Source organism: Crinia signifera, chromosome 7 (genome assembly GCF_055691185.1).
Source record: "Crinia signifera chromosome 7, ASM5569118v1, whole genome shotgun sequence".
NCBI lineage: Eukaryota > Metazoa > Chordata > Amphibia > Anura > Myobatrachidae > Crinia > Crinia signifera.
The window spans coordinates 174,932,195-174,998,656 of NC_139223.1; the positions used below are offsets into that span (position 1 = coordinate 174,932,195).

The 66,462-nt window shown below is 47.0% G+C and overlaps 1 protein-coding gene across 2 annotated transcripts; it reads right to left on the bottom strand.

Moving 5' to 3' along the window:
• Positions 1-41,922: 41,922 nt before the first annotated feature.
• Positions 41,923-59,447, bottom strand: POFUT2 (protein O-fucosyltransferase 2). 2 transcript variants are annotated; one of them, XM_083154427.1, is made up of 9 exons: positions 59,126-59,447; positions 58,426-58,676; positions 55,159-55,303; positions 53,592-53,702; positions 53,423-53,501; positions 52,874-52,999; positions 49,728-49,908; positions 47,057-47,180; positions 41,923-43,765 (listed from the first exon to the last, which is right to left on the bottom strand). In XM_083154427.1, exons 1-9 carry the CDS (start codon positions 59,335-59,337, stop codon positions 43,612-43,614), a joined length of 1,383 nt encoding a protein of 460 aa, XP_083010553.1. In that variant the 5' UTR covers positions 59,338-59,447; the 3' UTR covers positions 41,923-43,611. The 2 variants fall into 2 exon arrangements, with proteins under 2 accessions (XP_083010553.1, XP_083010554.1); XM_083154428.1 differs by having other exon boundaries at positions 53,435-53,501; positions 59,126-59,439.
• Between the last annotated feature and the right edge of the window lie 7,015 nt (positions 59,448-66,462).

The following is a 66,462-nucleotide window of genomic DNA, read 5'->3' on the forward strand; positions in this document are numbered from 1 at the left end:
CCGGCCACTGGAGGGCGGAAAATGCCGCCCGGGTACCTGTCCTACCGGCGCTGTCTATTTCAATCTGGCGGCGGAGGCAGCGGGGGTCCCTGCAGTCTATTAAAAATCACGAGCGCTATCCGCCGGGCTATGCGGAAGCGCTTCTAGTGTGAAAACTCTGGCAGCACGGCGCACGCTGATCTCAGCCAATCAGCGTGCTGCCAGAGTTTTCACACTAGAAGCGCTTCCGCATAGCCCGGCGGATAGCGCTCGTGATTTTTAATAGACTGCAGGGACCCCCGCTGCCTCCGCCGCCAGATTAAAATAGACAGCGCCGGTAGGACAGGTACCACCCCACACACACCACCCACCCACCCCCCCCCCCCCCCGGCACCGGGGCGCCCCCAGCCCGACTCGCCTGGGGCGCTCCGGTGCCTTGCACCGGCCCTGGGTGTAGGCCAATTCTATTCTAGGCACTGCTAAAAGTGGTATCCGGTCCCTGGGTCAACCACTAATAGTTGGCAGTGACATCTATAAATGGTCGACATACCCTAGGTCGCCACTCACGGAAAATCGGAACAAGAAAAATGTCGACATTGACATGGTCGACGCTAAAAAGGTTGACACAAGTTTTTCATGTTTTTTTTCTCATAAGGAGGCTCCGCCCTCTTCCTGTGTGAAAGGCTGTGAGAGTGGTTAGGCTGAGGGAGGGGATGGTTAGGGTTAGGCTGTGGGAGAGGACAGTTAACGTTAGGCTGTAAGATGGGGCGGTTAGTGTTAGGCTGTGGGAGGTGATGGTTAGCGTTAGGCTGTGGGAGGTGATGGTTAGCGTTAGGCTGTGAGAGGGAGTGATTAGGGTTAGACTGTGAGAAAGGACAGTTAATGTTAGGCTGTAAGATGGGGCAGTTATCGTTAGGCTTTGGGAGTGATGGTTAGCGTTAAGCTGTGGGAGGGTGCGGTTCGAGTTAGGCTGTGGGAGAGGACGGTTAACGTTAGGCTGTAAGACTGGGGTGGTTAGTGTTAGGCTGGGGGAGGTGTTGGTTAGCATTAGGCTGTGGGAGGGGGTGATTAGCATTAGGCTGTAAGAGGGGGCGGATAGTATTAGGCTGTGAGAGGGGGTGGTTAGCATTAGGTTGTAAGAGGGGGTGGTTAGCATTAGGCTGTGAGAGGGGGCGGTTAGCGTTAGGCTGTGAGAGGGGGCGGTTAGCGTTAGGCTGTAAGAGAGGGCGGTTAGCGTTAGGCTGTGAGAGGGGGGCGGTTAGCGTTAGGCTGTGAGAGGGGGGCGGTTAGTGTTAGGCTGTGAGAGGGGGCGGTTAGCGTTAGGCTGTGAGAGGGGGGCGGTTAGCGTTAGGCTGTGAGAGGGGGGCGGTTAGCGTTAGGCTGTGAGAGGGGGCGGTTAGCGTTAGGCTGTGAGAGGGGGCGGTTAGCGTTAGGCTGTGAGAGGGGGCGGATAGCGTTAGGCTGTGAGAGGGGGCGGATAGCGTTAGGCTGTAAGAGGGTGCGGTTAGCGTTAGGCTGTGAGAGGGGGTGGATAGCGTTAGGCTGTGAGAGGGGTGGTTAGCGTTAGGCTGTGAGAAGGTGCGGTTAGCGTTAGGCTGTGAGAAGGTGCGGTTAGTGTTAGGCTGTGGGAGGGGATGGTTAGTGTTAGGCTGTGAGAGGGGGGGTTAGCATTAGGCTGTGGGAGGGGATGGTTAGTGTTAGGCTGTGAGAAGGTGCGGTTAGCGTTAGGCTGTGAGAGGGGGCTGTTAGGGAAAGGGTTAATACTTGAGACATAGGAATTCTGACCTTTGGGATACCGACTGCCAGGACTGCCACTAGGCGTTTGTATGTGTGGGACAAAGCTGGCTATGACAGATCTTCTCTATGACGCTGCCACCTCTTCTATTCCCGAATAGGGTGTTTTTTCCTCCTAAATCCCTGCATTACTGCACAGATATAGGAATAGACGCTTCGCCAACAACTTAAATACAGTTATAGATCTTATTTTCTGATAGGTCTAAGATCTGACTGTTCCATTTATCTGATTGCTGCGTAGGCACATGTGCTTGGGAACGGAGAGGATAAGAGGACGCTTACTGAGAAGCCATAAGCAGAGCTGCATTGGAAACGTCCTTTTCATATTAACACTCCAAACAGAAAACTCCATTGAACATGTTGACATCATCGAGATGAACAGGAGTCACGGAGGCGACTGTTCCTGAGGACACATCTGTAAGGAGGAACTTTCCATCCCAGATAATCATAACGGAATCAGTTGCCGTGTGATATAGAGCAGCCATGGGGAACCTTTGAACCTTCAGCTGTTGTTGAACTACACATCCCAGCATGCCCTGCTACAGTTTTGCTATTTGGCCCTGCTAAAACTGTTGCAGGGCATGCTGGGATGTGTAGTTCAACAGCAGCTGGAAAGGCTAAAGAGTCAACGCATCCAATGGCACTGCAGCAGCAATACTGTCTGCGTGGTCTGTGGCATAACCCCGGTGTTGGTAACGGTGGTGTGGAGTGCGGTGCCCCTGGACTAGTTGGGCTGGGTGGCTTTAGTGCGGCACGCCCTTACATTCTATTAACACTTTTCCCTCACTAACACTATCTCTCTTATATTTTAATTGCATTTCATTATTTTTATTTTCTCTCTCTCTTTATATATAGCTTCGGCTTCCTATCACTAATCTTTATTAACACTATAGTACAGGGGTTCCCAATCTTTTTTGATTCACGGCACCCTAGAGAATCAGAGTTTTTTTCACGGCACCCCTAGGTCCCAAAAAAATTAATTAGATTGGGTTTATATGCGATTCTTAGCGGCAGGTATGTGGTAAAGGGCAGTATTTGCTTCTGTTTGTACACATTCTATGATTGGCAGCCACCAGCACTGGTTTTGCTCATAAATAATTAACCTTTAATAATTTGAGTTGGTCCTAGATCACCAAGCCGCGGCACCCCTGCATGTGTCCCGAGGCACCCCAGGGAGCCACGGCACACAGTTTGGGAACCACTGCTATAGTATCTCACTGGTGCGCCGCATTGGGCTTCCCAGCTTATGATAGTTTTTGGGGTGCCGCACCCTGCACCTAGATATAGCGCTAGGAACCCCCAATATACAGAGAAGCCTTGGCGTGGCTTGGGGGCATATCATACACCTGCCAATATCTCTGAATTCTATTATCATGTAGTGTTCCGGATTGGTTACTAATACCACTCAGTGTGCCGGGGGAACCAATGTCTTGTTACTTATGCTGGCCACACATCACACCAACTTTCCTCCAACCATCCAACTAGTTGGTTGGTTCGACTGAAGATCCGGTACTGTATGAGGGCAAATGCCAATAAGCAATTTGCTCACAAACTCAGGAGAATGGACAAAAACTTTCCGTGAAATTATTTAAATCAAATAGGTCCAACTACAGTACATTGTGTGACAGTTGTTCAGATTTGAGAAACAAATGGCTTAATTCATACCTCCCAACTGTCACGATTACAGCGGGACAGTCCTGATTTCGGGTCCTGTCCCGCTGTCCCACCCGCGGCAGGCATTGTCCCGCTGCGGGGGGTGGCAGTTGGGAGACTCCCCAATGTAATAGAATGTAATAGAATAGACAGCGTCTATTCTCGCATGAAAATGAGGTTGTGGCTAATTAGCATAAGCCGCGCCCTCATTTGCATACACCCCACCCCCTTTTCGGGCGCTCGCGCGGCTTCGCCGCGCGAGTGTCCCTATTTCGTTGAATCAGAAGTTGGGAGGTATGCTTAATTACAAATGACATTTGCTCCCATCCAGTACCAGGTTTTTATTCAATCCAACCAACTAGTTGGATGGTTGGAGGAAAGTTGGTCTGATGTGTGGCCATTATTACTCAGTATTGACTTCTCCCTCATGCACCTGAGTGGTATTACTGAACTAATGGAGCATCTACCACTTTATGTCGTGCTGTGAAGTTTACCTGCTCTGGTCACAGTAAAGATTGTACGTGTGGGGTGGATTTCACCTGCTCGCTGATCTCCGAAAAACTCTGCCCAGTGTGCAGGTCTGAATTGGGTCTTTAATTTAATGTAGCTGTGCACATTGGAGGTCATTCTGCAAATGCACGGGGAGCGATGTTCAGCTTCTCAGCATGCGCAGAAGCTTTGATGCGCATGTGCAGGCTCTGTTTGTGAACGGATGCGGCGACTTGTATAGTCGCTGGCCTGTTTGCACAGAGCAGTGTGGGCGAAGGGCGTGGGGTGGTGGGCACAGGTCACGCCCATGGAAACGCCCTGAATTTTATGGGAGGAAAACACTGGGCGTTGTTCCCTTGATAATTCAGACTTGACGTGAAATTATTTCATCCCCGTGTGATGGGGGTCTAGCATTCGTGCGGGCGGCGTTTAGTTGGCTCGCAAAGCTGTGAAATTCGCAGCTTAGCAAGTCAACCAGAATGACCCCCATTGACTTCTATGTGCAGTGGAAGTATTGGAGACTAGTGTTCCTTCTCATATAGATGATGTAATAATGAAAGGTTGGAATCACAGTAGAAAGTAACACACATCCTAATAACCGACGCTGCCGATTGTGCTAATACACTTGCAATGCAGAACAGGATTACTTCACCCTCCACATGTGAGGACCATTGAGCAAATCGCCATTGCTCGCCCCAAAATAGGTTCTTATCACAGGCTTTAATTTGTCACAGGCAGTTTCTTGCGGATTCCGACCTCCATTAGCTGGCTAATGCAGCAGTACCAGGCAATGCTTCGGTCCCTCGTGAAACAGATGGTGTTCTCTTACTTTAGCAAAAGAAAAAAAAAGCCTGATTAGAAAACCATTCGATGAAATGAGCTTTTCTTTCCTGCCGAAGTGCATTAAGTTTCCCGGTAACAATATGCTACGGACAGCGCCGCGCTTCCAGCAAAATACGGACGTCGCTCAGTCATTAACCCCTTTCTGCCTATGTTATCTCCTCATATATTATATTATTGCTGTTATTATTATAATCTTTTATTTATAAGGTCATACGGGTTCTGCATCGCTGTACATGGCCAGACATCAAAATAACAGAGGCAGTACACAAAACTGTATAAAACGTTTTATCACCCTGCTGGCTGCTGGAGCCTGGTGCTGCTTACAAAATCCGGGGGACCCTATTCTATTTCCCCCTCGCATTTTTGGAACTGGGACCATTTTTTTTTGGGGGGGGGGGGGGGGGTGGTTCCCATTTTTACTTTTACACACTTTTTGGGACGAAACGCGTCAGGTGGACTACGAATCCCAGCAATACTCTGACATCCTGCTCACTGCCTGGACGGACTGGACTCTTTCTCAAAGCTTACAAGAAGTGGTTCTTCCGTGTCTATCCATTGGATCTACAAAGGGACTTTGCTTTGGGTTGGGATCATTTGGTCTACAGCATGATGGTCAACAGTCATTAAGTCGACATGGGAAAAGGTTGACATGGGTCTAGGTCGGCATGGGAAAAGGCAGACATGGTTATAGGTCGAAAGGTCATTAGTTCGACAGGTCATTAGTTCGACAGGTCATTAGTTCGACTATGCCTAGGTCGACAGTCAAAAGGTCGACATGGGTTTTTTCACAGTTTTTTACCTGAATGTCAACACAGTCGACATGGACACAGTTTAAAGTGCACCGCATCCCCTCGCATCGCTCGCTGCGCTCGCAATGCATCGGGCAAACTATTTTATTCTCCCACCGTGCCCTAGTGGATGGTAGGGCATGAAATACGGCCTGTCGGCCCATGTTGGCTCGAAAAAACAGTGAAAAACTCCATGGCGACCTTTTGACTGTCGACCTAGACAATGTCGAACTAATGACCTGTCGCACTAACGACCTGTTGAACTAATGACCTTTTGACCTAGAACCATGTTGACCATTTCCCATGTCGACCTAGACCCATGTTGACATTTTCCCATGTCGACCTAATGGTGTTGACATAATGACTGTCGACCATAATGCTGTAGACCAAATGACCACATCCCCTTTGCTTTCCTTCCTGCATTTGCCAAAGAGGAACTTTAGATTGTAAGCTTGCAGCAGGGCCCTCCTACCCCCAAGTCTGTCTGTTGTTACCCAGTTTGTTTTATCACTGTCTACTATTGTAAAGTGCAACGGAATCTGCTGCGCTATATAAGAAACTGTAACTGAATCTGCTGCGCTATATAAGAAACTGTAACGGAATCTGCTGCGCTATATAAGACACTGTAACGGAATCTGCTGCACTATATAAGACACTGTAACGGAATCTGCTGCGCTATTTAAGACGCTGTAACGGTATCTGCTGTGCTATATAAGACACTGTGACGGAATCTGCTGCGCTATATAAGGCACTGACGGAATCTGCTGCGCTATATAAGAACCTGTAACGGAATCTGCTGCGCTATATAAGAAACTGTAACGGAATCTGCTGCGCTATATAAGGCACTGTAACGGAATCTGCTGCGCTATATAAGACACTGACGGAATCTGGTGCGCTATATAAGACACTGTAACGGAATCTGCTGCGATATATAAGACACTGTAACGGAATTTGCTGCGCTATATAAGACGCTGTAACGGAATCTGCTGTGCTATATAAGACACTGTAACTGAATCTGCTGCGCTATATAAGACACTGTAACGGAATCTGCTGCGATTTATAAGAAACTGTAAAGGAATCTGCTGCGCTATATAAGACACTGTAACGGAATCTGCTGCGCTATATAAGATGCTGTAACGGAATCTGCTGCGCTATATAAGACACTGTAACGGAATCTGCTGCGCTATATAAGACGCTGTAACGGAATCTGCTGCGCTATATAAGACGCTGTAACGGAATCTGCTGCGCTATATAAGACACTGTAATGGAATCTGCTGCGCTATATAAGACACTGTAACGGAATCTGCTGCGCTATATAAGAACCTATAACGGAATCTGCTGCACTATATAAGACACTGTAACGGAATCTGCTGCGCTATATAAGACACTGTAACGGAATCTGCTGCACTATATAAGACACTGTAACGGAATCTGCTGCGCTATATAAGACACTGTAACGGAATCTGCTGCGCTATATAAGACGCTGTAACGGAATCTTCTGCGCTATATAAGACACTGTAACGGAATCTGCTGCACTATATAAGACACTGTAACTGAATCTGCTGCGCTATATAAGACACTGTAACGGAATCTGCTGCGCTATATAAGACACTGTAACGGAATCTGCTGCGCTATATAAGACACTGTAACGGAATCTGCTGCGCTATATAAGACACTGTAACTGAATCTGCTGCGCTATATAAGACACTAACGGAATCTGCTGCGCTATATAAGACACTGTGACGGAATTTGCTGCGCTATATAAGACGCTGTAATGGAATCTGCTGCGCTATATAAGTCACTGTAACGGAATCTGCTGCGCTATATAAGACACTGTAACGGAATCTGCTGCGCTATGTAAGAAGCTGTAACGGAATCTGCTGCGCTATATAAGTCACTGTAACTGAATCAGCTGCGCTATATAAGACACTGTAACGGAATCTGCTGCGATATATAAGACACTGTAACGGAATCTGCTGCGCTATATAAGAAACTGTAACGGAATCTGCTGCGCTATATAAGACACTGTAACAGAATCTGCTGCGATATATAAGAAACTGTAAATAAATAAATAACTTTCAGCATTTACCAAGTTCCCTGATCCTTCACATCCAACAGGTAGATGGTAATTATATCCAGTCTTGAGATGGCCCATATGTTTCCAGGTCTCAATAGGAACAGACAGTGAGGACAGAGTAAAGGTGCGTACACACGGGGGGGAGATATATTGCTCAGTGTCTCCTTTGCATCAGCGACCAGAGATGGTCGCTGATGAAAAGGAACCACTGCTGGGGGAGCCACAGAGGTAATTAGCTGGTCGCAGGAGCAAGCTCCTGCGACCAGCGATTACAATGGGGCAGAAAACAGGAGCGCGCACCCGGCGATTTATCGCTGGTGCGCACTCCAATCACTGGCAATATGGTCGCCTGCGACCATATTCCCAGCGATTATAGCCCCTATTGCCCCCGTGTGTACACAGCATTACAGTCAATTTTATAGTAATTGAATGCATTTGCTTGATTTTAATTTATTAATTTGAATGTTATTTTGCCATGTCATATATTCATGATTAGATGGTATATTAAATGTATTGCTACTAATTCCTACTCATTTTAATACATATGTAAAGTCAATCCAACGGTATTTAGCCTTTTTATTCTGCTCCCCCATTTTTTTCTATACATGCTGCTAAGTCAAACAGCTCATGCCTACTGCACCCCCACTGGCTCTTTTTCCATACTTCCCTGTAAGGCGGAAGAGATAACCACCCATAAATGTACCCCTAAATGTGGCTAAAATATATGGGGTACTTTAATACTGTATAGGGACTGCGAGCGAAAGCCTCTGTGTAAAGACAAACGCTACTCACACGTGTGACATTTATCCTTGTTCCATTAAAATGTTTATAGTTACACCGATTTCGAGAGGGGCAGCTGTCTCCGGCAAGAGGAGGAACAATTTAGGACAAACATTTCCAAAAAGTAAAAATTTCTTGCTTCACAGCCTAAATGAATTATTTCTCGTTAGTGCAGTTGTGTTATTGCTAACAGGGGTCCTTGCATCACTGCGCCCCAGCTGCTGTGTACCAATATGTACCTGAGTTCACCTTTTGATCTCTGCGACAATCTCAGGATTTAAGCATCGCCATGGCAACAGAGATAATGATGTCCACTGCTTTGGGTTGGTGCATTTTTGGACGTCAGAAACTTTCTAGAAAAAAAAGTTATCCGATTTACCAGGAAGACTTCACAGCCGAAGTGACTGACGATAATATAACTGTCAGAGGGTAGAAGGGAATCTATCTATAATTATGCTGATATATACAGTACAAGCAGGGACATTGGACAGTGGGAGATGTATGAGGCAGTGAAAGGAATGGTGTGCTCAAGTTGCCAACAGCAACCCATCAGCTTTGAAGTACAATTTATCAAGTGAATTCTATAGAATGATATGTAGCGACAAAGATCTGTTTATCTTCCCTACTAGGAATATTAGCCAAGAACAGACACAATGAGTGTGATTCAATTATTTTATCACTTCCGACTTTCCTGCGATGGTGGTGGTGGTGGGGGGGGGTTTGCTATTGGCAGCACTTGTCAATTATCTGTTTTAATAACGTTCACTTGTAAACTTCCCTCCTTTTTGAGGCTCGGTATCTCCTGACTAGCGTGTTTGAATGGAATGCTACAGGTTATGGGTTTGAATCCTGGTTATGGCAGAAAACTCAAATGTGTTATTTACAGTAGTAAAGGGTGCTGTGACTGAATAATAAAATATCTCTCAAGTAAAGCGCACAAACATGGTATAAAGAGGATTTGTGTCCAAATCGGTTCTCAGGCAGTGTTCTACAAATCTGTGTACGGGGAAGGGGCATCATAGCATAGTGAGTGAAGTGAGCCATATTAGGGGCCACAGTACATATATACTGTGCCCGTGCCGACTAACGATTTCATAAACACCAAAAAACCATGAAAAACTCATGCCGACCTTTTTACTGTCGACTTTGCCTATGTCGACCATAAGCTTGTGTTGACCTTTTGGCAGTCTCGACCTAAGGTATATCGACCCTTTTTCAGTGTCAACCATAAGTGGTCGACCTAGTGAGCATTGACCAAGACATTGTCTACCATAACCAATTGTGGGGGGACGGGACCAACTCTCTTTCTGGCACCGGGCACCAATAAGTCAGCTACGGCTCTGCATAAGGGTCCACCAAGGATCAACTAAGGAAAATGTTGTCCGTGCTGGCAGAGGTGGCTGCCCATGTACCACCATAAGCACCGCAGTCCAAGCTGTGGCTTGGGGAGCCGGCGTCACGAGGTTGCAGGGACTCTGCAGATTCCGTGTGGCCTCTCTGTTGGAATCTGCTAGAAAAAAATGGCCCTCCAAAATGGCCGCCCAGTGGAAGAGACTCATACTAGAGGTCCTATTGGGCCTGTAAGCGTCTTTCAGGGAAGCAGAGCATATAGCATTACCCGGAAGTGCGGGGTTCCAGGAATGTTTTCCTCCTGTAAGCATGTAACCCCTGGCAACAAGCAAGAAACCCCTAGCAACGAGCAAGAAACCCCTAGCAACACACATGAAGGGGGGGTGCAAAAAAAATCTAGTTGCGCCGCTGTTGATAAGGCTCAGCAGGAAAGGGGTTAATGCGCGGTTGTTTGCTGGGCATGCTTCTCCAAGAAAGCCGCGTCAGCAGCCTTCAGAGAGACCCTAATGTAGAATGTGAGCCAGCGACATTGATAAATTCACATATTCCCTGCGTGTCCCCAGGACATGCAGCAAATGAGCGCTTGACACACTCCGCTGTTCCGCCGTCCTCAGCACTGGGTGTTACTATGTTCTTGGCTGCTGTATTTTTAGACGTTCTAGAGGTGACCTTCTTGTCTCTTAATGTTGCTGAAAAGGGCCACAGATTCCTTTGAACCATTCTCCCTCCGGCCACTTCTGCCCTCTGTGTTTTACCAGCAAACTCTGTCAGAACCGCAGCAGCGGCGGAAATAGCACGAGGCTTATTAGTTGTTTTTTTTGTATTTCTCCGAAACAAACAACTTGGGCTGTGAAGGTAACGCGAAGAAGAGAAGCCATTAACGCATTGTGGGTCTGATTCAGCAGCCCAGCGAACAGTTTAACGCAGCGCGACTTAATGAGCCCCTGTATACTATACCGGCTTGACCTTTGCTATATATATATATATATATATATATATATATATATATATATATATATATATATATATATATACACATATATATATATACACATATATATATATATATATATATACACACATATATACACATATATATATATATATATATATATAGATGCAGGGGCGGCGGCACTCGAAATAAAGACACAGCAGACAGGTATCCCGACTTTTCGAGACCACTAGGTCCCTTTATCAAGGTGCATGTGACCTAGTGGTCTCGAAACGTCGGGATACCAGCCTGCTGTGTCTTTATTTCGAGTGCCGCCGCCCCCGCATCTTCATATACACTGCCTGCTACCACAGTCAGCACGGAGGGCACCGAGTCACACGCCTATTCCCTAGGAGGGGATACACTATACTGCTACCCCTTGTGGAGTGCCGACCTAAGGACTGTATATATATATATATATATATATATATATATATATATATATATATATATATATATACATATACACTATCTGACGAGAAATATATAACGTTTTGTGCATTAAAAAATTTATTGTAGGTTTTTTTTTACGTTTAGTTAAAAAAAAAGTTATCTCTCCTAGGGCCAGATGCACTAAGCTTCAAAAGTGATAAAATGGAGAGTGATAAACAGCCAACCAATCAGCTCCTGCCTGACATTTTTCAAACACAGTCTGTGACATGGCAGGTAGGAGCTGATTGGCTGGTTGTTTATCACTCTCCATTTTATCACTTTTGAAGCTTAGTGCATCTGGTCCTATAGTAAAAATCCAAAAAAATTAATAAATAAAAAAAAACAGTCAAACAGCAACAGACTGTTTCTCACCGGAGAGCTCTGAGGACCAATCAGAGACACCACAATAACCACCAATCACAACAGAGAGGAGCAAAATGGAGGGACATTTAAACTGAGAGATTCACTTAAACTGAGAGATTCACTTTGTAATCCATCTCCCTAGAACATGGGTCTTCAAACTGTGGCCCTCCAGATGTTGTGAAACTACATGTTCCAACATGCATTGCCACAATTTTTCCTAGAAGAGCATGCAAAAACTGTCAGGGCATGCTGGGACATGTAGTTCCACAACATCTGGAGGGCCACAGTTTGAAGACCCATGCCCTAGAAGAAGGCAAAAGCCGAAACGCATTGGAGGGTACATACCAATGACCACTGACACTTCAAGCCGACCAAGAGACCAACACCTGTGAGAACCCCACAAGTAGGTGAGCGGCGGGTGCACACGCTGCCACGTACCGGAAGACGGAGAGAGACTGACACGGAGCAAGTGTACCGGCAGTGGTGAGTATCAAACAGGAGGGGGAGCAGGGCGAGCCAGCAGGGTCCTGTCCAAGAGGTAAGCGGTCACCGTGAAGGACTCCACATCCTGAAACGGTGAGCCGCGACACCGCGCCAAGACAGGGAGCAGCATCTGCATTCACTGAAGCCCGGTCAGCCGTGTTACACACGGAGCTGCCGGTGCTCTACAGTACACAGACGTAGCACACCCAGTCCGGGACCCGGGGATCCCCAGTAACCTCGACTTAGAAAAAAACGCTCCCGAACACGAAGCACCGCGCGCACAGGTATCACCATTTCCTTTTCAGGAAGCATTTCAAATCATAAAGGATTACAAATAGCAGGACGCCGCTTCACATTGCAAGACTGTGTAAACTTTTTTTCAGGAATTACCACTTCATTATGTGCATATCCAATCCGAGTGTACACACCATACAATTTGTTGGACCGCCAATCCATGACCCAATTTATTTAATTCTTCATTATTTTTTCTATTCCACATTTTTTTTTCGTTTAATTGTATTCTGATATTGTGTAATTCAGGCACAACATTCATCTACCATTTTATAAATCATATCTACTGACCTTGAAGGAATGCACTCTTTCAGCCCGATTGACTGAACAGTGTATTGAAAAGGCCAATTGCCATATGTATAAAAGCTACATTTGTAAATAAATAAAGAACAACATTTTATCAAACATCTGTAGAATTTCAGTGACGGAGTGCGGCACCACCACCCATTCCAGTTAATAAATAAAAAGTTCAGGGTTAAAGCGACAGAAGAGGAATGTCCTTGTGGCATATCAACAGCAACAATAAATTCTCATCCGGGAGTGCAGGCGAGTATTCTGTCCCACTACGCCTGCTGGTCTCAGATATGGCGCGTTACGTCAGCATGTTCTCTTAAGCAGTCAAGCAATTTTTCCAATGATTGGGCACCAGTTGTATGTGAAGCCTCCTTGTGCGCTCCTGCTTCTGGGGAGGTAGATGTCAGAAATGCCGCTCTCACTTGGTGGATCATCTATACAACAGAACTGAAGAGGATAAATCCCTGATGATTCTCCTGAGATCCTGCCGCAGTTACGCAGAATACAGGATATACCAAACTAGGAGCTGATTGGCTAGAGCACCATTTATGATATGAGAGTGATAACAAGAATATCACTGGTTGTTAAATCTGCCCATAAGCCTTGGGGAGAGATAAAGTGCATGAAGATAAAGTGCCAGCCAATCAACTCCTTACTTCCATGGTACAAGATGTGTTTGAAAAAAATGTCAGTATGGGGCTGCTTGGCTGGTGCTTTGTCTCCCGCCAAGGCTTAGTACAAAGACCCCTATTGCACTGGTGGAACCCTATAATATCGGCTTTGTTGAGTGTGGAGTTTATATGTGCTCTATTGTAGGTAAGCAGCACAGGGAGAATTATCAAACCTTCTAAAGAGGACTCGTGGAAGTGTTGCTCATAGCAACCAATCAGATCCCAGCTAATCTAGTACTAGAAGCTGATTGGTTACCAGTGGCAGCTCCAGAGTTGGGGCTGCAGCACATTCCAGAATTCAAACAGGAGGGCCGAACACACCCAAAGAGTCCCCCATTCTTTCTCCCATTACACCTATGGTTTAGCGGCATCCAACTCTCTACACTCGGACCTGCAGTTGGAATCAGAATGGTCGGGAGGCTCCCGCAAAATCACCCCCTCCCGCCCCCCACGGTAGGCAAATTTCCAGCTTTCCGTCCACAGCCCCCGCACCCCCCATACCTGCGGCACCAAGTCTGGGATTTTGCGGGTCCGCATCAAAGGGGCAGGGCTAAAATGACGCAAATCGCATCATTTCATGTCATTTTAGCCCCTCCCCCAATCTGCGGACCCACGAATTGCCGCGTTTGAATGGCATGGGGGTGGGGTTTGTTGACATCAGCCAAGTCCCGCCCCTCCTGGCAGCAGTATCTGTACTCCTGGAGAGGAGAGAAAAAAAGTTGGTAAGTAGCATACCAATAATGGCATATATCCTGCCAATACCCCAGTGAGACAGTCCGATTCTGACCAGTCACCTCATTCCAATGGTACATCACCGATTCCACTTTTAATAGAATCACCCCCCCTTAGGACATAGAATGTGTTCACCTCCATATAGTAGTGCAACAACACAGCACAGTTTTCATGTCTTCACATCAAATCAGAAGCAATGAGACTATAGGCCCGTACACACTGGGCGACTTTGATTTGAAATATGCTCTTTTTACTCGTTTCAGCAGCTTTCAGCTCGAGAACCGACCAGTGTGTACTGGGTAGCGACAAGCCTGGCCTGGCCGCTCATCTGCTGATATTCCCATTTCCCAATGTGGTACCCGGCGAAAGTACAATGCAACCGCGAATGGAAGTGCATCTCCCCCAAAGTACCAGCCAATCAGTTCCAATCTGTCATGTTACAGGCTGTGTTTGAAAAATGACAGTTAGGATCTGATTGGCTGGTAGTTTATCTCTCTCCACTTTATCACTATTCACGGCTCAGTACAACCACCCGTTAGGCCGACCGCTCCCATTCCCACAATGAGACTGGTAGGTTAATATCTGGTTACAGCCGTGACAAAATGAACTTGTTGTCAGCTGCGGGGACCCAGAGGATCTGTCACAAATGATGCAGAGATCTAGTGTAGAATGTACTCGCTGTCAGTCACTTAATAACTCCCTGCTAGGATTGTGTCTGTCCCGTACACGCAGAGTCAGCGAATAACTGCTGCCTCTCTCATAGTCTTCATGCTGCGCTGCCCAGCTCCGAATAGGTTACACTGGGATTTCCAGCCTCGGTAATTCTTGCAATAATTATCATTTCTAATGGAATTTTTACACCTCGGTTCTTTTTTGATTGAAAAGGTTATTGGTGACAAACCTATTCTCTTCTACATTGCAATTTCATCCACTTTCGCCCTGTCTAACGACTTCTACTTAAGCAGTTATTTGCCTGCACCCCCCCCCCCCCCCTTATATTTATGTCTAAGGGTTAAAAGGATTAATTTGTGTTTTTCAGTTACTGCTCTTTTTAGCTAAACCAGTATAGAAGAGCTTTAGAAATTGTGTCTGTAATACTAAATACAGTGGTTTCCCGTGCTCCCTCGGTGTGGGGGGTCCATGAGTCAAATGACATGAATCATGTCGTTTAAGCTCCGCCCGCCACAGTGCAATGCCTGAAATAACGGCACTGCATGGTGGGGGCGTGGCTAAAATTATGTATTCTCTCTGGCCACGCCCCAAACAAGTAGCCCCTCCTGTGGCTCCGCTCCATCCTGCCCCTTTTCACTCACAATAGCCCCGCCCCCCGGACCTGGCTATCATCACCCGAAGAGGGTAGCCAGAAAGTAGGTACCGTATATACTCGAGTATAAGTCGACCCGAATATAAGCCGAGGCACCTAATTCTACAACAAAAAACTGGGAAAACTTATTGACTCAAGTGGGACCCTCACTCGAGTATAAGCCGAGGGGGGCTTTTTCAGCATAAAAAATGTTCTGAAAAAGTAGGCTTATACTCAAGTATATATGGTAAGTATGATATTACAGTATCAGTGGCTTAAGCCCGAGTGGTGGCGTTTGGGAGGGAGGGGAGGTGCCAAGGCGGTGCAGGGTCTCTGTCTACAGATTCCATGTGGTCTGTCTGGCTTTCCACCTAGAATATGCTGAAAACATCCCTCCAAAAATGGCAGTTGCCTTCTACTAGATAGATACTATTGGTCCAAAAAAGACCTCTAGCATCTGTCAGGTGAGCGCAGCGCATACAGCGCTACCCGAAAGTGCGCTCTGACCATCTAACCCCTGGGAACAAGCATGTAACCACCTGGCATCAGGCATGTAAACTCCCTGGCAATGAGCAAGAAACCCCAGGCAACGAGTATGTAACCAGTAGCGTAACGATGGCACTGCAGGCCCCCCAAATGTCCCTCCAAAATTGGCCTCTGCAGAGACCATGTAAACCCCTGGCAATTGACATGTAACCCCCTGGAAGCAAGCATGTAATCCCTGGAAATAGGATTGTATCTCCCTGGCAGTGAGCATGTAACCCCCTGGTAACAAGACGAAAAACACTGGCAATGAATAAATAACCCCTAGAAACGAGCATAAACCCCTGGCAAAGAGCATGTAACCCCTGGCAATGAGCATGTAACCCCCTGGCAATAAGCATGTAACCCCTGGCAATGAGCATGTAACCCCCTGGCAATAAGCATGAAACACTATTATAGCTGAAATTACAAACAATTATTTTGAATCCTAATAAACTCAACAACACATCTGTATTACAGATATAAACCCTGGGCAGCGTAATATAAGTGGCATCTGTATTACAGATATAAACCCTGGGCAGCGTAATATAAGTGGCATCTGTATTACAGATATAAACCCTGGGCAGCGTAATATAAGTGGCACCTGTATTACAGATATAAACCCTGGGCAGCGTAATATAAGTGGCATCTGTATTACAGATATAACCCTGGGCAGCGTAATATAAGTGGCACCTGTATTACAGATATAACCCTGGGCAGCGTAATATAAGTGGCATCTGTATTACAGATATAACCCTGGGCAGCGTAATATAAGTGGCACCTGTATTACAGATATAACCCTGGGCAGCGTAATATAAGCGGCATCTGTATTACAGATATAAACCCTGGGCAGCGTAATATAAGTGGCATCTGTATTACAGATATAAACCCTGGGCAGCGTTATATAAGTGGCATCTGTATTACAGATATAACCCTGGGCAGTGTAATATAAGTGGCATCTGTATTACAGATATAACCCTGGGCAGCGTAATATAAGTGGCATCTGTATTACAGATATAAACCCTGGGCAGCGTAATATAAGTGACACCTGTATTACAGATATAACCCTGGGCAGCGTAATATAAGCGGCATCTGTATTACAGATATAAACCCTGGGCAGCGTAATATAAGTGGCATCTGTATTACAGATATAAACCCTGGGCAGCGTTATATAAGTGGCATCTGTATTACAGATATAACCCTGGGCAGTGTAATATAAGTGGCATCTGTATTACAGATATAACCCTGGGCAGCGTAATATAAGTGGCATCTGTATTACAGATATAAACCCTGGGCAGCGTAATATAAGTGGCATCTGTATTACAGATATAAACCCTGGGCAGCGTAATATAAGTGGCATCTGTATTACAGATATAATCCCTGGCAGCGTAATATTAGTGGCACCTGTATTACAGATATAAACCCTGGGCAGCGTAATATAAGTGGCACCTGTATTACAGATATAAACCCTGGCAGCGTAATATGAGTGGCATCTGTATTACAGATATAAACCCTGGGCATCGCAATATAAGTGGCACCTGTATTACAGATATAACCCTGGGCAGCGTAATATAAGTGGCATCTGTATTACAGATATAAACCCTGGCAGCGTAATATGAGTGGCACCTGTATTACAGATATAAACCCTGGCAGCGTAATATGAGTGGCATCTGTATTACAGATATAAACCCTGGGCAGCGTAATATAAGTGGCACCTGTACTACAGATATAAACCCTGGGCAGCGTAATATAAGTGGCATCTGTATTACAGATATAAACCCTGGGCAGCGTAATATAAGTGGCATCTGTATTACAGATATAAACCCTGGGCAGCGTAATATAAGTGGCATCTGTATTACAGATATAACCCTGGGCAGCGTAATATAAGTGGCACCTGTATTACAGATATAACCCTGGGCAGCGTAATATAAGCGGCATCTGTATTACAGATATAAACCCTGGGCAGCGTAATATAAGTGGCATCTGTATTACAGATATAAACCCTGGGCAGCGTTATATAAGTGGCATCTGTATTACAGATATAACCCTGGGCAGTGTAATATAAGTGGCATCTGTATTACAGATATAACCCTGGGCAGCGTAATATAAGTGGCATCTGTATTACAGATATAAACCCTGGGCAGCGTAATATAAGTGACACCTGTATTACAGATATAACCCTGGGCAGCGTAATATAAGCGGCATCTGTATTACAGATATAAACCCTGGGCAGCGTAATATAAGTGGCATCTGTATTACAGATATAAACCCTGGGCAGCGTTATATAAGTGGCATCTGTATTACAGATATAACCCTGGGCAGTGTAATATAAGTGGCATCTGTATTACAGATATAACCCTGGGCAGCGTAATATAAGTGGCATCTGTATTACAGATATAAACCCTGGGCAGCGTAATATAAGTGGCATCTGTATTACAGATATAAACCCTGGGCAGCGTAATATAAGTGGCATCTGTATTACAGATATAAACCCTGGCAGCGTAATATTAGTGGCACCTGTATTACAGATATAAACCCTGGGCAGCGTAATATAAGTGGCACCTGTATTACAGATATAAACCCTGGCAGCGTAATATGAGTGGCATCTGTATTACAGATATAAACCCTGGGCATCGCAATATAAGTGGCACCTGTATTACAGATATAACCCTGGGCAGCGTAATATAAGTGGCATCTGTATTACAGATATAAACCCTGGCAGCGTAATATGAGTGGCACCTGTATTACAGATATAAACCCTGGCAGCGTAATATGAGTAGCATCTGTATTACAGATATAAACCCTGGGCAGCGTAATATAAGTGGCACCTGTACTACAGATATAAACCCTGGGCAGCGTAATATAAGTGGCATCTGTATTACAGATATAAACCCTGGGCAGCGTAATATAAGTGGCATCTGTATTACAGATATAAACCCTGGGCATCGCAATATAAGTGGCACCTGTATTACAGATATAAACCCTGGGCAGCGTAATATAAGTGGCATCTGTATTACAGATATAAACCCTGGGCAGCGTTATATGAGTGGCATCTGTATTACAGATATAAACCCTGGGCAGCGTAATATAAGTGGCATCTGTATTACAGATATAAACCCTGGGCAGCGTAATATAAGTGGCATCTGTATTACAGATATAAACCCTGGCAGCGTAATATTAGTGGCATCTGTATTACAGATATAAACCCTGGGCAGCGTAATTTAAGTGGCACCTGTATTACAGATATAAACCCTGGGCAGCGTAATATAAGTGGCACCTGTATTACAGATATAAACCCTGGCAGCGTAATATGAGTGGCATCTGTATTACAGATATAAACCCTGGGCATCGCAATATAAGTGGCACCTGTATTACAGATATAACCCTGGGCAGCGTAATATAAGTGGCATCTGTATTACAGATATAAACCCTGGCAGCGTAATATGAGTGGCACCTGTATTACAGATATAAACCCTGGCAGCGTAATATGAGTGGCATCTGTATTACAGATATAAACCCTGGGCAGCGTAATATAAGTGGCACCTGTACTACAGATATAAACCCTGGGCAGCGTAATATAAGTGGCATCTGTATTACAGATATAAACCCTGGGCAGCGTAATATAAGTGGCATCTGTATTACAGATATAAACCCTGGGCATCGCAATATAAGTGGCACCTGTATTACAGATATAAACCCTGGGCAGCGTAATATAAGTGGCATCTGTATTACAGATATAAACCCTGGGCAGCGTTATATGAGTGGCATCTGTATTACAGATATAACCCTGGGCAGCGTAATATAAGTGGCATCTGTATTACAGATACAAACCCTGGGCAGCGTAATATAAGTGGCACCTGTATTACAGATATAAACTCTGGGCAGCGTAATATAAGTGGCATCTGTATTACAGATATAAACCCTGGGCATCGTAATATAAGTGGCATCTGTATTACAGATATGAACCCTGGGCAGCGTATTATAAGTGGCACCTGTATTACAGATATAAACCCGGGGCAGCGTAATATAAGTGGCACCTGTATTACAGATATAAACCCTGGGCAGCGTAATATAAGTGGCACCTGTATTACAGATATAAACCCTGGGCAGCGTTATATGAGTGGCATCTGTATTACAGATATAACCCTGGGCAGCGTAATATAAGTGGCATCTGTATTACAGATATAACCCTGGGCAGCGTAATATAAGTGGCATCTGTATTACAGATATAAACCCTGGGCAGCGTAATATAAGTGGCACCTGTATTACAGATATAAACCCTGGGCAGCGTTATATGAGTGGCATCTGTATTACAGATATAACCCTGGGCAGCGTAATATAAGTGGCATCTGTATTACAGATATAAGCCCTGGGCAGCGTAATATAAGTGGCATCTGTATTACAGATATAAACCCTGGGCAGCGTAATATAAGTGGCACCTGTATTACAGATATAAACCCTGGGCAGCGTTATATGAGTGGCATCTGTATTACAGATATAACCCTGGGCAGCGTAATATAAGTGGCATCTGTATTACAGATATAAACCCTGGGCAGCGTAATATAAGTGGCACCTGTATTACAGATATAACCCTGGGCAGCGTAATATAAGTGGCACCTGTATTACAGATATAAACCCTGGGCAGCGTTATATAAGTGGCACCTGTATTACAGATATAAACCCTGGGTGGCGTAATATAGGTGGCATCTGTATTACAGATATAAGCGCTGGGCGGCGTAATATAAGTGGCATCTGTATTACAGATATAAACCCTGGGCAGCGTAATATAAGTGGCATCTGTATTACAGATATAGACTCGGGGCAGCGTAATATAAGTGGCATCTGTATTACAGATATAAACCCTGGGCAGCGTAATATAAGTGGCATCTGTATTACAGATATAAACACTGGGCAGCGTAATATAAGTGGCATCTGTATTACATATATAAACCCTGGGCAGCATTATATAAGTGGCACCTGTATTACAGATATAAACCCTGGGCGGCGTAATATAAGTGGCATCTGTATTACAGATATAAGCCCTGGGCAGCGTAATATAAGTGGCATCTGTATTACAGATATAAACCCTGGGCAGCGTAATATGTGGCATCTGTATTACAGATATAAACCCTGGGCAGCGTAATATAAGTGGCATCTGTATTACAGATATAACCCTGGGCAGCGTAATATAAGTGGCATCTGTATTACAGATATAAACCCTGGGCAGCGTAATATAAGTGGCATCTGTATTACAGATATAAACCCTGGGCAGCGTAATATAAGTGGCACCTGTATTACAGGTATAAACCCTGGGCAGCGTAATATAAGTGGCATTTGTATTACAGATATAAACCCTGGGCAGCGTAATATAAGTGGCACCTGTATTACAGATATAAACCCTGGGCAGCGTAATATAAGTGGCATCTGTATTACAGATATAAACCCTGGGCAGCGTAATATAAGTGGCATTTGTATTACAGATATAAACCCTGGGCAGCGTAATATAAGTGGCACCTGTATTACAGATATAAACCCTGGGCAGCGTAATATAAGTGGCATCTGTATTACAGATATAAACCCTGGGCAGCGTAATATAAGTGGCACCTGTATTACAGATATAAACACTGGGCAGCGTAATATAAGTGGCATCTGTATTACAGATATAAACCCTGGGCAGCGTTATATAAGTGGCATCTGTATTACAGATATAACCCTGGGCAGCGTTATATAAGTGGCATCTGTATTACAGATATAAACCCTGGGCAGGGTAATATAAGTGGCATCTGTATTACAGATATAAACCCTGGGCCGCGTTATATAAGCGGCATTTGTATGACAGATATAAACACTGGGCAGCGTTATATAAGTGGCACCTGTATTACAGATATAAACCCTGGGCAGCGTAATATAAGTGGCTATCACCCTTAGAATATTTCCCAGTGATTCTTTGGATTCCGTCCTGAACTAATTTGTCACCGAACAAATGAAGAGGTTTCATGAAATTGATTACATTCAGCAGATTAAGAAACAGCACAAGGAGATAAATGGTTTGATTCATTTCCACAAAAACGATAATAATGGGCCATTCATTAATCCTTCAAGTGCCAAAACGTCTGTGAGCGATGTGCAAAATATCCACTACAAATAACAGCGTCGCTCACATTTGTTATATAAAATCAACTAAAAAATGTTTTATAAAAAAAGGTTATATTTCCTTTATATGGTAACATTAGAGGCCATTATGATGAATACAAATGTTTCTTGGCTATTCTCACTTGGCACTCAAAGGGTTAACCTGTTTCAGCCATCTCTTTACAACTCTTAAGATATTTTAGCTGAAAATGACTTTATTCATAGTTATACAACCTGTACTAATAAAATAGCCATTGCACCATTATATAGAAAGAGAAACGGTGTAATATATTGATTTTATAATGAAATCATTTCACAGTGGAAGAACATTCTCCAGAATTTGCAATCATGTGCTTCAAAATGACCTAGTAGCACACTCTAGTTTGTTACAAACCACAAAATGAAATGCCATGGGCCAGCAACAGTCATTATCCTACAGTATCGGAAAACACGATTTTTTTTTAAATTCACTTTGCATTGCATTTTTCAAGATGCTGGGTGAGATTTAATAGGATGAGAGATTCAGAAAGTGAGAGATTTGGTAAGAAATCTCCAGGGTTTTTTTTTTAAAAGCGGCAATCATTTACACTGCAAAATCAAACTGGTTTTGCAGTGTAAATGATCGCCGCTTTTTAAAAAAAATGGTGATTTCTTACCAAATCTCTCACTTTCTGAATCTCTCATCCTATTAAATCTTACCCGCCGTGTTTATTTTTTTTTTATTTAGTACGGTACATCAGAGTGATCACCAATATTTGTGGATTGACTGTAGACCATACTTGCCTTCCCTCCCGGAAAAGCCAGTAGGCTTCCGAAAATCCAGTCTACCGCCTCCGGAAAGGTGGACAAGTCCCCCGCATTCCTCCCAGCCTCCCGCAATCCCCCGTTGGCGGCGTCCATGGGGACCTGATGGTACAAATCGCGTCATCGCGCCATTGCAAGCTGCAACACGCCTGTGTTTGTATCACGTCCTTTGCGGACAGGGATATCGATGCAGTATTGCTTGCACCATACCATACGACTAAGTGTATGACCGTGACCAAATCTAAAACAATAAAGAAAACGTAATTTTTAACAAGAGGTCGCTTTTTCTATCATCGCGCGTTTCCATCTGGGTAATCCCAGTGACTGGGAGTACCTCTGTCCAAGATTCCCAGAAGAATGTCAGACTTCCTTTGCCAGACAGGAGTCAATAGAGATATTTTGCTGTATTATCTCATCTTCAGATTTTAGACGCAATTGTCTCCTGGCCGCCTTCCATAATACTCAGCGCTGTCGTGGAAATAAAGGTGTCACCAAGCCTGAAAAAAAAAGCCTCTCATTGCGTTGAAGATTTATGAGTTATAACAGCCCCCATCTAATTCATTTCATCTGCCGCGACTTGATACAAATCAGACAGAGTGGTGTTTGGGGGATTGCTGGCCTGTTGTGATTAGATTGGGGAGATTCTGCTAATCCTGGGTAGGACGACTGCGGACCGCTGCTGGGTCGCAGCCAATAACAGATTTATTCCCTGGATCTGATTCTGGCACAAAACCCATCGAGGACACTCTAAGTTCAGGACCAGTCCACGGCCCCATTAGAGAGCCCTCACATCTGCGGTCTTGCAGCTGTCTCTGTGCCGCCTGTTGCTGTGGCCACAGCTGCTCCGGTAGGCAATCGCCTCCATAGGAGTCGCTCGCACGGCATAAAATAAAAGAGGCTAGGAAGCGTAGGATGAGCGGAGGTGCACTGCGCAGTTACGACATGGCTGGATGGTTTGGAAAATGTGAGACAGCCGCTACTTGTTTTACCGAATGGTGCTCCATGTACACAGGATTGTAAATCTTTATAACTACGAGCAGTACGGACGGTGTAATGGTTAGCATTACTGCCTCACAGCACTGAGGTCATGGGTTTTTATTCCCACCATGTGTTATATATACACGGGGCAGTACGGATGGTGTAATGGTTACATTACTGCCTCACAGCGCTGAGGTCATGGGTTCTATCCCCACCATGTGTTATGTATACGGGGCAGCACGGATGGTGTAATGGTTAGCATTACTGCCTCACAGCACTGAGGTCATGGGTTCTATTCCCACCATGTGTTATATATACAGGGCAGCACGGACGGTGTAATGGTTAGCATTACTGCCTCACAGCACTGAGGTCATGGGTTCTATCACCACCATGTGTTATATATACGGGGCAGTACGGACGGTGTAATGGTTACATTACTGCCTCACAGCGCTGAGGTCATGGGTTCTATCCCCACCATGTGTTATATATACGGAGCAGTACGGATGGTGTAATGGTTACATTACTGCCTCACAGCACTGAGGTCATGGGTTCTATCCCCACCATGTGTTATATATACGGGGCAGTACGGACGGTGTAATGGTTAGCATTACTGCCTCACAGTGCTGAGGTCATGGGTTCAATCCTCACCATGTGTTATATATACGGGGCAGTACGGATGGTGTAATGGTTAGCATTACTGCCTCACAGCGCTGAGGTTATGGGTTCTATCCCAACCATGTGTTATATATACAGGGCAGCACGGACGGTGTAATGGTTAGCATTGCTGCCTCACAGCACTGAGGTCATGGGTTCTATCACCACCATGTGTTATATATACGGGGCAGTACGGACGGTGTAATGGTTACATTACTGCCTCACAGCGCTGAGGTCATGGGTTCTATCCCCACCATGTGTTATATATACGGAGCAGTACGGATGGTGTAATGGTTACATTACTGCCTCACAGCACTGAGGTCATGGGTTCTATCCCCACCATGTGTTATATATACGGGGCAGTACGGACGGTGTAATGGTTATAGCATTACTGCCTCACAGTGCTGAGGTCATGGGTTCTATCCCCACCATGTGTTATATATACGGGGCAGTACGGATGGTGTAATGGTTAGCATTACTGCCTCACAGCACTGAGGTCATGGGTTCAATCCTCACCATGTGTTATATATACGGGGCAGTACGGATGGTGTAATGGTTAGCATTACTGCCTCACAGCGCTGAGGTCATGGGTTCTATCCCCAAAATGGTTACATTACTGCCTCACAGCACTGAGGTCATGGGTTCTATCCCCACCATGTGTTATATATATGGGGCAGTACGGATGGTGTAATGGTTACATTACTGCCTCACAGCGCTGAGGTCATGGGTTCTATTCCCACCATGGCCCTAACTGTGTGGAGTTTGTATATTCTCCCCGTGCATGGGTTTTACTCTGGGTGCTCCGGTTTCCTCCCACAATCCCAAAATATATTGGTAGGTAAATTGGCTCCCAACAAAATTAACCATAGAATGTCTGTGTGTGTGTATGTAGTAGGGAATACCCCAAAAATCCCCCCCCCCCCAACCATAGGTCACTGACCATCAAATGATTTCTACTGGGCTCACAAATATAAGTCAGTGGAGACATGTCATGTGACTTCAACCACCGCCCACAGTGCACTTCGTCCCACCCGAATTTGCATATCCGAGCGCCGCCCCGACCTGCCCCCCTCCCCGCGAGTGAACCAAAATCAGCCCCTAAATGTATTTTACCAATTAACTACCCTATAATGTAAACCAGGCCTGGCCAGCCTGTGGCTCTCCAGCTATTGTTAAATTAAAATCCCCAGCATGCTTTGCCACATTTTTGCTATTAGGAAATGTTAACACCGTGGCAATGTACGCTGGGATGGGTAGTTTCACAACAGCTGGAGAGCCACAGGTTTGCTAGGCCTGCACTTGACCTAACATCTCATTCTCTTGTTTTTCAGGTGTGGAGATTTTGCTGGAAGAGACACCCGAATGGTCCACCACCAATGCTCTATGGTTCACCAACTGCTCCCACCCAGCAGCTCCACAAATGAATTATCTGAACATGTGCTGGATCCACATTCCATGTCATGTATGGTCACTATAGAAGCCACAAACGGAGAACCACTGTGAAGGCCACCAATGCCCCTCAGGTTGACCAGCCAGCTGGAGACAAGAGCTTATGGGTTCAGGACTCCAAAGTGCTCCAGGATTTTACTGCCAATTGACAGCCCGTTGCCCGGGGTGGATGAACTGTTTCCTAATACTGATAACCTATACTGGATATTCCGGCACTGGGATGCAGACTGCTACCAGATACAGATGGACCAGAGGTTACGGCATTTTCCCATCAATGGACAGCCTTGGATTATAAATTCCAGTCATTGTCCTACAACCCATAGGGAGACTGTGATTGGTCAATGGCAGTCTTGCCAGTCTCCCAGGTGCTCAAACATGAAAAACTCACATTGACCTTCCCATTGTCAACCTCATACTTGTTTCGACCTCCCGACCCTGTCAACCTTAGTCACGTGACCGTCAACCAACTTCATGTGATGACCTAAACCATGTTGACCTTAAGTCGTCAACCTAATGTATTTCGACCTTCATAGTGTTGACCCTATGACCCTTACCCCTATAAAATAGGCCAAAGGACAACAGTATCAAGATCATTTTATTTAACTTTAATTCAATTCATTTTATTTAGTGTCTTTAACTGTGATCCGTTGTCACAAACTTTGAATCTGAGAAGCGAACCAGTTAGTGGTGGCAAAATATAGACAACGTTAATTAAACTGTAGACCAAACTTTTTTGAATCATGGTGTCTTTGGGTATTAGGATTTTGTATATGGCACCCCTAGGCCAAAAGTTTTTTTTTTTTTTTTAATTAAGAAATTCCAGGAAAAATATTAAATTTAGTAATTTGTTTATATGTCGTCCTCACAAGCACTCGTTTTTCATGATACATTGACCTATACATACTTACCTACTTTGTAAGTTTTATCCCCGGGAGAAGCCAGGAGAGGAGAATGGTTTAGTCATTAAACCCTGCCCCCAAAATTGGGAAACACCCACAATTTGCAGGTCTGCTCTGCAGGGGTGGAGCTAAATTATGCAATCCAGTCATACAGCCCCGCCCCCTTACCATGGCTCCCGCAATTGCCGGTGAGTAACATACAATACTGTCCGCTGGCAGAATGCGAGAGAGACACCTACTCTTATGGGGCCTAAGAGGGCTACCCCAAAATCGTGAGCCTCCAGCAGCTTCCGGGAGGGTAGGCAAGTTTGCACTGACCAGAAATAATGGAACTAGTCTTCTACCACCAACCAGGGCACCCCAGGCACCCAGTTTGGGAACCACTGCCATATACTTTAATGGGTTAATGTACAAGGAAAGCTATAAATTAATAAAATACACATTGTGATTTATTATATGCCACCAGCTCAAATGAATTTATTATCGCAAAAAATGGGCCTAATTCAGAATGGATTGCTAATGTGAGAATTGCGGACTGCGTGCAGAAAGCCGCCGTCCAATCTGAAAGAGAAAAAGCAAAATTGCAAGTGAATTGCTAATCGTTGGATCATTAATCGCCATCCATTTGCAACTCTCAAAACATCGAAGAGACTTCGCCATCTGTGCCAATCTGAGGCTTGAAGAAGTCAACGCTACTGTCACAGACCCACCCTTAAAATACCTGGGCACTTCTGTGTTTTTCCAGCCCCTCCCAGAAACAGGCACGTTACCACCCCCCAAACATCAGCTTCCTGTGCAGACATTTGTTAATCGCTCGATTCGTGTTTTCTCAAAAACGATCCAAGCTGAATTAGCCCCAATAATAGCATTTGCAAAGAAAATGGGGTAATGGAACTAGTTAAATAAAACCAAATTTGTATCTATTTTAAAAGCACTCTACCTTTGTTACCTGTTAGAAAAAAATGACTATAGAACTTGGTATTATCTGGTAGAACAGATGTTCCATTGAATGTACAGGTGAGAGGCCATTTAGGAAATACTGATCACAACACAGTGGCATTTGACTTTGTTTCAATAAAACTTTGAAACTTTTTGTAAACGAGCTCCAAAAACTTTCCACAAGGGCACAGTTCAGTCGGCTCAGGGAAGGATTGAAGTTTGTAGTACCGTTATATAAAAGAATGACGATCACAGTGGTAAAGTTGAAATAAAAAAAAAAACATACTGAGACAAGTATACGCCATATGGTGACAGCAAATCTAGGAATAATAGGCAGGCAATGTGGTTGAATAAGAAAGAGAGAGAAAGGGACACAGATTGTTAAAATGAATTTAAAATACATTGGAAATACAGGGGGGGGGGGTGCAGGGAAATATGTAAAACAGAAATCTGCTTAGACAGATTGAAGCTGGCACAGTGGTAAATACAGCGAGTCTGGTTTTTGATGTGTATAAACGGCAAGGAAAATAAAATACAAAATTCAGCAACTAAAGGAAGTAGCAGATGAAGAAATAGTTGATCTTTTGAATGTGTACGTGTTTGTATCATACTTGCCTACTTTTGAAAACTAGTTTCAGGGAAATTATAGTTGGTAATACAATTTTGCTGAGTGCCCCATTGTGTCATGCTCCACCCAAAGGGTGTGTCTAGTTCCGTATATGGAGAGATTGTGAAAAGAGAGTGTGAACGTGGCACCTAGAAGCGTGGGTGTGTACTGCTACATCTGAGAGGAATCTTTTAAAATTACTTATACCCAAATGTAGATGAGACCCAAAGCAGTTAGTAAGAGCTACTATACTTGGTAAAGTGCACGGAAATGGTGCTGATGATTCGATGTAAATGTATCTATCTCATTTTCCCCCCAAAATGTAACAGTGTAATGTGGGCTAGGTGACATGAGGGAGATTGCTTGGCTAATGAAGGAGAGAGGGAGATTGCTGCTATGTCAGGGAGTCTCCTGCAGAATGCAGGAGGGGAGGTAACTATGGTGTAACAGTGTAATGTGGGCTAGGTGACATGAGGGAGATTGCTTGGCTAATGAAGGAGAGAGGGAGATTGCTGCTATGTCAGGGAGTCTCCTGCAGAATGCAGGAGGGGAGGTAACTATGATGTAACAGTGTGATGTGGGCTAGGTGACATGAGGGAGATTGCTAGACTAATGAGGGAGAGAGGGAGATTGCTGCTATGTCAGGGAGTCTCCTGCAGAATGCAGGAGGGGAGGTAACTATGATGTAACAGTGTAATGTGGGCTAGGTGACATGAGGGAGATTGCTAGACTAATGAGGGAGAGAAGGAGATTGCTGCTATTTCAGGGAGTCTCCTGCAGAATGCAGGAGGGGAGGTAACTATGATGTAACAGTGTAATGTGGGCTAGGTGACATGAGGGAGATTGCTAGACTAATAAGGGAGAGAGGGAGATTGCAGCTATGTCAGGGAGTCTCCTGCATAATGCAGGAGGGGAGGTAACTATGATGTAACAGTGTAATGTGGGCGAGATGACACGAGGGAGATTGCTAGACTAATTAGGGAGAGAGGGAGATGGCTGCTATTTCAGGGAGTCTCCTGCAGAATGCAGGCGGTTAGGCAACTATGGTTTGTATGAGAAGCAGCCTGTGCAAAGCATTAAATGTTGCTTTATCTTGTTACGTCTAAAAAGTTTTATGGATATATCGATGAGTTCAGAAGGCCTCCACCCACCAACCAACCCACATGTCTAACAAAGGGAACTAAGAAATCTATTTACAGTAGTTAGCCTTGCACAGCCTTGAATTCGCACAGACAGTGAGCCTCCGCCCTGCTCCAGTGAAAACCACCTTGCAAATGAATGTGCGCGTTATGCGAATGAGTGTGTACGGCTGCACATCCATTTGCACCTGAGTAAAAATGTCCAAATCCCATTGTAACAAACTCACCATCAAATGATTTTGCCACTGGCCACAACCATAGGTTTTTGCTGGTGGGTGCTTAAGCCAAAAATATAGGGGAGTGGCTTCATGGGGAAGGGGCGTGGCCAAAAATATTACCAATTTATATTACGCAGCACAGTTGTCTCCAATATTCAAATTACGGCAGCAGAGTTCCCCTTTTTACACATTACGGCCAAGTACATAAATGCCCCCACAGTACCAAATACATAAATGCCCCCACAATGCAGGTACATAATTGCCCCCACAGTACCTGTGCTGGTGACGAGGGAGGGGGAGTGCGGTGGGAGACGGGCAGATGGGCCGCTGCTGAGTTACTCAGTCAGTGTGTGCTGTGCACAGAGGTCATTGCAGCATGGCTTCTGAGATCGGCACCCATGCGCAGTCTATCGATAATCGGCCTGCGTGCAAATTCGCATGTCTGAATCAGACACAAAGTACCAGTCAACATGCTCATAACGGTCATTTAAAAAAAAAAACAGACTGTAACATGACAGTCAGGAGCTAACTGGCTGCTAATTTATCTGCATCCACTTTATCTCCAACCAAAGCTTAGTAAATAGGCCTTTAAGTTTTGTAACAAACCAATATCATATTTAATAAAAGTATGACGCTGCTCCTAACCTCTATGGGGGGGAGGTTTCAAGTGTTTTGCACATGCACAAAAGTTTTGCTCAGTTCGGGCGCGCACAGCAGCCGGCGCTGACATAACTGTTGTGTTGTTCTGTCATTGTGACTGGCTGGTAACTAGATTATAATATACACATAACCTGGTCAGCAGCGTAAGATTATCGGGAAGCAGTGGTACAAAAGTTTGAAAACAGAATAAAATCTGAACCAAGAAACAATCGCTCTACAGTATGTGTCTGTATGATACCCGGATGGACAATGGGGGTTATTCTGGTTTACTCCTTCTGACAAATTCCTTCTTAGATGGACAAAACCATGTGCACTGCAGGGGGGGCAGATGTAAAATGTGCAGAGAGAATTAGATTTGGGTGGGTTATTTTGTTTCTGTGCAGGGTAAATACTGACTGCTTTATTTTTACACTGCAATATACAGTATGTGCCTATGCACATCCTTGCTGGCGGGTCGCCAGAACGTACGCGCTGGCGACCCGCCAGCAGCCTCGCCAGCGAGGAGACTGAGACGCGCGTGCGTCTCACGCGCACGCGCGTCTCAGTCTCCGTCGCTAGCGTGGCGGAAACCCTGTCCGTCTCCGCCTCAGGGAGACGGACGGGGTTAGGGGGGGGTTAGGGGGGATGCGGGCAGGCGGCGGGGACCCCGGGTTACCGCCGGCAAGCCGGCGGGGACCCGGGGAAACGTTTGGAAGCGCCGTCGGAAGGGGGCGCGCGCGCCTCTCGTGCGCGCGCGTCCCCTTCTCACGATCGCCATGGCGCTGGCGGGGGATGGCGGCTGGCGACGCCAGCGCCATCCCCTGCAAAGATGGACCCTGACCCATCTGTAGATCTCACTTTGAAGTAAAACCCCACCCAAATCTAACTCTCTCTGCACAGGTTACATCTGCCCCCTGCAGTGCACATGGTTTTGTCCATCTAAGAAGGATTTTGTCAGAAAGAGTGAGCTAGAATAACCCCCACTGTCTCGGTGGGCACCTGGGGCCCCTCCGCTGTTAAAATGACCTTGTCATGCGCAGTGGATAAAGGTTGGTTGGTAAAGAGTATCCTGCAATGGAAAAAAGCAAGAAAATATAACACCAATTAAAAATCTGTTTCTTTGTTGCCACCTAAAGGGTATGCCCGAAAGAGTTGACATCAGTTTTTCACGATTTTCTTTTTTTTTGTATTTTACCATCCAAGTGGACTATGATCAGGAATGTGTGCCAAGCGAGTCCTGTCAGGGTACCCAGTGCACTAACTACTGGTCCCCATGCTCAAATGTGCAAACTGACACCCCCAAAAAATTGAAAAACCTATGTTGACCTTCTCATGTGTCGACCATTCCCATTTCAACCTTTAGCATGTGGGGATCAAGCTACACACTGTTGACTGTCGCCTTATTCTGTAACAGCAGGCCACCTTCCAAGGCTGACGGTGAGCCATCTATCCAGTCTCTAATATGCCGAGGGCCACATCATGCAGTGATTTTATACCGTCATTCCGGAAGCAAAACAAATCATTTGGACAAATCACTGGCTGTCAGTAAAATGATGACTTAGATTTTCTTGCTCGTTATCCTGTTTTGCCTTCTCTGTACTTTTTGTCTAGTTGTCTCCTTACTGTGCGGGATTTATCAGCGCTCAGCACTTTCGCTCTTCTTTGCCTCCACGCAGTAGAGAGTATTGATGAGACGTGACAGAGGAAACCCGGATTGGAATCTATGTGACAGATTTCCTGTCGGCAAGGCCCAACCCTGTCACTGAGCACACAGAGTAGACATGGCCTGCAGACACTGAGGCATTTGCATGCTTTCCCAACACATAACGTTCTCTCTCCTCGGAGCGCGGCAGGCAGCTGACGCCAAGGCTAACGCAACGTCTAATGCAGGGCTTATTACAGAGGAAGCAGCACTATGCAGTACCACATATAGAAACATAGAATTTGACGGCAGATAAGAACCATTTAGCCCATCCAGTCTGCCCCTTTTTTACCCTTCAGTTAATCTCAGCCCTTTTTAATCCTTATTGCTTTGTAAGGATATCAATATGCCTATCCCAAGCATGTTTACATTGTTCTACTGTCTTAGCCTCTACCACCTCTGATGGGAGGCTATTCCACTTATCCACTAACCTTTCTGTGAAGTCATTCTTTCTCACATTTCCCCTGAACCTACCTCCCTCCAGTTTCAGTGCATGTCCTCGTGTTCTATTACTTCTTTTCCTTTGAAGAAAATTTCCCTCCTGTACTATGTTAAAACCCTTGATATATTTGAAAGTTTCTATCATGTCCCCCCTTTCCCTTCTCTGCTCCAAACTATACATATTAAGATCTTTTAGTCTTTCCTGGTACGTTTTGTGATGTAGGCCATGCACCATTTTAGTTGCTCTTCTTTGTACAGTCTCTAATGTATTTATATCCTTCTGGAGATATGGCCTCCAGAACTGAACACAATACTCTAGGTGAGGTCGTACCAATGACCTATACAGTGGCATTATTACTTCTTTCTTTCTACTGCTGATACCTCTCCCTATGCAACCAAGCATCTGACTTGCCTTCTTCATTGCTTTGCTACATTGCTTATATGCGTACAGTATTTGTGTTATAAGATTGTGGCATTTAGGACAATTGTCCCTTAATAAAAATTAGCCATCAATAACAAACAAACACCAAAGAATACTATTCTATGCACACGCAAAGCTTGAGTGTATAGTTATTGCTACCTGTGCCTAGAGTTTTACTGACCCAGTATAAACCCAGTGGCAGTGCCAGGGTCAGTGACACCTGGTGTGACCAAGAACCTACCTTGTGCATATAAAGGGGGTTATTCTGTTCACTCGCAAATGCAAATTCACCCTCAGATGGACAAAATCATAAGCGCCGCAGGTGGGGCAGATGTAACATGTGCAGACAGAGTAAGATTTGGGTGTTATTTTGTTTCTGTGCAGGGTAAATACTGGCTGCTTTATTTTTACACTGCAATATAGATATCAGTTTGAAGTACACCCCCCCCCCCCAATCTAACTCTCTCTGCACATGTTACATCAGCCCCTCCTGCAGTGTATATGTTTCTGTCCCATCTAAGAGTGAATTTGTCTTTGCGAGTGAACCAGAATAAACCCCAAAGTGTATGCACCCTAGCAGGGGGTGTGGCTTCATTAAATTGGACATGGTTTTACAGGACCCCCTGCTAGCATCACTAAGGGAGCGTGGCTTAGTGGGGAGGTGCCCAATAACATCACACTTCCAGTACTGCCGGCTGCTCAGTGGTACCCCTGTCGACATGGGTTATTGCCGGGTCGTTACACCACCAACCAAGGTTGAAGTGTGGTGTTAAAGTGCCACCCCAGGTCAAGCAACTCAGCATTTCAATCCTGGTCATGACCAGGGTTGAAACGGCTCTGATAAGTACAGTGTGAACGGGTAACCTGGGTGGAGCACTACAGTGTAAGTAAGTGTACATACCTCCCAACTTCTGGCCGGAGGAAATAGGGACACTCGCGAAAAAGGGGCGGGGCGTATGCAAATTAGCCGCGACCTCATTTTCATACGAGAATAGATGCTGTGCGCACAGCGTCTATTCTACTAGATTGGGGGGTCTCCCAACTGCCACCCCCCGCAGCGGGACAATGCCTGCCGCGGGTGGGACAGCGGGACAGTACCCGAAAATCGGGACTGTCCCTCTAAAATCGTGACAGTTGGGAGGTATGAGTGTATAGTGTAAGTATAGTGTAAGTTGAAATTTAAAGTGATGTACCCAGCATGCCCTGCCACAGTTTTAGAATGCCCTAACAGCAAATCTGTAGATTGGGCATGCTGGGATGTGTAGTTCCACAACTGCTGGAAGCCGCGTGCTGGGTATTCTCTTTTACAGACTTCAGAAGTTCAAACAAAAAGTGCAATTACGGTCAAACTGGAGGTCTGTTGTGCGATGTAAGGGCGATACCTGGAACTGCGCGCCGTTCCAAGCAGTCATGCTGCAAATTGTTTTGGTCTAACAATGTGTAACGTCACCTCTGGCGCTCATTGCGTAGGCTGCTGCTGCGGGCCCAGGTGAGCTGCACTGTGTACATTAGTATGTGTACAGTAATAATTATCCAGCTGTCTGCGACCTCCACTCTGTGCCAGGGTCTGGCTGGAGGCCTCCCGTGCCTGCAACGCCATCCGTATTAGTCGCGCCGCATCAAGCAGGAAAATGAGCTGCCCCGGCCTGGAAATAATTAACACTGAAATGTGTAATTGTTCTGCGGCCAGAAGTTCCGTCACAAGTTGTTCAACGACAGTTTTCTCTTTATCTTAAAGTTTATCCTCCAGGAAATATTTGGAGAGACTTTGTACCTCTTGCTCGCCCTTCTGTCTTTTGGGATCACGGACCATTGGGTCGACCACTGAAGGACGTGGCTTATGTTGAGACATGAAATAGGTCAACATGCTTAAGGTCGACATGGAAGAAAGGTTGACACAAGCACTAAATCGACAATGGCTTTGTCGACATGGGTTTTAATTTTTTTTGTCACAAATGTCGACATGGACGCTAAGTGTACTGCGTCCCCTTGCATGGCTCGCTGTGTCCACCATTTTTTGGGCACACACTATTCTCCCTCCACGACCTAGAGGATGGTAGGGCATGAAATACCACCTGTCGGCACATGTCGGCTAAAAAAAAGAAGTGAAAAACCCATGTCGACATTTGACTGTCTACCTAGCCATTGTTGACCTAATGCTTGTATCAACCTTCCATCCATGTCAACCTTAGGCATGTCGAACTATTTTATGTGTCGACATAAGCCATGTCGACTTTTGCTGTGTCCTGCACATCTAAATAAAGACATTTTATGGGGTGGGGTGTAATTTGCAGACATTCGTCACATCAACATCCATAATGCTGACATGATAATGTGGACATGGCTGTAAGTCGACATCCATCATTTACCCTGCACAGAAACAAAATAACTCACACAAATCTAACTCTCTCTGCACATGTTACATCTGCCCCACCTGCAGTGCACATGGTTTTGCCCATTTTGAGAACAAAGTTGTACTGCGATCAGATCTGAATAAGGACCTCTAAGCCTTACGGCCCCCATACATTGGGCGAATCAGCTGCAATTTGGGCTCTTTCTCTGTGATTGCAGCAATCAATCGCAGGAAAAGACCCCAAATCGCAGATGAATGACAGCGGGTTCCGATGCGATGCCCCCACACCGGGAGACTGGGGACATGCTGGTTGAAAATAGCAGATTCTGACACACAGCGATGAGTAAAATAAGCGTTGCCAGCTGGGCACTGCGCCCGCTCCGCCAGCCATGTATATAGGCAGAGCACCATCAGCGATGATTGTCTCATATATGGTCACATGACGACATACGTCCCCACTGACATCTCACAGTTCCCCACCAGATGTTGATCAGGATCAGTGGCCTTCTTGGGCATGTGTATAGGGCAATGTGCTGCCAGTTATGTATCCCGATCCCTAATCGGCCATCAGCTTGTACGGGCATTTTCGGCTGAGAATTATCTTAATATAACTTTTGTATTTTATGATCTCTCTTTGCTGTTAATGCCCCCGTGGGTACAGGGAACGGATCTCCTACACCGCTAGTTTAAGATTTGGGATTCTGCCTCTTGTGATTCCTGCATCACTGTGGATGTTGGGTTATTCAATTGACCATCTATCTATGCAGGGTAATACATTTACAGAGCACATTTGTACAGGCATACGTGTCCTTGGTGTCGACACTATGAAGATCGACATACATGACCCATGAAGTAGGTTGACATGGTTAAGGTCAACAGGATGAGAATGTCGACATACAAAAAGTCAACATGAGTTAAAAAAAAAAATTTGCCGACTTGTGTCAACAGGCAGTATTTCATACCCTTCCATCCACTATGGCGTAGTGGGAGAATATAATAGTGTACCGAGTGCAGCGAGCCATGCGTGTGGACGCGGTACACTGACGACTTACGTCGACATTTGCTTTAAAAAAACGTGAAAAACTCATGTCATCCTTTTTACTATTGTCTTTCCCATTGTCAACCTAATGGCTTGTGGATGGGCTTCTGGGTGGATGAAGCGGGTGGGCGGTCCCTATGTCTGTCAAGCAGCGCTAAGAACTAAAAGGGGGAGGAGCTTCTCTCCCATTCAGTGAGCAACTGCGCGACAGACTGTAGGCTGGTGATATAATAGATGATTTCATCATTAATGTTAAAAATAAGAAAAAAGTATCACTGTAATTGTTATATAACTTTACTAATACATAATGTGGGCTGCAGATGTATTGTGGACAGTGATTGAGAACCATTGTCCAATACAAGCCCTATATCTGTATGCTGCGCTCCGCAGACAATTACTCATGAATTTCTGAGGCATTAAGCTGTCCCTGGATACTGATATGAAGTGTTAGGGGAACTGTGATGGGAATATTAATATTAATACAGTCACAGCTCTGCCACTGGATGCAGCAGACACATCCAGTGTATATATAATGGGCAGCATGCAGCATATACCTGCATAGAGTTCAGTAGGATAACAACCTTTAGCCAAGTCGTCAGACTGCTATCTACTGAACATTACCTGCGTCACTGTAAGGGGGGGGGGCCTTGCAGGTGAAGGCTGAGGAATATAATGTCAGCCTAATTGATTCCATGCTTGTTAGCTATCACCCGTCCCATACTTCCCAACTGTCCCACTTATCACGGAGCTGCTGGGCATGCACCCACAGTGGCGAAAATGGGGGAGGGGCATGGTGGTCTTGCGGCAGGGCTGTGAGTATAGGCCACGCCCCTTCACCGATAGACCACACCCCCTCTTTGCGGGACACAGAAGTTGGGAGGTATGCCGATGTACTGTGGGAGGTAAAGTTCTTAAGGTGACTGCCAGGCGGCTGTGCCAGTGTCTGATGGAACCATTACTTTATGTACATTGTGCTACAGCGCCAGCTGGGCAGCCTAAAGCCAAAGTCTCCTTCAGCATTAGATCCTACATGCCAGTTTGCCACCTGCATTACACGCACATGGGCAGTATGACTGGCGAGTCCCTGAGCGCCCGTACAAATGTGTATTAGCCTCGGGCACCTGGAACCTTTAATCAGGCCCTGAGTTTCACATTATTATTAACATTTATTTATATAGATCCTATATTCTGTTGTGTTTAATGCATGGGCCCACTCTGGAGGGGTTCCTGCTGCCCACCATAACTGCATATGTATAAAGCATAAACCTACCCTCCCGGAATGGCTGGGAGGGTTCTGCAAACTGGGTCCCTCTCCCGGCCCCCCGGGAAGGTGGCAAGTCTCCCGCATCACCGCCTCATCCCCCCGCTCCTCCGCTGTAAGCCGGGCATGCTCAGGGGTAGGGATCAGAGTACAAAGGAACCAGAAGCCGGGTACACTAAGGGGTAGGGATCGGAGTACAGAGGGACCAGAAGCCGGGTACAATAAGGGGTAGGGATCAGAGTACAAAGGAACCAGAAGCCGGGTACACTAAGGGGTAGGGATCGGAGTACAGAGGGACCAGAATCCGGGTAGACTCAGGAGTAGGGATCGGAGTACAGAGGGACCAGAAGCCAGATACGCTCAGGGGTAGGGATCGGAGTACAGAGGGACCAGAAGCCAGTTACACTCAGGGGTAGGGATCGGAGTACAGAGGGACCAGAACCCGGGTACACTCAGGGGTAGGGATCGGAGTACAGAGAGACCAGAAGCCGGGTACACTAAGGGGTAGGGATCGGAGTACAGAGGGACCAGAATCCGGGTACACTAAGGGGTAGGGATCGGAGTACAGAGGGACCAGAAGCCGGGTACGCTCAGGGGTAGGGATCGGAGCACAGAGGGACCAGAAGCCAGGTACACTAAGGGGTAGGGATCGGAGCACAGAGGGACCAGAAGCCAGGTACACTAAGGGGTAGGGATCAGAGTACAGAGAGACCAGAAGCCAGTTACTCTCAGGGGTAGGGATCGGAGTACAGAGGGACCAGAAGCCAGGTACGCTCAGGGGTAGGGATCGGAGTACAGAGGGAACAGAAGCCGGGTACACTCAGGGGTAGGGATCGGAGTACAGAGGGACCAGAAGCCGGGTACACGAAGGGGTAGGGATCGGAGTACAGAGGGACCAGAAGCCGGGTACAAGGGGTAGGGATCGGAATACAGAGGGACCAGAATCTGGGTACACTCAGGAGTAGGGATCGGAGTACAGAGGGACCAGAAGCCGGGTAAACTCAGAGGTAGGGATCGGAGTACAGAGGGACCAGAAGCCGGGTACACTCAGGGGTAGGGATCGGAGTACAGAGGGACCAGAAGCCGGGTACGCTCAGGGGTAGGGACTGGAGTACAGAGGGGCCAGAAGCCGGGTATGCTCAGGGGTAGGGATCGGAGTACAGAGGGACCAGAAGCCGGGTACGCTCAGGGGTAGGGATCGGAGCACAGAGGGACCAGAAGCCAGGTACACTAAGGGGTAGGGATCAGAGTACAGAGAGACCAGAAGCCAGTTACTCTCAGGGGTAGGGATTGGAGTACAGAGGGACCAGAAGCCAGGTACGCTCAGGGGTAGGGATCGGAGTACAGAGGGAACAGAAGCCGGGTACACTCAGGGGTAGGGATCGGAGTACAGAGGGACCAGAAGCCGGGTACACTCAGGGGTAGGGATCGGAGTACAGAGGGACCAGAAGCCGGGTACACTAAGGGGTAGGGATCGGAGTACAGAGGGACCAGAATCTGGGTACACTCAGGAGTAGGGATCGGAGTACAGAGGGACCAGAAGCCGGGTAAACTCAGAGGTAGGGATCGGAGTACAGAGGGACCAGAAGCCGGGTACTCAGGGGTAGGGATCGGAGTACAGAGGGACCAGAAGCCGGGTACGCTCAGGGGTAGGGACTGGAGTACAGAGGGGCCAGAAGCCGGGTATGCTCAGGGGTAGGGATCGGAGTACAGAGGGATAGAAGCCGGGTACACTCAGGGGTAGGGATCGGAGTACAGAGGGACCGGAAGCCAGGTAAACTCAGAGGTAGGGATCGGAGTACAGAGGGACCAGAAGCCGGGTACGCTCAGGGGTAGGGATCGGAGTACAGAGGGATAGAAGCCGGGTACACTCAGGGGTAGGGATCGGAGTACAGAGGGACCGGAAGCCGGGTACGCTCAGGGGTAGGGGTCAGATACAGAACTGAGAGGGACACATCAGCTGTCAGGGAGTACAGACAGGGACACTGCGATGGAGGGTAGTAGGGTACATGGGAGTTGGGAGGATGGTGCTAGGCTCGGCACGTCTTGCAGTTTATATAAAGAGCTGTGACAAACTGCCCCATCTTCTCCCTCCTAATGAATGCGTTTGTCATGCTTTCATTTAAGTAATTATGAAACGCATTTGGAATTAGCAGTGAAGCTCTGACAGTCGTACATTAATTTCCATGCTCAATGCTCCCAATTGAAATTCAGCAATGGAGGACACTTAATGTCGCTAATTAAGATGCTTCTAACGTCTGATTTAATACATTTTTGTTTAGTGCTTTGGCTGAAGGTTCTTGAACACATTCTATGGAATACAATGTACAGCCTTGCTCTCAGAGATTAGGGAGCCGGTACAGATGAGCACATGGCTCCGTCAGTCCATTACTGCTCGTTGCTGGGCCTATGTCCAGGCTGTGCTGGATCACCACTGCACTTACAGCATACGGTACGCAGAACGCTACAACACATAGCGCTCCACCAGAAAAGGGGACAGTGATTGTTTTCGCTATATTTCTTTGGCTGCATCGGTCCCACCCGCAGGAGCAGATTCTTGGGACCGGTTGTTCTTGGGATCTGTTATCTATCGATATATAGATATATATTTATTATAGGCAGCACGGATGGTGTAATGGTTAGCATTACTGCCTCACAGCACTGCGGTCATGGGTTCTATCCCCACCATGTGTTATATATACGGGGCAGTACGGATGGTGTAATGGTTAGCATTACTGCCTCACAGCGCTGAGGTCATGGGTTCTATTCCCACCATGTGTTATATATACGGGGCAGTACGGATGGTGTAATGGTTAGCATTACTGCCTCACAGCGCTGAGGTCATGGGTTCTATTCCCACCATGTGTTATATATACGGGGCAGTACGGATGGTGTAATGGTTACATTACTGCCTCACAGCACTGAGGTCATGGGTTCTATCCCCACCATGTGTTATATATACGGGGCAGTACGGATGGTGTAATGGTTAGCATTACTGCCTCACAGCGCTGAGGTCATGGGTTCTATTCCCACCATGTGTTATATATACGGGGCAGTACGGATGGTGTAATGGTTAGCATTACTGCCTCACAGCGCTGAGGTCATGGGTTCTATTCCCACCATGTGTTATATATACGGGGCAGTACGGATGGTGTAATGGTTAGCATTACTGCCTCACAGCGCTGAGGTCATGGGTTCTATCCCCACCATGTGTTATATATACGGGGCAGTACGGATGGTGTAATGGTTAGTATTACTGTCCAAGAGCGCTGAGGTCATGGGTTCTATCCCCACCATGTGTTATATATACGGGGCAGTACGGATGGTGTAATGGTTAGCATTACTGTCTCACAGCGCTGAGGTCATGGGTTCTATCCCCACCATGTGTTATATATACGGGGCAGTACGGACGGTGTAATGGTTAGCATTACTACCTCACAGCGCTGAGGTCATGGGTTCTATCCCCACCATGTGTTATATATACGGGGCAGTACGGACGGTGTAATGGTTAGCATTACTGCCTCACAGCGCTGAAGTCATGGGTTCTATTCCCACCGTGGCCCTCCTCGTACTTGCGTGGGTTTCCTCAGGGTACTCCGGTTTCCTCCCACAATTCAAAAATATCTTGGTAGGCTAATTGGCTCCCAACAAAATTAACCCTAGAATGTCTGTGTGCATGTACATGTGGTAGGGAATATAGATTGTAAGCTCCACTGGGGCAGGGACTGATGTGAATGATCAAATACTCTCTGTACAGCGCTGCGGAATATGTGTGCGCTATATAAGAAACTGTTAATAAATAAATATCTGTAGATATGCAGAGAGAGAGCAGGCATCACTCCAACAGTCTGATTATTATAAAACCCTTTAGTGCAGTGCCACGCCGGTATTTTGTAAAGGGGTGTGTGTTTGTGCTTTTTGTGTATTTGAATGGGTTTGTGTATATGTTGCATTTGTGTCCCTGATGCCTGGGACCACAATAAAGGATTTCTATCATAATCAGACTGTTGGAGTGACGCCTGCTCTCTTCCCGCATATCTATAGATAGATAATAGAAATATACATAGAGAGAAATCTATCTAGCTATATGTGAGGTGAATATTGAAAAGGGGGGTTGCTGTCTGTGAGATGGAGGAATTTGGGCCCTGTTGGATGTTTCTCTATTGTTGCTGGTTGTGAAGGTGCCACCGAAAAGGTTCAAGCTTCAGGGTCCCAAAAATGTAGGTCCGCTACTGCTAGTATGTGTAGTGCAGTCATACATTAAGCATTAAAGTTACGTTGGTGTAGAATTCGCTGCATGCTTTGTATTATTCTACACACAGACTGGCATTCTATTTTATGCTAGGAGGACAGCGCCACCTTGTGACGAGGACAGAGTACAGCAGGTCATGCACTTCCGTAACACAAAAACATACTATTATTAGAAGAATTTTATTGTTTCATAAAAACACAGGATAGAAGTAAACACAGAACACATTTAAGAATAATTGTTTCCGTTTTCTGCTTTAGGCAATGCAGCTTAGTGTAATGATCACACCCCAGGTACAAAATAAATCCTAAAAATGTTGATAATTTATTTCTGCAGTGATATTTACATATAAAATGTGCAAGTAAGATCCCAAACCAACCCTGCTACAGGTAGAATAGAAAAATGCTAATTTATCATAGAGTTCACTAAGTGTACAAAGTTCCGTACACCCGATGTCGCCATCCCAATATTTAAAAGTCATTAGGTAACACCCAAAAAGGGCACATTTCCCTTAATACTGAAAAAGACAACGTCTAAAGACAATGTTGGATCGGAGAGAATGGGGAACAGGCAGCATATCTGGGGTCTTAATATCCAATATCAACCATTTTTAGCTACTTATATGCATACTGAAAGACGTACGATACAAGGCTATTTATTGGAATGTTCAGCAATTTATTTGAAGTGTATCAGTCTAAAGGTGGCCATACACACACACAGATTTATCTTCAGATCTGGCTGGTTGGAACAAAAACATGGTTATGGATGAGTGACAGTTTGTCAGTTTTCCAGAATTTCCAAGCAAATGGTCAACTGTCATTTGCTCTCATCCATAACCATGGCCCTTATTCTGGTTGGTGCGGTAATATCCACGTGCGTTCGGGCCGCCGATGTTTTGTGTCTGCGCATGTGCAAAGGCGTCTCTGCGCATGTGCGAGCCGGACGCACGGCCAAATCCCGCATGAAATGTGTACACTACGAACAGGGGGTGGAGAGGGGAGTGAAGGGCTGTTTGGGCTCATTACCATATGTTTACACCCCACGTTTCATGGGCGTTCCCATGCAAACGCTGGGCGTACGTATGGTAATGCGGCCGTGACGCACGTGTGGGGGGCGGACATATGACATTGCCGGATGTCAGCTGCCCGCCCAGATCCCTGCTTTTGCACGGAGAAATGTCCGTGTGGTCTGAGGTGGAGGGAGCTGGCGGACCACTCGGCCCTGCATTCGATGTTCTTCGACCATCGAATGATGGGGGAGGTTCCCTAAGATGGAGGAAGTGTATTCATGAGAAATACACATGCGGTCCGTACGGACAGCTTCTTACCGCGTACGGACGGAGTTGGCCATCCGTATGGAAGGCGGGGTTTAGGACGCACGGTGCTGGCCGCATATTCGGATCCGGCCGCACCAAACAGAATAAGGGCCCATGTTTTTGTTCCAACCAGACAGATCTGCAGATAAATCTGGGTGTGTGTATGGCCACCTTTACTCAGGTCTCGAGCATACTGTTGGCACCAGTTTTAAATAAAGTTTTCAAATGTTTTCGCTTATCATAACGGACATCTCCGTTTCAGCCTAACCAGAGGAGACGGCATATTCACAGGAGTAACGAGCAGATGAACAGCGCCAACTCTACACCTGCTCATATTAATAATGCCGATGCATTAATAAAATGTCAATAATACGTTTTAAATCTTAGATGCCAACACCGAGAACTAGACAGCAGTACTAAAAAAGTGTTCCCTTAAAACCAGGTCCATGAGCAGGCTTTGTAGGACAGGACATGATCCAACGTGGACAAGGTGACAGCGGAAGTTGTGTGCAAAGTGGTTATACCGGCACTTCGTGGTCAGTATACAATTTTCCAGTGCGTGGGCTGCTCGCAGTCCTTTTCTTTGTCCCCGCAGAACCGGTTGTAGGTGGTCTTGGGGTCAAAGCCGAAAATCTCTCTCTCCTCGTGAATGCGGAATGAGAAGGTGGACACTGAGGTGCCAATGAAATATCTGTGTATAGAAAATAATATAATGGTAACAATGAATCCCAGTATTGGCTGAGACCACTGTCCCCACAATGTACATGAAGAAATGCTGGGGGCTAGAACAACAACGTTCTAGGGTTTTGATCTTACAAACTCTTAAGTGTTTTTTGGGGAGATGTATTCAAATGTCATTTACATTTTTAAAATAACGGGTCCCGCTTCTCCTGCATAACAAGGAGAAGCAGGCACCCGTTACTGCCAGATGTATTAAACCCCCCCCCCCCCAGTCTATAAGGAGAGCCGATATGCCCAGCATTAACAACTCTCCTTATCGGCGGCCCTGCGCATGCGCGATCTTCATTTCCCCCCAGCCGGCTCTAATGGGCATGTGCGAGATCTCCAGCGCAGCCCGGAGCCACAGCAGGGCTAGCATTGTCCCCGCAGTGGGAGATAGGCCAACGCTAGCCCTGAGCTGGCGAAAGCGACTCGCCCCGGCTGCCAATCACTGGGGGGGATTGCAGGGGACAGCCCCGCCGAGCGTAACTCGGTGGGCTGTCACTAGCGCACGTTAGGTGCGCTAGTTATACATGAGGGAAAACGTAACCCCCCCCCCTCCTCCATTTATCTAGCGTTAGGTGCATTTCTGCACTTACCACAGGGGCAAACGCAGGATTTTCAGAAGGGGGTTTCCAGAGAGCATGGAGATGGACACTTAGGTGACCCAGTATATGCCGGGTCATTTAAAGTATTATAGATAGACCAAATGTATATAAATAATAATTATATATATATATATATATATATATATATATATATATACACCTACATATACATAACAGCAGTGTAGACCCCTGGGCATAGCAATGTATTGGGGCCCTTACCGATCCTCCAGCAGTAGGGGTTGGGGGTGCTATGAGCGGAAGCTTTGATGTCCTGCGGGTGGTAGGGGGTATTATATCAACCGCTCAGCATGTAGGGCCTGGATCAGTAGTTTCCACTAATTACCCCTTTACTGCACAGATGGTGGGAGATGGGGTGGGAGAAGGGGGCATTGGGCTGAATGAAGGGGCCCTGATACATAACTTCCAGGGTGGTAGAGGATGTTTAATACGCAGAGGAGGGGTGTATAGTGGAGTGGGCTTATTATTCATAATTTTCTGGTGGGAGGACAGCTTGCTTGACTGCAGATATCTCCAGTTCCCAGAAATAGATTTCTTAGATTTTTAATGGAATTAAAAACTAGAGAATCCCACCTACCAAATGGTACTGGGACTAGGGGATCAGAGTTCAGGAGGCAGAGAAATCCGCCAACGAGAATATAAAACTACATACCAGGTGTGTGGAGCTGAAGTAACCAGCTTCTGGAAGGCTGAGAGTCCCAGCTTTTGGAATATACCCTCAGAAAAACTCTAAGTCAGACACAACCTGAAATATCTTACTGGGAAGAGCAATTAACAGGCTTGGATGGGGACCACTGCTTTGAAGTCAGATATCTCCGGTTCCCCAGGGCCGATTTTTAAACTTCTTGTACCAATGAAAAGAGGGGACCCTCAGCTTTCAGACTAGGGCACTTAGATTACTGGGGGGGGGGTGTTTCTGGGTACTCAGAACCCCCCCCCTGCGTGCGCTACTGCGCTAGTTCATACATCTGCCCCATTATTACAGAAAACTAATTCATCAGAGTCTAGGTCGCGGTCATTCGACCAAAGCATTTACACACATGTATTTATTACCAGTTTCTTATATAGCGCATACATATTCTGCACCGCTGTACAGAGAATATTTGTGCTGAGAGTTCCCCTCCTAGTTCCCTGGCAGCTGCTCTCACGCCACAAAGGACAGACAGTGTGGGAACCTTAGAACGCTTCTAGCCCCTGTACTCTCTATAGAACGGATCCTAGAAGGTTTATACATCGCCCAATTCAGTTATGTATCCTAGAACAGATCATAGGTGAGATTGCTCCTCGGACATCCTGGACAACCCTTTGTGGTAACAGCCACAGATTTCAGTGTTGGATCCACCCATGGATCTATTGCGGTTTGGCTTCCCTGGTTGCTTTTGGTACTTGTGTATTATCGCGGCGCCTGATTTCATCTAAATCGCATACGATATCGCATCAGATTTATCCGCCGATTTGATCTGCGATGCGATTTTTTTCCGATTTTCGTCCATTTCCTGCCGATTTGCATGTTATTCCATCCTTGCACACCCCCAGGTACTATGCGATGGTATGCAATGTGATTTTCGGGAAAATGCCCCTGATTGTACAATTAAATATCGCATAGCAACGCATGCCAGTAAGTGGCATGCAATGCGGTGTGATTTGCAATGTTAAATGCACCCACATTGTTAACGCCATTCCTACTATCAACGCCAACCCAAAGCGTGGCGAGCGCAGCAAGCCCGCGAGGGGCGGCGGTACGCGTCCTTTCGACCTTTTCATACCCCCACTATCCACGTCGGCGTGGAGTTGAATTTAGATAGTGTGGCGAGCGCAGCGAGCCCCGCGAGGGGACGCGTATTACTTTACATGAATTCCGCGTGCGCTCGCCACACTATCTAAAATCAACTCCACGCCGACGTGGATAGTGGGGGTATGAAAAGGTCGAAAGGACGCGTACCGCCGCCGCTCGCCACGCTTTGGGTTGGCGTTGATAGTGGGGGGTGGTGTTGACAATGGGGGGCATTTAACATTGTAAGCACCCATCAGGGTGATTGTACAATTACAAATCAAATCGCATGGCATGCATCGCATGCCGCTATATTGCATGCGATGCACTACGATGGAAATCGGGGGTGTGCAAGGTGTGCAATGATGGAACAGCATGCAAATCGGCCGGAAAAAGTGAAAAATCGGTCAGAAATTGGTCAAAAATCGGCCGCAAAATCGCATCCGATTTTTGCATGCGATTTGCGGCCGATTTCGTGGGCGCCGTGATAATACACAAGTACCTTGCTTTTCACTAAGGCTTTTTCAGGAAGTGGTGGTTGTTTGCCCCTTTGTTATGACGCATAACTGCTCTGTGGACACAACCGATTGGCTGACAATGTTTATTAAATGTGCCAAAGGCCCTTGTATATTCTATTCATGCCCATCCCAACCCTCCCACTTTGGAGGCCGCTGATGTTAGGAGATATGTATTTAGATAATAAAGCAACATATACACAATCACTCATGCTTTGTATATTGTAATGAATGGATTATATTAAGATTTAACAGAGAACAATGATATAAATTGAAATAGAGGTGTTCAAGTGACGTCAGGGTTCCATAACCTGCAATCTAGTGATAGCATTGGTGACCGTCGGAGTTACCTGGCGTGGGCGCAGATCCATTGGTCAATAATGGCCACACCTCCATCCTTGTACATCTCCAGCTCCTCCCACGTTGGCTCAAACCTCACCATGTCCGGGATCAGTTTCCGCAGTTCTTCAAGGTCTAAGAAGAGAGAGTACAAGACTCGTGTATCATGGACACCCTGGGTACAGAATACTCTTTATAGAAGCATGGTAATACTGTATTAGTGTTCAGCACCAGGCATCTTTCAGAACCCGTGCAGTTCCTCTTCCCTGCCTGTGGTGTCGCCGTCTGCTGTGTAGCACATACAGAGCTGATGCTAATTTCACATAACAGGAAAAAGGGACTACAAATAAATGAAGGAATGTAACAGGAGAATGTACAGATATAAATTTCCCGGGAGGACTCACTATCATCTGGTGAAACTTGAGAGTATTGCAGCGGGGTTCCCAAGCACGATCCCAAAGGAACACTATGGTGCGTACACACTGGGCGATTCGCAGCATCGCCAATATCGGTTAAAAATATCGGCGGTGCTGCCGGGTGAAGGCCTAGCACTATAATTCATAGTGAACGATATCGTTCAATGATGTCACCGGGTCCCCCCCTCTGAGCATGCACTTTGTCAAATTGAGCTTCATGTACAGAGGACTGGGGGGGGGGGGGGGGGGGGGGGGGGGAGCGATACCGTTTAAAAAAAATTGCCTGGTGTGTATGCAGTTAAAATTTCAAACATATCCACAGGTGACTTCATTAGGATCTCCGTTATTTTGATATAACTGCACCAAGAGCATGAATCACTAAAACCTGTACTGTATGTTGTCCCTGGGGACCGTGGTTGGGAAACTTAATATATTAAGTTTCCCGACCTCCCAGGGATATTTTGTGATGTTCTGGATATAATATAATAAACTATACATCGCATGGCCTTACTCCACGTCGGAATCGTTCCACCATTTAGGACCAGGCTTCCAATGTCCATCCCTACTACAGGATCCTTCCAGAGGAACCAATGACATTTTATGTATTAAATGGTAGTGTAGGCATCACAGGCTTTATAAGATACCCGTTGAATCCATTTCTTTGAATCCGACCTGGGGAACACTGGTATGTGGGAGGGTAAATAAATAAATAAAGTGGGTGGTAAGCTAGGGATAGGCACAAGATCCTAGCTAAGCTTCTTTGGGAGCTTGTTCCTTCTCTCTGCAGACCACGAGGCCATAGAACCGATAAGAGAAGTTTTACTTTTTACTTAGTGGGTGGTTCTTATTGTACCAATTATGATTTTTTTCTTTGTCCCAGGAGCAGTGGATTTTGGGTAACAATTGTAGGAATTTAAATCCTGGGATTGGAGTGTCCAATCTCGGAATTTCGGCATTGGGCATCGTCTTCATGCCAGGCAGCGTTGAGCTCATCCTCAAACGCCGCTCGGCTGTGCGTGGCGCCGCGTGACGTCAAGAGGTCACGCTGCGCAGTGCAGCCCAATGCCAGCCCATCCCTTCAGCCGCCAGCCAGCTTAAGCAGACCGAGTCCATTACCTGCCACATGACTGGCAGGAGGATGGAGGGACAGGCAGGAGGATGGAGGGACAGGGAGGAGCGGGAGGGAGGGACAGGCAGGAGGATGGAGGGAGGGAAAGGTAGGAGGATGGAGGGAGGGAGAGGCAGGAGGAATGAGGGACAGGCAGGAGGATGGGGGGATGGGGAGGAGGATTAAGGGAGGGACAGGCAGGAGGATGGGGGGACGGGGAGGAGGATTAAGGGAGGGACAGGCAGGAGGATGGGGGGACGGGGAGGAGGATGGAGGGAGGGAGAGGCAGGAGGATGGAGGGAGGGAGAGGCAGGAGGATGGAGGGAGGGAGAGGCAGGAGGATGGAGGGAGGGAGAGGCAGGAGGATGGAGGGAGGGAGAGGCAGGAGGATGGAGGGAGGGAGAGGCAGGAGGATGGAGGGAGGGAGAGGCAGGAGGGAGAGGCAGGAGGATGGAGGGAGAGGCAGGAGGATGGAGGGAGGGAGAGGCAGGAGGATGGAGGGAGGGAGAGGCAGGAGAATGGAGGGAGGGACAGGCAGGAGGATGGAGGGAGGGAGAGGCAGGAGGATGGAGGGAGGGAGAGGCAGGAGGATGGAGGGAGGCAGAGGCAGGAGGATGGAGGGAGGCAGAGGCAGGAGGATGGAGGGAGGGAGAGGCAGGAGGATGGAGGGAGGGAGAGGCAGGAGGATGGAGGGAGGGAGAGGCAGGAGGAGGGAGAGGCAGGAGGAGGGAGGGAGAGGCAGGAGGAGGGAGGGAGGGACAGGTAGGAGGAGGAAGGGAGGGACAGGCAGGAGGATGGAGGGAGGGACAGGCAGGAGGATGGAGGGACGGACAGGCAGGAGGATGGAGGGACGGACAGGCAGGAGGATGGAGGGAGGGACAGGCAGGAGGATGGAGGGACCGGAAGGACGATGGAGGGACCGGGAGTTTGGAGAGAGCCCTGCTGCACCAAGTGAGGGCTTGTCTGGGCCAAAATCATGGATTCCTTGACCAACTCAAAAAAAATGACCCGGGAACAGCCTCTCTTCTTGAAGCCCATTGTGAACAAAAAGCAAGCGAGTCTGTTCCTGTGTCCTGCCGCTCTGTGGCACGTGGTTTGCATGCATGCGCTTAGAGAGAGCGATGCAGCCGGCATGCATTCCCGTTACAAGGACCCTACCTTGTCTGTCGGCATCTGTGGCAATAAATACTTTCTTGAGTTTCAGCTTCTTCAATAGACTATGAATTTCCTCTGCAGCTCTGCGCAGGCTGGGCACATCTTCCCTGTGACCCCAAATGAAGTCCTTCCTCCGAAGGTGGACAGCGACGTAAGGCCCCCCTAGTGGTGTGCTAGGCTTTTCCTGCATAGGAGACAGTGAGCGAGCACACCTGGATTACCGAATGGCTCGCATACTCCAATAATGGAGGACAGTTACAAAAATATAGATTTTTTTTCTCTTTATTGCAGAGCTTTTGCAGCACGCAGCTTGTAATGTGCAATCAAAAGTATCTTCGCACTAAGGTGTGCTGACATAACGGGGGAAATTTACTAAAGGAAATTTGTAAAAAAATAGGTGTATTTGTATCCAGAAATACACTTATTTTTGACATTTACTATCCCGAAAATACGGCAATTCGTAGTCGTATTGATGTGCTATCAATACGAATTGCCGTATTTTCGGGATAGTAAATGTCAAAAATAAGTGTATTTCTGGATACAAATACACCTATTTTTTACAAATTTCCTTTAGTAAATTTCCACCAACACATCGCATTTGGCGAGTTGTTTTTAACATTTAAATGGCAACTTTCAGCATCACTTTCTTACATAAAGGCTCACACCTCAGTCACATTCTCCATCTCACACCTCAGTCACATTCTCCGTCTCACACCTCCGTCTCACATTCTCCATCTCACACCTCCGTCTCACACCTCCGTCACATTCTCCGTCTCACACCTCAGTCACATTCTCCGTCTCACACCTCAGTCACATTCTCCGTCTCACACCTCAGTCACATTCTCCGTCTCACACCTCAGTCACATTCTCCATCTCACACCTCAGTCACACACCTCAGTCACACACCTCAGTCACACACGAGGGGCAGTATTCAATGTAAAAAAAGGTACTTATGTAGTATCTGGGCTGCCGATTTTTTGATTGTATGCCTTAAGTTAAGGCATACAATCAGATGCGATGCGATGCGATATCGCATCGCATCGCATCCGATATCGGATGCGATATCGGATGCGATGACCCGATTTTTCCATAGGAATCAATGTTAAAATGATTCCTATGGAAAAATGGGTCCTTTTCATACCCCTACTATCCAAGTGGGCATGGAGTCGGATATAAACCTGTGGCGAGCGTAGCGAGCCACCGAGCCCGAAGCGTGGCGAGCGAAGCGAGCCCCGCGAGGGGACGGTATTCGTCCCCTCGCGGGGCTCGCTTCGCTCGCCACGCTTCGGGCTCGGTGGCTCGCTACGCTCGCCACAGGTTTATATCCAACTCCATGCCCACTTGGATAGTAGGGGTATGAAAAGGACCCATTTTTCCCATTGAATTCCATGTTAAAATGGACTCAGTCCATTTTAACATTGATTCCTATGGAAAAATCGGGTCATCGCATCGCATCGCATCGCATCGAATCGCATGGTCGCATGCGATGCGATGCGATCTCCCGATCCGACCCGATTTAGAAATCGGCAGCCCAGTTACTACATAAGTACCTAAAAAAATCGTGGTGTGTAGCGAATCCTGTTTAGGATTCGCTGCACACTCGCTGTGTTCCGGAGGGCTCTGGCTGCCACTCGCTCTCCCAGTATTCAACGTCGCAGGGCTCCTTGCCCCTCGCGGCAAATCTTAACCCCTGCAGCGGACGAGCGTCCGCGGCAGGGAGCCGTGGGACGTATGTGGGGGGGGGGGAGGTGGGCTCCCCGGTTCCCAGGCAGCCCCCCCCCCCAGAGCCAGCAGGGGACCGGGTATATTCACTGCTCCCGATCGTGCATATGTAATGATCGGGTGCAGTGAATATATGAATATCTATTGATCGGCTCTCGGCTCTGGCCCCTGCTGGCTGTTATGTGGAAAAAAAATAGCATGCCCTTTCACAGAATAAAATTCCTGATTTTTTTACATCAAAATTAAAACAAAAAACCTTTTATTTTAAAAGTTCACATTCCACTTCTCCATGAAAAGATGGAGAATTGCTACATGGAGAGACACGGCAAAAATCACTTAGAAAGACGGCGAAAAGTGCACGTTGAATAGGGTGATTCGCTTTTTGAGACCAAAATGCTCCGTCCAATGCGAAAAAAGCACGGCAAATTTTCCTCATTGAATACTGCCCTCAGTCTCACACCTCAGTCACATTCTCCGTATTACTCATCACTTTATTATTTACATCTGAAGCAATTACAGTATGTGCGATGTTCCCTACAAGCCGCTCATATACTGTGCAATAGTAAAGTAGATCCGCACAGTTAGGGACATGGTGGGAATAGAACCCATGACCTCAGTGCTGTGAGGCAGTAATGCTAACCACTACACCAGGCATGTCCAACGTTGGCCCTCCAGATGTTGTGAAACTACTCATCCCAGCATGCTTTGCAATAGTTTTAGGATTCTCTAATAGCAAAACTGTGGCAAAGCATGCTGGGATGTGTAGTTTCACAACATCTGGAAGGCCAACGTTGGAGATGCCTGCACTACACCATCTGTACTGTAGATCAGTTATGGAGCATACACACGGGGAGATTTGATCTTCTTTTCTAAGCAAGTGCATATGCTGCATAGCAATGGGTAGCCCCGTGCGTCGCTATCCCCAGGCTAGATCATTGAAGCCTGCAGTATACATCTCGTCATCACCAACATTCTCATTTACAAGAGAACACTGGCCATGACAGATCGCTCAGCACACGTCACTGGTGCATTGCTGTGTGCTGAGCGAACTGGATGCTGAATACTGACAGCCAGCATGCTGATCGGTGAGTACGCAGCCAAGGAGGGGTGGGGTTGGTTTAGGCACTACTGGGGGGGACTTAGGGTCAGGCTAAATGGGGGGGGGGGAGGTGAGGTTAGGCTGTGTGGTTAGGTTTAGGCGATGGGGTACAGGGGTTAGGCACTTGCAGGGAGGGTTAGGGTGGAGGGTTAGGGGGAGAGGCATAGCTTACTAACAGAGCCCCTGTAGGGATTCTACGTATCGGGGGACTCCGGGGGTCGTCATTTGACCGCCAGGATATCATATGTATCCCATTACTACAGCCTGTCATCCCTTTTATCTAGATAGGACCCACCAAATCATCAGGGAACACTGGAAGATACAATACCTTGACCTTCGTCCAGTCTTCGCGGAACATCGTCCTGTCGGCCTCATCATTAGACTGAAGAAAGTTGGCCCGGAACTCATCCCCTATCAGCCTCAGGTGCTGGGCGAACCTCATGCTGCGCCGCGTCTGGGGGGCAAACCGAGCAGCATAAGACACTGTACACAACACCACGGAAGCTTTAACAATCACAGTATGGAAATGTCTATACACAACTGCACAGAACATGACAGCAATCACACCGGCAATTGTGAGTCTGCCTGTAGCCTGGAGTGCACCTTCAGGCAGCTTTCACTTATTACCATGGAATTATCTTTCAGGATCTCTTCTGTGCTTTTCAGCAAAACGGTTTATTTTACATTCTTAGGATTTATTTTTTAAATTCTACAATCAGACAAAGCGGGCGATTTCCTTGCCCTGGGGGTTTCCTGCCATGGGAATTAGGGGATGAACACACTGCACATGGGGAAAGCTTTGGCTGCATTCATATAGTAGATTTTAATTAAACCTGCTTCAAGGCCAATACATATATCCAGGTAGCATGGAACTTGCTTGTATACACACATTCCAATAATCTCTGCCTCCATAGTGGTCATGTAGAAGGTTCTCTGCTCTGTCTAACATTACGGACCTGTAGATGATAGAAGGACATCACAGGTTAGCGCGAGGCTGCAGCCGGACGCGGCGCGGAAGCTCTGGAACGTGATGTCGGACCTCTCACCTTGCTGTGGTGTTGTTCAGTAGCACTGGAGCAATGATAGAAGCAGATCCTTGGACTGAGAGGCAGGTGACATTTAATCCTCTGGTCTCTTCATAGCCCCAAAACCACCCCCTAGAAAGAAAATACCACTAATCAGTGAGCTCCTTTCTCGTACAGTATTTCCGTAGGAGTAAACTTATAGTGGGAAGCTCAGTTTGGAGTAATGTTGGTGATGTGCCGCAGAAATATCGTAACAGTGACATACGGGGAAGGAAGGTTAGGCTGTGTGGTGGTGGGGAAGGGTTTAGGCTGTGGGGAAGGGTTAAGGCTGTGGGGAAGGGTTAAGGCTGCAGGGAAGGAAGGTTAGGTTGTGTGGTGGTGGGGAAGGGTTTAGGCTGCGGGGAAGGAAGGTTAGTTTGTGTGGTGGTGGGGAAGGGTTTAGGCTGTGGGGAAGGAAGGTTAGGTTGTGTGGTGGTGGGGAAGGGTTTAGGCTGCGTGGAAGGAAGGTTAGGTTGTGTGGTGGTGGGGAAGGGTTTAGGCTGCGGGGAAGGAAGGTTAGGTTGTGTGGTGGTGGGGAAGGGTTTAGGCTGCGTGGAAGGAAGGTTAGGCTGTGTGGTGGTGGGGAAGGGTTTAGGCTGCGGGGAAGGAAGGTTAGGTTGTGTGGTGGTGGGGAAGGGTTTAGGCTGTGGGGAAGGAAGGTTAGGTTGTGTGGTGGTGGGGAAGGGTTTAGGCTGTGGGGAAGGGTTAAGGCTGCAGGGAAGGAAGGCTAGGCTGTGTGGTGGTGGGGAAGGGTTTAGGCTGCAAGGAAGGAAGGCTAGGCTGTGTGGTGGTAGGGAAGGGTTTAGGCTGCGTGGAGGGAAGGTTAGGTTGTGTGGTGGTTGGGAAGGGTTTAGGCTGCGGGGAAGGAAGGTTAGGCTGTGTGGTGGTGGGGAAGGGTTTAGGCTGCGGGGAAGGAAGGTTAGGTTGTGTGGTGGTGGGGAAGGGTTTAGGCTGCGGGGAAGGAAGGTTAGGTTGTGTGGTGGTGGGGAAGGGTTTAGGCTGTGGGGAAGGAAGGTTAGGTTGTGTGGTGGTGGGGAAGGGTTTAGGCTGTGGGGAAGGGTTAAGGCTGCAGGGAAGGAAGGCTAGGCTGTGTGGTGGTGGGGAAGGGTTTAGGCTGCAAGGAAGGAAGGCTAGGCTGTGTGGTGGTGGGGAAGGGTTTAGGCTGCAAGGAAGGAAGGCTAGGCTGTGTGGTGGTGGGGAAGGGTTTAGGCTGCAAGGAAGGAAGGCTAGGCTGTGTGGTGGTAGGGAAGGGTTTAGGCTGCGTGGAGGGAAGGTTAGGTTGTGTGGTGGTGGGGAAGGGTTTAGGCTGCTGGAAGGAAGGTTAGGTTGTGTGGTGGTGGGGAAGGGTTTAGGCTGCGGGGAAGGAAGGTTAGGTTGTGTGGTGGTGGGGAAGGGTGGCAGGGGGAAGGTAAGTAAACTTACTGGACCTCTGTCGGGATCTGACTGCAGTCATCCATATGTTTTCCAACATAATGAATATTATGAAGGTATAGGTATTTATTTGATAGAGTAGGAAAAGGGAGGGTTTAACACCTGTATAAGTATATACCTGTAATACCCATGTTTGTCCTCAGAGTACATGAGCTGATCCATACACGGTCTCTGATCCACCTTCTCCTCCCAGGTACCCTCCTTCCAGCCCTCAGCGTAGCCTTGTAGGACATACACCTGCTCAATGAACGGTCCCCCGGACTCTAGAATTGGAATACATTCAGAAGATCAGACAGCTAGGAAACACTCCTGTACTAACTACATTTACATTAAAAATAAAAAAAAATATGTATATTTGCTGCCTTATCCTAAATTGACTCCATTTATATGTACTTTTGGTTTCCATGCGAACAGACAACTATGATTGTGTAACAATTCATTACAAATGCAACATTTTGTATAGGTCTCTGAAGAGGTTTTATTTCCAAATATTATTACTTGGAATATAACCTCTATGAGAGTTTGATCACGGTCTGATATTTCATTTAAATTTAGCCAAGGAAATAAAGAGGATTTGTATTATATGCATTAAAGCCACCTCTTTGAGTTCATTAAATGGAGGAGAGGCGGTGGGGGGACCTCAGATATAGGGTACAGTGTTGGAATACATATATATGGCATTCCAACACTGCGGACAACTCTGTACTGCATGCCGCCTGGAAACCTCAGTATTGTTTAGCAAAGTCCCACAGGACAGGATGTACAAACAACAGAAGGAAAACGCCAACACCCTCAATCCACAAACAAAGAATAAGTGCATAAGGGGTTTGTGTCCAGACTCCTACATTGGCCTGAAAAATTATTTAAAAAAAGCTTTTCGCACCCAAGCAGCTGACTAGCACCCAAAGCTGTACCCAGCGGCGTAGCTTTGTTTGGGGCGCCCCCCCTGCCGTTAATGGGGGGGCGCCCCCCCTCCCCCCATTGCCGCATGCTTACCTGTCCGCGCGTCCCGTCTCCCCTCCTGGCTTCAATAAATTCTATGCAGACAGACCACGATAAAATGGCCGCCCCCATACCGCAGGCAGTTTCAGAGAACAGTCTGCTTTATGGGGCGGTCATTTTATCGTGGGCCGTCTCCATAGGGTTGATTGAAGCCAGGAGAGGAGCCGGGACGCGGGGGCTGCGGTGCTATAGTTACTTTAACCTATAAAGAAACCTTTGTCTGAAACACAGCCCGGTCCTCATGGGAAAACGAGAACGGAAGACGTCAAGTATAGAGCCCCAGCTCCAAAACTCTCCTAGTAGGCTGAAAGAAGAATCATCTTCTAAGTGAGGGATTTTATCTCCATGAAATCGAATGGTTTAGGGGGGAGGGGGGGAGCACTCAGTGCCAGATTAGGATAACAAGGAGCTATAGCAATTGCACACATAGAGGAAAAGCAAAAACATGTATATGGACCTTTTATTTTTTGACAAAGCTCTCTGACTTTTTTTTCCACACCCATCAATTATTGTCAGGTATTTGTTGATAGTTCAGAACCCTCAATCGCACCGAGCTTTGCATTATGTTGCAGTGATAACTGATGTCCTTTATGATTATTATACAACATTGTAAGTGTAGGTGTCCCAAGTCACCATCTCAGCCATCACTCCTAGTATGTCCTTGCACGGAAGTAGTTAATAAGGTAACTTCCTCCTATCCTAGTAAGGGGGCGGCCGAAGCAGAGCTCATGTTGCTAGAGGTTCATAAAGAATCACCATTTAAAAAAAAAAAGGAAAAGAATAGAAAATAAGCTTTGTCTGTGTCCAAAGCTCCAAATGTGTTTTTTTTATTCCTAAACCGAGAAATTAGGCAATTGGCTCAGTGTTTTACCGGCCTACTCCCTTTAATTGGATATTAAAATCCTGCCAAGGTTCTGGCCATTTGTGGTTACTTAAGTTGCCCATTTGGACCATTTGCGGTATAAGCTCAGTGTTGCACTGCCACTAATCTCAGGAGCCACAGTGTTTTTCAACCACTGTGCCGTGGCACACTAGTGTGCCTTGTGCTGTACTTAAGTGTGCCCCCAGAGATGCCCAACCCAGTTTACAGCCACCACCAGTTCAACTGTTATTTACTGGTCTCTTCTTTTCATGTAAAGGGCCAATGTATTTCATTTTTGTTACCTGTGGGGACCAGCGTGATTGTTTTTTTATATGGGGGGGCAATAGGTTTTTTTATTTTCCTGTGGGGGCCAATGTGTTTTGCCCTGTGGGGATCTCAGGGTGCTTCTTGGCAATTTTAAAATCTTATTTAGTGTGCCGCAAAGTAAAAAGGTTGAAAATCACTGCTCTATTGCTTTAGGTGAAGCGGTTGCCAGCGGAGAAGGCATGGCTTGTGGATGCTGCTAAGAAATTTATGGAGCTTACAGTCTCGCCTGGCCAAAAAGAGACAGAATGTAAGAAGCCACTTCATTTAAAGAGTAATCCTAGAAGCGTTAGGAATCTCAGGTATATCAGGGAAGAAGTGCAGCATTTGCCGGTATTATGACCCACATACACTGTTGACATGAGGACTCATTCTCAAATCCAGAGGAAACCTTCAAGTTGGGAACGCTGGCACAGATGCAGATGCCTCACCCTGATACACAGATTTATGTTAGACAACATTAATCGATTCCGGTGCTGATGAAGCAGCGATGATGGTGTTACTGCAATGGCTCCTCCAGCGCCGTGTGTGAGGATCTGCTGGAACGCTCCCCGGTATTAAAAGTAAATAAAGTGAACAGTATAAAAGAATGCTGTGAGTTCCCAAAAAGGCGCACAGTATAGAGGGAAACCAGATACATATAGGCAATCCCAATTTAAATGCCTGTGCTCCGGGATCCCACCTCCAGAGTGTGCACCCAAAGATGCTGCTGCGATAGGGACAGACAGAATCAGAAACAACACACAAAGCGGGGTGTGAACGCAAAACATGTCTGTATCATGGGCATGTTATGGAACTGTAGCGGGTGTTTTCTTGAAAGAGGCTCCATTCCCAAATGCACAGCGGCAGCGACCATTGTCAAACCGAGGACATGACATATGGCTGGTTGAAGTGTTGATGGTTTCCGCGATGGCGCGTGTAAATATCACCAGTGGTATTGCAGTGTGCAGACACGCAGATAGTGGGTGTCTCGGTGTTTCCACATTCAGGGTAGGCTGATACTCTGCATATGATCACGTTATTGATATTTTAAAATACATGACATAATATATATCATTATCAATTGCATATTGCAACAGATATACGAGCGGATGTCTCTGAATCAGGCTCCCTGTATGGAGAATAATACACACTGACTTAGAATAAAGTATATATAGGTTTCTTTAAATATATAAATTCAATGCGGACGCGACTCACCCGCCAAGAACTCTTCATACTCAATGACGGGGATATTCTGGCTAAGGCTGTGCAGATCGAAGAACTCGGCCCAGGGAATCCGCACTTGGTGTATGTCCGGGCTCTGCCAGTGATAGAGGCGGCCCCAGGGGGGCAGGACCAGCACCCACTCTGCGCTTTTCTGCAACGTCTTAATCAGGGAGGCCATGCGAATGTACACGTCCCGCCGCAAGTTAAATCCCTCCGGGGGATTGACATCGTATAGCAGGTACCTGCGGAATAAACACGGCGCGTGAGGAAGTGTTACTATGTAACAACAAATAATAATAATTATAATAATATAGAAATAATAATAATTTTGATTAAAAAAAAAGTAATAATATAGTAATATTAATTATAGAAACAATAGTAATAATAAAGTAGTAATAATAATAATAACAAAAATAATAATTTATTATTAACATGTGAGTGTGTCCAATGGGTAAAAGGGAAAGGGTTACAAAGCAGGAGCATAAGAGATATGATAATAATAATAATAATAATAATAATAATAATATTGGTGTATGTATGAAGCAGTATGATCTGCACTGCACATTATTACAGAATAAATGATCCCCCGGATAATGAAGTATAAGCCCAGGAGTACTGAGACTGATACAGGCGGTCACGGTGCTATGTGCCACGTCCCCAGCAGTGCCTCACGCTGCCTCATGCCTCATACCTCCGCTCGGCAGCGGCCGCGCCCACAGGTAGTGATGCCGCTGAGTGTCCCGGGCTGAACTCTCCCTGCTGGCCGAGGGCCTCGGACAGCAGGACGGCAGCGGCCCACAGCCAGCAGCACCACAGCCCAGCGGCCTTGCAGCAGCCGCCAGCCGCCATGTCCTGCTGCGGGGCCGCACTTCCGTCGCTTAGGCCTCGGCGTCCCGTTCCCATGGAGACTGCCGTGTTCTCCCCCCTTCCCTGTTCTGCTGGCTGCAGTGTGTCACAGTTCCAGCAATGTGTGCATAGCTTTCAGCATACAGCCTGTGCGGGTATGTGGGTCGCATGCATTGGGTTGACATGGGCCTAGGTCGACATAAGTTTAGGTCGACAGGATCATTGGGTCGACACAAGCATTATGTTTACATGGGAAAGGTCGACAGTCAAAAGGTCGACATGGGGTTTTCCACTTTTTTTTTGTCCCGAATGTTGTCAGTCAACATGGACAACGTAACGGTCCCCCGCATCACCACGGATGGCTCGCTGCGCTCGTCATGCTTTGGGCACACTATTTTATTCTCCCACAACACCCTAGTGCAGGGATGGGGAACCTTCGGCCCTCCAGCTGTTGTTGAACTACACATGGTAGGGCATGAAATATTGCCTGTCGGCTCAAAAAAAGTAAAAAAAAAAAAAACCATGCCGACCTTCCCCATGTCGACCTAATGCTTGTGTAAACCTAATGACCATGTTGACCTAAGCATATGTCAACCTTTTCAGGTATCGACCTAGGCATGTCGACCTTAATGATGTCAACCTTACGACCATATACCGCCTGTACTACTGCCTACATAATATACCAGACGCTGCTTAGGGAGAATGGGGAATATCTTTTTTTTTTATTTTGGTTAATTTTATTTTTTTTAATTAGAGGAAGTAAGCTGAGCCTGTCGTCATTTTGGTTGTCGCTAGGGGGTACATTTACTAAGAGCTGCCTGAGTTAGCATTTTCTGAGGTAAAATGCATCTTTAATTTGCGAAACACAAAACACGGCAGCGTTTGCGCAAATACGAATGATACTTTAGAATGTAAGCTCTCACGAGCAGGGCCCTCTCTCCTCTCGTGTGATTTTTCCTCTCTTAGAATATGTGTGTGTGCTATATTTGACTCCATTCTACGGCATTTTACCCTAGATCTCTGCCACCCTAATTACTCCAGTGCCCTGTCCCCTAATGCGGCTATTAACCATGTACTTGTCCTGAAGGGCCCAAATCAGACCTATTTGGTGATTATTGGACGACAGCGCATGTGCACGGTATGCTGTGTGGACCCCATTTGGGGCCCCGGACCCCCATGGGGGTGCTAGGGGTGTCTTACCCCCACAGTATTTTTTTCCAGATTGTAAGTCATATGTGTACCCCAAGTTTGGTGTAAATTGATCCAGGCATCCCAGAGGTATGCTGGAACATACACACACACACACACACACACACACACACACACATATTTTATATATATATAGACTAATAAGCCCGCTTGAAGCAAAAGCTTCGAAAGCTAGTCTGCTACCGTCTGTGTTTGTGCATGTGTGAAAATAAAGATGTAGTTTCACTCTCTGCCAGCAGATGGCAGTGTTTTGGAGACTTACAGACACTAGGGGTGACATTTAATAGGATGCAATTTTTAGTAAGGTTCCGAAATTGCACCTTATCGTATTTTTTCAAATCACTTTTTTTTTTGCGATTTTTAGTCATGAAAATGTGGGCATTTTCGGTCGTACAGGTTTGTGTGAAACAAAGTTTAAAAAAAAAACAAAACGGGGGGGGGGGGGGGGGGGGTTGACGGGACGGGACATGGGTGACTGGCTCCTGAGCATAACCAGCCCTGGGCTCAAGGAGCCGGTCCTGGTTTCATAATATCACGGGGCGAACCGAGTAGGGGTCCCCCTGATTTTATAAAACCAGCACCAGGCTCAAGGGCCGGTTCTGGTGCCCAAAATATGGGGGACGAAATGACTAGCGGTCCCCCGTATTTCAAGAACCAGCACTGGGCCCAACCAGCCAGCAGGGTAATGCCACAGCCGGGGGGAGACTTTCTATACAAATCAAAGCATTCACGCCCTGACTGGTCAGCATTGGCAGGGATCCTGGGTAAGTGGGGACCCCCCAATGAGGAGAGAAAAAAAGTCAGTAAGTACACATATACAGTAAATAAATGTAAATAATAATAAATTCAAAGCAGATCACACAAGTACGAATCAGTGCACCATCGGCCAAACTCTGCAGGGTCTCCTCATACCAAACACAGAACATGGACATTTATTTAGGATTCATAGTTACAATCATGACCGAAAACTACACAAACACGGCCGAAGAATTCGAACTGAAATAGAACTTTCGGTACTTGTTTTCTAGCACGGCGCCCAGATTTCCTACGTACGGCACCGTAGGGAAATCGCATTGCATCGCAGGAGCCATTATAGCGGCATGTGATGCGATGAGATTTTTTAATGTAATTTTTTTTATGCTCATTGTACCCCACTATATCGCATTGCATCACATGTCCCGCAAAATCGAATGCGATCGCATGCGATTTTATAGGGTGTGCGATGCCATGACATTAGGTACACAATAATATGATTGAATGTCCCAAAAATAGGTTTAACGCAACCCCCCCACTATCCACGGCACCCCGAAGCGTGGCGAGCGGCGGTGGAACACGTCCTCCGACTTTTTCATTACCCCACTATCCACATCGGCGTGGAGTTGATTTTATATAGTGTGGCGAGCCCCGCGAGGGGATGCGGATTACTTTACATGTATTCCGCGTCCCCTCGCCACACTATATAAAATCAACTCCACGCCGACGTGGATAGTGGGGTAATGAAAAAAGTCGGAGGACGCGTTCTGCCGCCCCTCGCGGGACTCGCTACGCGCGCCACACTTCGGGGTGGCGTGGATAGTGCGGGGCTGCGTTAAACATATTTTTGGGACAATCATATTATTGTATACCTAATGTCATGGCATTGCACAACCTATAAAATCGCATGCGATTTTGCGGCAGATGCAATGCAATGGCCCAGGGCTGAGAGAGAGCAGTGAATAAATTACATAGGAAAATTGCATCGCATCGCACATCGCATGGCCCATGCGATGCGATGCGATTTCCCTACGCAGAATAGCCCTCTAAGCAAATTGCTTAGTGGGCACCGTTCTAGGAAACAAGTACCAAACTTTCAAATAGAACACCTTTTGGCTTTTGGCTGATTCTATTGGCCGCTAGGCGGCCAATCAGGAGCTGAGAAAGTCGCCTCCTGATTGGCCGCCTAGCGGCCAATAGAATCAGCCACCTCTCAGTCCGACGCAGGGAGCTCCAGGAATCGCCGGCAGCTTGAAGAAGTCCAGGACTACGGCGGATCAAGACTTCAGATCCATGGAGATCCTGGGTGAGTAGGATTTCCTTCCACAGGTCCCCCATGGATTTCTTCGGACCCCGGACCGGACACCGACATGGAGATCGACATGGTGAAGAATGCCGACATGGATCCGGGACCAGGACAAGGCACCGGATCAAGACCCTGGGACCTACCTACGGGATCAAGATAGGTAAGTATCAGTATGTGTGTTATGTATGTATTAAAGTTTTATTTTTCTTATGTGTCAGTGTGTTTTTATTTAACTATTTTTTTTAGTGGTTTAACTTAGAGTAAATTCTGAGAAGTGTGACTCTTGCCTGTTTTTCTCCTTGGAGAAGCCGCAGATACTGTAAGAGAGGCGGGGAAATGCGTTGGGGTTTACTAATCAGCAAAAGTGCACTGAAGGGATACCCTCATTGGTCCATCCAGCTATTATGTCACACTTCTCAGAATTTACTCTGGCTAAAGTTGTTCCAAGGGCTGGCGAGCGCCAATGATTGGGAGGCCTGAGCGGAAGAAGGTGACACCATTCGGCCTCAATTGAATTCCCCTAGTGGAACATTAAAAATAAATGATGATGATAATAATAATAATAATGGGATCGGTATGCTTTTTCAGTGGCCGACATGCTGATGGTCAGCATCCCGACATCGGCATCCCAGCCACCTGTGTGCTGGCAGTGCAGCAAGCGCAAGCTAGCCCCTTGTGGACTCGCTGTGCTCCCCACGCTATGGGCACAGTGGCTCCCAATGCTATATAGTCTCCCTCTTTGGGTGTCATGGACACCCATAGAGGGAGAATAGGGGGTTGCACTGGAACCCGGCATCGATGTTGTGATGGCCAGGATCCCGGACGGCAGTTATATAACTGTCACTAATAATAATAATAATGATAATAATAATAATAATAATAACAACAACAGCAAATAATGTGCAAAATGTCCTGTGGGTGGTTCAAGGAAGAGAGCTTAGTGCAGCGTTTTTCAACCAGTGTACCACGGCACACTGGTGTGCCGCGGATGGTTGACAAGTGTGCCACGGAGTCAGAGCTTCCATTCAACTGTGGCAGGAGGCTCAAATGCGCCCAGGCCGGGACCGATAACAACACGGTGGTGTGATGTCATAGGTCACTCACGCCACATAGCATGGCTGGCAACATGCCTGCCCGCCAGCCAGCCCTTCTCGACATCTAGCAAGCCAGCCAGGCAGCTAGTCAGCCTGCATGCCTGAATAACGCTCACGGGATGCAGTTTAAATCCCGGCGGTCGGGATCCCGGCGTTCAGAATCCCGACGCTGGAATCCCGACCGCCGAAATCCAGACACTTTCTCCCTCCGTGGGTGTCCACAACACCCCTGGAGGGAGAATAAATTAGCGTGGCGAGCGCAGCGAGCCCGCAAGGGGGGGGGGGGGGGGCAATCCACGTCCCCCCCTTGTCGGGATTCCGGCGTCAGGATTTTGACCGCCGGGATCCCGACCGCCGGGATTTCATACTGAATCCCCGCTCACAGCCCTGCACTGAGTGTGACTCCAGCAGGTAGCAACCAATGTGCATTTTTTCGGGGGGTGGGGGTGGGGGATCGTATGCAGATTGCACAGGTTTTTTACCTTGCGATCCCGATGGGGGACATTGCGTGTGTTTTTACCCTGTGGGGGACTGGTGGTGTGCCTTGGCAATTTTAAAATATTGGTTGGTGTGCCGCAGGTTGAAAAAGGTTGAAAATCACTGATTTAGAGCATGTAATGTGCTTGCATAGCCGTGAAAGTTTCCCCAATCCCCGGACCCATCTTTTTGGCCAAAAAATTAAAATTCCAAAAGTGCCCATATTTCTGATTTAAACTTTAGGTACCCATCCAAAATGTATCTGCGGTGAAAAAAGTTGATTGTGAAGCATGGTTTTTAATTTAAAGCATGTAATGTGCTTGCATACGCGTGAAAATTTCCCTAAGCCCAGGACCCATCGTTTTGGCCAAAAAATGAAAGTTCCAAAAGTGCCCCAATGAAATAGCTCATTGCCAAGGGGGACTGAAATAGCTTGTTGCCAAGGGGGACTGAAATTGCTCGTTGCCAAGGGGGACTGAAATAGCTTGTTGCCAAGGGGGACTAAATAGCTCGTTGTCAAGTCGGACTAAAAAGCCTGTTGACAAGGGGAATGAAGCCTGCACCCCCGCCCCCTCCCTGCTCTGCCCGGCTTAGCTGCGGCTGCTTTGTCCGCCTCTATTTTCAATAAAGTCTCCCGCTGAACCGGTAGCCAATAGGCACTTGCGGTCTAGCAGCCCTCCTCCCCTGCTATTCATATACACACATGACTTTTAGTTTATAAAAATGAAATACTTCTTATCTGCTGCAAAATTTTTGCTATATAAATACATTCACTTCATTACTGCAGCTGCCTCAAACCATCAATAGATTTACACATACAAACATACAACTTTGTAATAGCAAGCATCGTATAACTCCAGAATACCCCTATACAACCCCATAAAAGTAATACACCCACCCAGAGGCGTAACTAGATATTCGTAGGCCCCATAGCAAAAGTTTGTAAGGGCCCCCTATTTAGCAACTGATGGTGATAAATGTATGCAAAACATATTAGTTTGACAGCAAAGATGGGCCCCCTTCAGCTCTGGGCCCCATAGCAGCTGCACCCCCTGCTCCTATGGTAGTTACGCCCCTGCACCCACCACACAGCTCCCCAGATAACAGTAACACATCCCTAGGTGACAGAAATATACAGTACACCTCCAACATAACATGGAGCAATCCAACTCCTCCACAGCTTATTACCCTTGCCTGATGCCTGTGGTATCAATCCATGCCCCACTGTACACCATGCAGGTGAGGATGGGGCAACAAACAGAGAATAGAAAGGGGTGGGGACGTGGGGAAAAGGGACTTGATGAAAGCAGTCCAATGGTGGCTGGTCCTGACATCTGGGGGAGGGTTGCAGAGAGGGAAGGGGACAGGTGTCTGCTGTCCGGCACGGACTACTGCCGCCCCCTCACTGCTTAATGGTAGCGCCGGCTCTGCGGGCAGGGCAAGCCGGGCAGAGCAGGGAGCAGGGGAGCAGGCTGCATGGCTCCAGCGCCCTTTGACCTCACGGCGCCTGGAGCTTGGTCTCCACCGGCTCCGCCCTCCCTACTACCCTGATCAGATGTCTTGCATTCGGACCCATCAGTCACACATCGCTAGGTGTGTGCCAGCAGTGAAGCACCTCTGGCACACACCTATGCCCAGCCAGCAGCAGGGTCCAGGCAGCGAGGGGGCGGGCAGCTGGTAGTGGCAGGCAGCTGGGTTCGTCCGAGAACTCTCAGCCAATCAACGTCTGCCCAGTCTTTTCAAAATATTCAGCAGTCGCTTCCTGCCCCGCAAAATGCAGCTACAAGCTCCCAGCCACCGCCGTTGCTCGGACCAGTGTATGGGGGCCTTTAGCGTCTTCAAACCATACAGCACAAGACACCCAGCGGGACTGAGATGCTCCTCAGACAGGTAGCAGCATATAATATTTTCGGTACTTGTGTACAATCACGGCTCCCACGATGTGCATCGTATACGGAAAAATCGCATCGCATCGCATGCGATCGTATGCAATCTGATGCGATGCGATGTCATTTTTCACTGAAATTATGGACAAGTTCAGCGAGCCACCGAGCCCGAAGCGTGGCGAGCACAGCGAGCCCCGCGAGGGGACGCGTATACCTGTGAAGGTATCCGCGTCCGCTCGCCATGCTTCGGGCTCGGTTGCTATTCTCAACTCCACGCCGACGTGGATAGTGGGGGTATGAAAAGGTCGTAGGACGCGTACCGCTGCGCTCGCCATGCTTCGGGTTGCCGGTGATAGTGGGGGTGGTACAGTGTGAAAAATGACATTTGGGGTGCATTTTACATGATTTCAAGTCATGTCCATAATTTCAGTGACAAATGACATCGCATCGCATCAGA

Excerpts from the sequence above, each read along its gene's own strand:
- POFUT2 (XM_083154427.1), bottom strand. The coding sequence starts at position 59,337 with ATGGGAACGGGACGCCGAGGCCTAAGCGACGGAAGTGCGGCCCCGCAG. Across the intron at positions 55,304-58,425 it reads GTATGAAGAGTTCTTGGCGG|AGTCCGGGGGACCGTTCATT; the intron begins GTGAGTCGCGTC and ends TTCCAATTCTAG. Across the intron at positions 53,000-53,422 it reads ATTGGAATGTGTGTATACAA|ACGCGGCGCAGCATGAGGTT; the intron begins GCAAGTTCCATG and ends TTTGCCCCCCAG.